Source organism: Salminus brasiliensis, chromosome 16 (genome assembly GCF_030463535.1).
Source record: "Salminus brasiliensis chromosome 16, fSalBra1.hap2, whole genome shotgun sequence".
In the NCBI taxonomy this organism is placed as follows: Eukaryota; Metazoa; Chordata; class Actinopteri; order Characiformes; family Bryconidae; genus Salminus; species Salminus brasiliensis.
This window is the reverse complement of record NC_132893.1, coordinates 7218968-7274856: the sequence shown is the minus strand read 5'-3', so window position 1 is coordinate 7274856 and position 55889 is coordinate 7218968. Positions and strand designations below refer to the sequence as shown.

The window sequence follows — 55889 nt, the reverse complement described above, 5'->3', positions numbered from 1 at the left end:
GCCGTACTGGTTGTCTAGTCTCATCAAGTTGGTTATGATGGTAAACCAGATCAGCTCTTGACCAGCGTGGCGTATATTTTCATATTAGTGTGATGGACTAGCTGGTTTATCAGCACGACCAACCTGACCGAGCTGGTGTCGCCAAGCTGGTCATACTGGCCGTACTGGTTGTCTAGTCTCATCAAGTTGGTTATGATGGTAAACCAGATCAGCTCTTGACCAGCGTGGCGTATATTTTCATATTAGTGTGATGGACTAGCTGGTTTATCAGCACGACCAACCTGACCGAGCTGGTGTCGTCAAGCTGGTCATACTAGTGGACCAGCATGATCAGGCTGGCCGTACTGGTTGTCTAGTCATGTAGATCATGGTGGTTATGCCGATAGATCAGTTACACCATCAAACTCGAATAAAATCTCATCCTATGCCGGTCAAGAGCTAAACTGGTCAACCAACTTGACCAAGTTTAAGCTGGACAGGCTCTTTTTTAGCAGGATATTCATTCACAGAGCTTTACTGAATGGAGCTGATTCGATAAATGCTATTTTCAGTATTAAATTGTGGTGTGCGACTAAATATTATAGTTTCTATGATAATTAGAAAATTATAAGCCAGGTATTACAGTAGGACACTTTAAAAAGAGGGTTCTTCAGTAAATGCGATGGTTCTTTATACGATTAAGCATAAGTCATGTTTCACAGAGTGTAGTTTTAACGGCAGTTGTTTTGAACTAGCGCAGCACTGATATGGGAACTGTGGGCCTACACCAATATCCGATATTTTTTTATGTAGTGCCGATACACAATACATGAAATGAGGAATTACATTTCAACAATGTGACAATGTAGAAAAACAACGTTGTCAGAATGTAACTGTGTTTGTTGGGATTACGGCTCAGTCTCCAAAACAATAGGTTATCATAACATTGTCACAACGTTAAAATAAGATAACTGTGTTTGCTGGGATTACAGCTCAGTTAACAAAACAGTAGGTTGTTATAACATTGTTAAAATGTTAAAATAACAACTGTGTTTGCTGGGATTACAGCTCAGTCACCGAAACAATAGGTTGTCACAACATTGTCCCAACAATTGTGCTTACCCGGATTACAGCTCAGTTAACAAAACAATAGGTTGTCACAACATTGTCCCAACAACTGTGTTTGATGGGATTACAGCTCAGTCAACGAAACAATAGGTTGCTATAACATTGTCACAACGTTACCATATTTTTCGCTGGGCACCCAAACAACAGATTATCACAACGTTGTAACAATGTTGTCATGAAGTAATTGCTGTGCTGCGATTACGGTTCAGTCTCTGAAACAATACGTTGTCACAATGTTGTCACAGCGTAATCGTGTCACAATCGTTTTACAGAGTGTAGTTTTAACGGCAGTTGTTTTGAACTAGCGCAGCAGCTGATATGGGAACTGTAGGCCTACGCCAATATCTGAGAACGTTGAAACTGGCACTGCATACACCTGGAGTAGCATTGTGAAGAAATAAAAGCTTTATTTGTAGACAATTACAAATACAGCATATTGAATACAATGTAGATGTCAAACCTTAATAACCTGTAACCAATACCAGTATGTTTCCACTGATTGTTTGAAAGTCCTGCCGAATGTAATGGTTCAGGTGTAAACAAGAGCTGAAAGTGTTTTGGTGTAAAACATAATAAGTCAGAAGTGCAATAATCGTAATACAGGGGTGAGTGAATGGAAGCAGAACCTAATGAGTTTAATCTTTCTAAAAGCTACATCTCAGAAAATGACTCCATGATCTGAAATATATATATATATATATATATATATATATATATATATATATATATATATATATATATATCAACCTTGGTATGGTGGAGAGGTACATGCAGGGTCTTGTAAGCCGAAATATTGCCCAAAGAACATTTGAATAGAAACAATTACCATTATTTTACCATGTTTAACATGTAATATACAAACGTACTTCACGATTACATAGTGACAACATTGTTACGACGTTGTGATAATCTATTGTTTTGGTGGCTGAGCTGTAATCGCAGCAAACATGAAAACGTGACAACGTTATAATATTTGTTATGGTTATAGTAGACATTATACTATAGTGGTCCCCAGTTCCTCTCAAAACCCTGAAGGCATTTAGCAGATGCTTTTCTCCAGAGTGACTTACTAACGTACTTCACTGCTTACTCAGAAAATACCCTTAGCTAGTTTGTATAGATACATCTCTACAAGGAACCATTTCACACCAACCCACTCTGAATGACTCTGTTTACATCTAAACCGTTAAATTGGTCAGAAATTAGGGTGAAAATTGGAGGAATTCATCTTCAAGGCAATGCAATGTAGACTGGCTACAGTTCACACTTCTAGCACTGATAAAGGCCCAGTTTCCTCAAAGCATCTTAGTGGTAAGATCATCCCTACTGATAGAGAGATCGCGCTCTACCGCCGCCTTTGTGTTGAGATGCATTCAGGGGAACCCGTTCACAGTCAGTTTATTCTATTTTCAGAAGCATTTTCATTCACACACTCGAACCTCAGCATGCAGATGAGTTTTCAAAGGAAGAAAACACAGACAGCCAGTTTAGCAGTCCTCATCCTTGTCCTTTTGGGCCTTGCGTCAGAAGTCCTGGGCCTGTAGTTTTCCCCCCAGTACAGACTAAAGCATGCACACGCTGTCAGACTAGCTTAGTTCGGTTACGTAAGGCCCTGGTGTTACAGGTGCCCCTCTCTCGCTCCCTCTCTCTCTCTTTCACTGTGTACAACACAAATACAATACAATGCTATTATGCAAATACACCCTCTACACATGCGTGTCTAGAGTGATTAAAAGAACACAAAGGGGTCCCGCGGATGAACATGCTCACAGGCACAGCAATGACAGCAAAGAAGTGCGATGGAAAACAAAACTCTGCCCCTCTCCTCCTTCCGGTTGCCATGGAGACAGTGTCTTCACATGCCTTTGAACTGCTGCATAATGGACAGGAGGTGCTCGCTGCGTTTTTGGATGTTGCACTGCTCTTCTTTCAGCTTCTCCTGCTCGTGAAGCACCTCCTCCTGTATACAAAGCATCCACAACAAACACAGGTTCATGGCGGCACACCTCAACGGAAACCCTGCACAACCAATGCTGGAGAACTGGTTTCTAGAGTACTGGACCATAAACCCTCACGGGGGTCTAAAATGACCTAGTCAGAGAGCCCACCTCCCCAATGAAGGGGGATGTTTTTTCAGCTTGACTGAAAAATTGAATGACTTTCTCTAGAATGAGCCAACATTACAGAAGATGCAACATCTCCATGAAAGCTGTTCACTGCCAGCGTACACAGATTGTCATGGGGTCATTTTCGACTCTTAGGACAAGGGGAGCATACCAAATGTTAAGACTGCACAAGGGTTGAGGCCCACTGCAAATGCAGAGGAGTGTAATTGCTGAGGCCCAAGCGTCATTGTCTGACAAGTCAGACGTTAAGGCGTATAAATAGAAGGCCTCCAGCGAAACATGGCCACAGCACGTCGTCAGTAACTGTTTGCGGTTACACACCCTGAGTTTACACAGCTCCTTCCTCTCCTTGTCGTTCTCCTCTGCGCGAGCTCGCAGCCAGGCCTCGTTCTGAGCTCTGTGCCTCTCCAGCATTTCCTGAAGTTCCTGTTCAACCAGAGCCACAAAAGCCAACTTCCTTCACCCATTGTTTTTTTTTTCATCAGGCATAGAATTTTTTTAAAGAACATTCTGAAATGGCCCAGGTAGAAGAAATCACATTTAGATAGTATGACAAACTGTTTCAGTGATTATAGAGACACACTTTAGGCTGTTTCATCAATAAAATGAAAGGAGAACTTTAGGCACTTTAGGGACCTTGCGCCTATATTTAGGCCGAAGTGGCAGAAGTACAAGTGTTAAGTAAAAGTACTTGTATCCTGGCTAAAAAAATAAAACTTGAAACTTTGTACTCAGGTAAAAGTATAAAAGTACACACTCCTAAACTCCTAAAAACGTTGTTTCTTAACCCAGGTCCTGAAGCCACTCAATTCTGAAAGGGCTTGTTAATGAGCCGATTAGTTGAACCAGGTGTGTTGGGAGCAGGAAAAGCACTATAATGTGCAGGGCAGGGTTGGGAAACACTGATGTAAACAGCAATGGCATTCAGTTATTATTGGTTTATGCTAGAACTGCAGCATCATGGGCAAAATCATGACTTTTAGTGTTAGCTTTTTGTACAGCAAAAATTAAAACTCCACTAACTCCAACTGTATATACTGTATATATATATATATATATATATATATATATATATATATATATATATATATATATATTTAACCCATCTGTGGTAGTGAACACACACACACACACACTAGTGAACTAGGGGCAGTGAGTACACACACCCAGAGCTGTGGGCAGCCAACTCCAGCGCCCAGGGAGCAGAGAGGGTAAAGGGCCTTGCTCAAGGGCCCAACAGAGCCTGGGAATCGAACCCACAACACTGTTATTGATAGCCCGGCGCTCTAACCGCTGAGCCACCACTGCCCATTTATATATATATATATATATATATATATATATATATATATATATATATATATATATATATATATATATATATATATATATATATAAAAATGGGCAGTGGTGGCTCAGCGGTCCCTGGGCGCTGGAGTTGGCTGCCCACCGCTCTGGGTGTGTGTACTCACTGCCCCTAGTTCACTAGTGTGTGTGTGTGTGTGTTCACTACCACAGATGGGTTAAATGCGGAGGACGCATTTCGCTGTACAGTGTATATACTGTACAGTGACAAATACGTGCACCTTTACCTTTTTATATATATATATATGTATATATATATATATATATATACAGTCATGCCCGAAAGTATTCATACCCCTGGCAAAGTTTGACTTAAATTTACTTTAATTTAACCAGAAGTTATATTTTTGCCTTGAAACGACACAGGCATCTCCCAGGAGATAGCACGATGATGTACAAGAGGCATCATTGTGGGAAAAAGTATTTCTCAGCTTTTATACACATTTGAACAAAAAGTGGCATGTCCAAAATTATTCATACCCTTTGAAAACTGTCACAGTATATGGGAAAATCCAAAGTTCTATACCATTCCAAATAGTCCAAGCTGTTTTAAAGCATCCTAATTACCCTGATTCATTGGGAACAGCTGTTTTAATCAACTCAACAGGAGAAAAACAGCAGCTCTCTGCAGTTGGTTTGTGGACAGTCATGGCTAAGACAAAGGAGCTCACTAAGGACCTGCGGCTGTGCATTGTGGCCGCTCACAAGTCAGGAAAGGGCTATAAAGCCATATCAAAATGTTTTCAAGTTCCAGTGGCTACAGTGCAAAGTATTATTAAAAAATACAAGAAGTTCCGCACTGTGGAAAATCTCAGAAGATGTGGTCGGAAGCCAAAAGTGACACCTGTGCTGGCCAGGAGAATAGTGAGAGAGGTGAAGAAAAATCCAAGGATCACCACCAAGGCCATCCTGGTGAATCTGGACTCTGCTGGTGGCGACATCTCAAGGCAGACAGTTCAACGGACACTGCACACTGCTGGGTTCCACGGACGCAGGCCAAGGAGGACACCACTTCTCCAGAAAAGGCACACAAAAGCCCGCTTGACCTTTGCAAATGCTCATCTGGACAAAGAAGAAGACTTCTGGTGTTCTGTTTTATGGTCAGATGAAACAAAAATTGAATTGTTTGGCCACAATGATGTGTGCACCATTTGGCGTGAAAAAGGAGAAGCCTTCAACCCTAAGAACACCATCCCCACTGTCAAACATGGTGGTGGGAACCTAATGTTTTGGGGGTGTTTTTCAGCCAATGGACCAGGGAACTTGATCGCAGTAAATGGCACCATGAAAAAAGAGCAATACATCAAGATTCTCAACAACAACATCAGGCAGTCTGCAGAGAAACTTGGCCTTGGGAACCGGTGGACATTTCAGCACGACAACGACCCAAAACACACAGCCAAAGTGGTGAAGAAATGGTTAGCAGACAAAAACATTAATGTTTTGCAGTGGCCCAGCCAGAGTCCTGACTTGAATCCAATTGAGAATCTGTGGAGGGAGCTAAAGATCAGGGTGATGGCAAGGAGACCCTCGAACCTCAAAGAGTTGGAGCTCATCACTAAAGATGAATGGGCAAAAATACCAGTGGAGACATGCAAAAAGCTGGTCAGCAATTACAGGAAGCGTTTGATTGCTGTAATAGCCAATAAAGGCTTTTCTATTAATTATTGAGAAGGGTATGAATAATTTTGGACATGCCACTTTTTGTTCAAATGTGTATAAAAGCTGAGAAATATTTTTTCCCACAATGATGCCTCTTGTACATCATCGTGTTATCTACTGGGAGATGCCTGTGTCATTTCCAGGCAAAAATATAATTTCTGGTTAAATAAAAGTAAATTTAAGTCAAACTTTGACAGGGCTATGAATACTTTCGGGCATGACTGTATATATATATATATATATATATATATATATATATATATATATATATATATATACATACATACATAACCACTGACAGGTGAAGTTAACAGCACTGATGATCTTATTACGAATGGCACTTGTTACGGGGTGGGGTACACATATTAGGCATCAAGTGAACAGTCAGTTCTTGAAGGTGACGTGTTGGAACATGGGAAACCTTAAGAACCTGAGCGAACCTGAGTTTGACAAGGGCCCAATTGTTATGTCTAGATGATTGGGTCAGAGCATTTTTAAAACATCAGACAAGTCTTGTGGGGTGTTCCTGGTATGCTGTGGTCAGTACTTACCAGAAGTGCTGGTGGTGAAGGTCAGCTGGTGGACCAGCAACAGGGTAATGGGCACTCAAGGCTCATTAAGGCCCTGTTACGCATCTTACAGAACTTAAAGTATCTGCTGCTACTGTCTCCAGTCTTGGAGAGTCTATGATTTTATGGATCAGAGTTTTTGAAACATAAGGGGGACCTACACAATATTAGGAATATACATAATGTCATAATGTCGTAACACAGGTAATGCCCCTTGCTGCCATATCTACGTTGTATACATGTCGCTGAGGGCTAGCGTTAGCCTGCTATCCAGTAGAGAGGACGAGTTATCAGATGAGGTCGGCAACACCACCGCCGCCGAGGTTGGCATTGTCAATACCCGATCCACTTGGCTAGTGGAATTCACAATTTAAGCCATCCCTCACGTTGGACTCGCGTTACACATGCATTTCTGGACATGCTGAGAGATACAGAACCGTCACTGAAAGTGAAAGAAGCATGTGGACTGAGGTGATAGATTATTGAATGCAGGATTTTAACTACATAAGAAAACGTAGTTAAAGAAATACTTCAGTCAATTTTTGAAGTATCTGGACAATATTTAAGTACAGTAACCAAGTACTTTTACTTTGTTGCTTCCCACTTCTGCACTTAGGCCATGTTACTCAAACATGTTACTGAGTTCACCACAGTAAATCTAAGCTGCTCTGCTTCCATTTGTCCACAAATACAATGAAAACTCACCTGTGTCTGCCTCTGGTGATGCTCATTGTAGGCCTGTCGCTCACACTGCAGTGCTTTTACTGCTTGTGAAAGCTCAGACTTTTCTCTATTTCCAGAGAAAAAAGAAACACTGCTTGTCAAATCTTGCACAACCTTCTGCAAGAGGGAAGCACACATGAATAGACTGGACTGGCAGACCTTTTCAGAACTTCAGCAATGTCTCAAATGAAATGAAAGCTGGCTCTTTACCAAGTGCCGACTAACCTGTTATCCTGTTAACCTGCATTTAACTTTCACCTGGTTCATTTGCATCTGTTCTGTACCTGTCTAGTTTGCGGAACTCCTCGTCCAAAATTGCAAAAGCTCTGTGGATCATGGTCATTGCCTCATCACGAACTGCGGCGAAATCTCGATGGCCTGTGGGCTGAACAATGTAAACCAGCAGTTTTGAAATACATTGACTAGATCTGCCTGATAAGCCTGATATTATATCATGAGATTGTATAGCTCTTTTTTAAAAAAGAAATAGAAAAAAACAAGTTCCTGATATAGTGAGAAGTATAGACATGTTGCTAGGGGTGGGCAATATGGCAAAAACGATGATATCACAGTACGCTCTTAAAAATTAAGGTGCAACAACTGGTTCTTTAACCTCTTAACCCTCCAACATATGCTTATTATACACTAAGGTGTATTACTCAGTAACTACATGGACTTCTGTACAAACTGGTGGGGCTATTCTTTGGTAATAGAAGGTGGTAATAACACATTCGGACCGCTGGCGGCCCATAGGCTGTTTAAGGGGGTAAATGGTGACCTAGAACAGTGTTTTTCAAGGCTGGTCCTGGAGGCACCTGGCCCTGCACATTAGTTGCTTTGTCTTCTACTAAGGAAAGTCCCCTTCAACTAATCAGTTCGCTAATAAGGCCTTTCTGGAGGGGATTCTCAAGTTCGGACTGGCGTACTTGCTAGTACTGACTTGGCAAGTTCCAAATCCCAAGGACAGCAATTGGAACAGCAGCGTGGCGCATAATGCATTCTGGGACATTCGGCTGCCCTCAATCCACACAAGTCACATCCTGATGCATCATTAATAACACGGCGGAACCAGAACACATGAGCTATGGTGTTAAAGCCGGGAGTCCACTAAAATGTGCAGGATTTGTTGCCTCCAGGAGCAGGGTTGTGAAACACTGCCATTGAAGAACCGTTTGTGGTTCCATAAAGAACTGTTTTTGTAGAGGGATACAGTATGTGTGTACAGTATGTGTGAAAGTCAATGTGAAGGTTAGTTGGTGATCATGGTGATCATCCCACATCGGGACCTCACTAACACTCTTATCGCTAAATGCAACCAAATCCTCAAAGCAATGCTCCAAAATCAAGTAGAAAGCCTTTCCAGGACAGCAGAGACAGTTACTCCAACAAAAGCAGGATAAACTCTACTTTTGAATACCATTGATTTCAGAAGAAACAATGCCTGTGCAGGTGTCCCAATACTTTTCTCAATATAGTGTACCAAAAATGATAAATATGGGCCATGTAGTATGTTTTATTACAGGAAGCATGGAGTTATGGAACCTCATTAGAAAACGGTTAAGTCACCTGTGTCGACTCCGATCTCTCCATCTTCGCGATTAGTGGAGTCTCACTCAGCTCGTACTTTACATTGGGAACCTTTGTTGGTACAAATCTGGACAGATGCACACACATGTATTCAATTTAGGTGGCAGAAAATAGCTCTCGCATGAAACTGAGAATGAAACTAGGACTTCATGTTCACAGTTGCATGAAAGAAGAAGGGTGGGGTTCAGTTCCAGGTAATGACATCATTCTGACTCCATCTGCTATCACTATTATTAATAAGAAGGAGCTGAACACTTCCTGTGATTGACCTGAAGAAGATAGGGTTTGGATTTTCTAATCTGAAATTGAAGGGTGCTTACCCGTTACTGACTCCCTGAAGCCCAAATTCAGAGAGAATCTCTTTCATAACTGTATGAAGAACATAATGAATATGGGTTAAAAAAACAAAAACAACCATAGATTATGGTGCATGATATCGAGCAGTGTTGAAGGCCTCTTACCTGGCTGTCTCTCTGATGGGTTTATTAATTTCATTATCTTCAAGTCATTCAATTCCTGTTCATCATTTTTGCCTCCAAATACATACATCTGTAGAAAAGAAATATTTCAAAATGTAAGATATATTCTCTTATAGCTGACGAGTAAATAAATAATGATTATATCATCGTTGTTGTGCAGAAACCTTGTATCTGGCAGTTGTAAAGGCACTGACTTGGCTTGTAACTTACTTACTTGCTCACATTTAGCAAATCACTAAATATTCTCCACAAGGGAGCACCAGGAGTACTGAAATAGCTTTTAGTGCTTCACATCAATGACACTATGAGTTTCCTCTTTATTACAAAGACCCTACAGTCCAGGGGTGGACAATGGGGGGCTGGAGTCCAGAACAGTTGGCTGATTTCCCCGCTCTAACCAACCTACTAAACCTAGCAGTTGACAGGTGAGTCGAGTCAAAGACTGTTCACTCCGCGGATATCTTTGCAATGCCTGAGGGATGTTTTCAGTCATTTCCAGTCATACAAGATCAGGTTTCAATCTCTTTGAGTGGGAAAAGGCCAAAATGCTGAAAACTGAAGGTCAAATTATGGCTTAAAGTACATTTTGCAGCTCGCTCTGTCTACTGCGCTTGCGCAAATCTCCACATCGAGGGGGGTTCCTCCACTTGCAATGTAACCAGCAAGCTGATTTTGGCTCATTTAGTTGAAAGGCGAGACCTATCCATAAACAGATGCCATGTTGAGCATTATGTGGACTCTCATTCATAGTTCAACCAGTGGCCGGTCTCCTCATTTATATATATATATACAGTGCCCTCCATAATTATTGGCACCCCTGGTTAAGATGTGTTCTTTAGCTTCTAATAAATTGAGTTTTTTTCTAAATAATATAGGACCACGATGGAAAAAAGGGTAAAATCCAACCTTTACCTCAAGTGAATTTATTCAGTAGGAAAAAAATCCCACATTAAGAAATAATTGTTTAACATCAAATCATGTGTGCCACAATTATTGGCACCCCTGATGTTAATACTTTGTACAACCCCCTTTTGCCAACAAAACAGCACCTAATCTTCTCTTATAATGTTTCACAAGATGGGAGAATACAGATAGAGGGATCTTTGACCATTCCTCTTTGCACAATCTCTCTAAATCATCCAGCGACCTGGGTCCTCTCCTCTGCACTCTCCTCTTCAGCTCACCCCACAGGTTTTCAATGGGGTTGAGGTCTGGGGACTGAGATGGCCATGGGAGGAGCTTGATTCTGTGTGTGGTGAACCATTTCTGTGTAGATTTGGCCATATGTTTTGGGTCATTATCTTGCTGAAAGACCCAGTGACGACCCATCTTCAGCTTTTGGGCAGAAGCCACCAGATTTTGTTTTAAAATGTTTTCAAAGCATTCATGATGCCATGCACCCTAACAAGGTTCCCAGTGCCTTTGGAAGAGAAACAGGCCCACAGCATCACTGATCCTCCCTCATATTTCACAGTGGGCATGAGGTGCTTTTCTGCATACTCAGCTCTTGTGTTACACCAGACCCCAAAAAGCTCTATCTTAGTTTAATCTGACCGAAGCACACAGTGGAAGGCCCCAGTGGAAGTTCCAGTACTGCTTAGCAAACTCCAAACGTTTGCGTTTATGATTGTGAGTGAGAAAAGGTTTTTTCCGTGCATGCCTCCCAAACAGCTTGTTGGCATGCAGATAGCGCCTGATGGTTGTTTTGGAGACTATGTGACCCCAAGAAGCTACCATTTGTTGCAATTGTATTTTAGCTCTCTATATTTTCCTCGATTTTTATTATTTCAACAGCATTTGGCCTAAGCAGCCATCAATAGAACCAATTGGACCAATAGAAATGCTCTAAAATGACTTGGAATAAAATCTTTTTGCATTGCCTTCCATTGAAAGCTACAAAAGTTGCGATGTGTAACAGCGATGACATGTTGTGCCATTGTTCTTCTTGAGTCAAATGACATCAGAATTGACAAAGGCCTCTTTTCTAAGAACTGAGCCTTTCTAAACATTCACCATATGTGAGTTTGCATGAAAGGCATTTGTAGGTGTCTTTTAGCCTCATGGTTTTCAGCTGATTGTTCTGTGCTATAACCAGGAGCATATAATTATGTCCACTGGCTGCTTGAGACTGCGAGTGTATGTTTCAGACCCCAAACAACCCCATTTTATTAGGTTTCTCACTGCCAAGAAGAGAACATTGGTGAAATTGCGTGGTGGTTCTGCCAGACTGTCGAGAACCCCTGAAGATACTGGATAGACTCTACTCTGAGACACACGCTCAGACACTTACGTGACTATGAAGAATAAAGGCTACATGGCCGTGGCGTCTTGCTGGAGGAATCCCCACATACAGAGGCACCTTCCATTTCATCTTTGCTGGAGATAAGTGAAATGAGCAGAGAGGAGGAATGACTGTTAGCTGAGGGCTAAGTCACATTTTAGGCAAGCAGTGACATCCACATAGACATCCAATATCTTACCAATGCTTAGCTTGTGGATTTCATTGGTTGCGGCGACAGTTCCATCAGGGCCAGTGACCGCTCCCCCAAACAAGTAGATATCCTATGTTAAACAAGGGGTACTTTTACCATGAATCATTATGCAACGTCCAAAAATTTAGGGTACAAGAGGACAAAGACCACAGCCAAGAGCATGCAGAGTCCACCTGGGGTTCTGTTCCAGATGAATGGGACATATGGAGCGTCCTTAGAAGGTCATCAGAAGGTTAGTCATCGACAACATGTACGTTTGTCACATGAAACCAAATATACAGTGCCTTGCAAAAGTATTCAGCTTGAAATTTCAGCTGGACTTTTTCTATCTACAGGTCATTTTTGACCATTAGGGGACAGGGAGTACAGAATGTTAAATGGCTAAGAGTTTGAGCCTCACAATTTAGGGTATGTTGGGTTTGAACGACGAAGCTGGCTTCCACAGTGCCTTTAGCGGTAAATCATTAAAGCAATTCATCTGGATAAAAGATGTCCTTCATTTAATTACCATTGTTTAGACTGTGGATCTAAAGATAAGCTGTGGAAATGAAGACCAGTGAGAATTCTAAAGGTAGAGGAAAAAGTTACAGATGTGGACACAATAGGAAAAGCCTACAAAATAATATATCCACATGTTTGGACATATAGGTAATGACTTGTATGAATGACAAGCGCTTGTAACGTGGCAAACCCTGAAATTCACGTATTACTGACTTTCTGAGGAATGTGCCAACGCACCGATGTTGCTGACCTTGTCATGGTGAGCTGTAAAGGTCTGTCCAGCGCAGGACAGAGGTGACTCCCCTTTAACATCACTTTTCTGCCACACCAGGGTCTCTAGGGAGGGGAAGAGTCACAGTGGTGTGCTTAAGCTCTAGTGCTTTTCTGCAGTTGTGTAAAAATGAACTGATCCCCAAATAATGCTGGTTTTATTCAAATTGCACAATTTATTGTTTGTTAATTGTTAATATTGGCTTTTGCAACAGGCTGTGATATGCAAATGAAATATCAGATTAGTTTTCCAGATGATTCACATGGTCCCATAATTTAGCTATTTTGAATTATGTGGTAACCACTTGGTGTAGTATATATCTTGTGGTGTCCCACAGGGCTTTATTTTAGGGCCTATGAAACTTTGTGTTAATTATAAAAGTAATGCTTTAGTAAAAGTGATGACGTGTGGACTTACGTACAGGGTCCAAGGGGGTTATGGCATAATCGTAATCACAATATGTATCAATATAACCACAATGTGCCCATGTCAGGCAGCTGCACTGACCAAACCACCAACATTTAAGCATATGGACATGACAATTTGGCTTCAAGCTTTTGCATCCACTCATGATTTGACTTCTTCTACAAAAAAAAGGGAAACTACTGCAGTTTACCTGTATTTAGGATGTGAATGTCTTTGTAGTAGGATCCGTCCTCTCCACACCCACCAAACAAGAAGATCTGCTCATTGACTGCAGCACACATGTGGTTATATCTATAAACAGAATATTCATAGCACAGTTGCACAGGACAAAAAGTCAGCCAGAGTCAGGAAAATGACTCAATGGAAAATGCACTACTGGGTAGAGAATTTCGTTTGCTCTCAACATTCCTCTAAGATTGTGGTACATGTTGACATAAATGCATCACACAATTCCTGCAGATTTTCCAGGAGTCCTTACATGCTGTGACTCTCCGGTTCTGCCACATCCCAAAGATGTTCTATTAGATTCAGATCCGGTGACTGGGAAGAACACCGAAGAACCCTGAACTCATTGTCATGTTCATGAAAGCAGTTTGAGATGACTTGGCTTGTGACATGATGCATCATCATGCTGGAAGTAGCCGTTAGAAAGGGATGTACCTGGTCAGCAACACTGCTCAAATAAACTGTGGCATTGAAACAATGACTGATTGGCATTAACAGCCCTGAATGTGTCAAGAAAACATTCCCCACACCATTACACCACCACCTCCACCAGTCTGAACTGTTGACGCAAGGTAGGTCAGATCAATGGATTCATGCTGTTGGTGCTAAATTCTGACCATCTACCATCGGTAAGCCTCAGCAGAAATCAAGCTTCATCAGACCAGGCTACATTCCTCCAGTCCTCCACTGTCCAATGTTGGTGAGCCTGTGTCTCAGCACTGCAGTCTCAGCTTTCTGTTCTTGGCTGACAGAAGTGGAACCTGATGTGTGAAATCTTCTGTTGCTGTAGCCTAATTGCCTCAAGGTTGGACGTGGAGTTACTGTAGCCTTTCTGTCAGCTCCAACCAGTGTGGTCATTTTTTGTTAACCTCTTCAATTATCAAGGTATTTCCATCAGCATTCTCATAAAGACTGTTGTGCTGAAAATCCCAGGAGATCAGCAGGTCTAGAAATACTTAAACCAGCCGCCAACAATCATGCCATTTTCAAAATCACTAAGGTCCTGATTTCCCTATTTCCTATTCTGATGGTTAATATGAGCATTACCTGAAGCTGCTGCCACATAATTGCATGATTTTATGCACTGCAAGTTGCACACATATTTGTTTAGTGAAAAGGGGTAGGCGGCTACTGGGGAGCAGGGTGGGTGAAAGGCCTTCCTTAATGGCCCAACAGTATAAACACAACATAAAAGGTTACCTTGCAGATGGTGAGGTCCCAGTTGTTTTGATTGGTGTCCAAATCATTGATACTACAAGAGGTCACACAGAACACTTTGGGCTTAGTAAGAACATCAACAACTGCAATTCAGTATCAATAATATAGAGTAGAGGAGGGGAGCATGGTCGCCTTCTTGTGTTCCCATAGCAATGGATTCTGCATATTTTGACAGCAAAGTACTTTCTAAGATTCACCTTTTTGTTTTTATCATAAGTACTTTTGAGTACTGTTCATAAGTAACAGAATTCAGATATTATTGTAACCCCCCTCTTGGTGCCTAACATAGTATCATAGTATTGAGAGCTAGCCGGGCTAGTTGAAGGTGGGTGTATGCAGGGTGTTACCGAACTTCCCAAGAGATACAACGACAGAAGTGCCCTCATAAACACCCTCGTTTTTCTTTATTCATTAAAAATACCACACCAATCATTGTAGCTACCCATGAGTCTTTGGTGTAAAATTGCTTTGGTAATAAATGGGGTCAAATGAAGACATAAGAGGCCCAATCACCACAGCCCTAGTGCAAGTGTCTACACCACTAGCAGTTAAACACCATAATGTAGCAGAATTAAGAGTTATGTTATGGACCTGTGTTGAACATCATGAGGTCGTCTGTAGGTACTCCATCCAGAATTCCTCCGTACACGTAGATGTTATCGCCTAACGCCACAGAGCTGTGCCTGAGAGACCTCAGAGAAACACCTCCAGTGACCAGCTTCTCCCATTTCAATGTTACTAAGGACGAGAAGGCACAGACTGTTAAAAAGTAGCACTCCTACTTTCACTTATTTTCATTTTTTGGTTATACAGTCTGTAATGTTTAGGACATTTTTCATTTTCAGCACTTTTTATTAGAGATGTCCCGGTCTGATCCCATGGATCGGGATTGGGGTTGATCCAGGAATATTTTAATGGATCGGGGATTGGCTATTTTATTAAAAATCCCGTTCCGATTCTTTATTTTAACCACAGTCTTCCGAGCGCCATCTGGTGTCCTCAAAATATATATTTATATTTATATATATATATATATATATATATATTATAATACCATTAACAGACATAATTTCCAGCAGGTAGCAGTGCGGACGTTCTCCGAAGGTCTGCCGTGTGAAGCTATTTTACAGTGGAACATGAAAACTGACTATAATATCTGAACCTTTACAAACTGAAACGCTCTGTTTGACCAGCGGGAGAACCGCACACCTTTTTCTTTCTTAAAACCAGCACTGAAGAACCCATTCAGAACCGGGTGGAAGCTAACGCTAATGCTAATACACACACATGCGCTATAAAAACCCTAATCACACACAGCATCACATTCACCCACTATAAAGCAGTTATTTCACACCAGTAACAACAACAGATATCAGTCTAGAGTGTGCACCACTACACACACACACACACACACCTGAAGCTGGGAGCTGACATCGGGGGGGGGGGTGCTGATTTATAAGATATTAAACACACTATAAACCAGCAAGTCAAATCCAGTAGACGAGCCAAAGGACTCCTCAGAGGCCTACAGCCTACATGCTACATGCCTAGCTGCTAGTTTCATTACTATAAGTGGGTTATAAGATCGAGTAGCCATTCCCATCCCCGTCATTTACGCCGAGATCACTTGGCCGGATCGGTCATAAACTGTACAGGCGTCCTGTAGTACAGTTACATTACTCCACCACCCCCACCATGTAAAGCTAATCCTATCTGAATAGGGCTTTCTAACCTAATGGTTGCTTTGCCATTCATTGGCACAGCTCTGGTCTTCATACTGACAAATGACAAAAGCCTAGAATTGAGACTAGACTCTCTTATACCTGCAGTGGTGAAGGCATCAAACAGGACTGCACTGTATTTTCGTTCACTTCCCTCTGTTATTAGTGTCAATAGACAAAGTTCCTTACCAATGTCATAACGGTGTACCCCTGGGAGACATTCTGTTGCTTCAGGATGGCAAGAACCTCCGAACAAGTAGAGTTTCCCTTTGACAACACTGCGAAGAAAAGACGCCATGCTTGATTTTTAAACTTTAACCCTCCTGGGGCCCCTGTGGCAAACATGCCTTGAAACACTTCTTCTTTTTGATAATTTTGCATTCATAGCTCATAAGGGCCAAGCAGAGACGTTGTGTTGAAAGGATGGATTCTAAACTTTCAGGCAACACCACATTTGTCTGAATTTGAAGAAATGTTCATTTGTATTTTTCTCACACTCTATGTCCAGAGGTTTGCCTTAACCCCCTTTTAATACTGAACATAAATGGAATTTACTATGTACTTAAATAACTAAGTAAGTACACAAAATGGACAAAAGTACTTGGACACCTGCTCATTCATTGCTTCTTCTGACATCAAAAAAAAAGAGTTTTAAAAAGAGTTTATCCTGCATTTGTTGGAGTCACTGTCTCCACTGTCCCGGGAAGAAGGCATTCTACTACATTTTGGAGCACTGCTGTGAGGATTTGATTGACTGCATTCAGCGACAAGAGCATTAGTGAGGCCAGGATGCTGGATGATCACCACCCCGCCTTCACCCCCAGTATTGGATACAGCACCAACCATCATTCCAGAGAACACAGTTTCACTGCTCCACAGCTCAATGCTGGGGGGCTTTATTACCCCCCCCCCTCCCGCCCCATGCCTGGCATTAGGCAGTATGGTGCCAATAGGTCCATGTTTATCTGCTCCAGAGAGTCCTATTCTATTGGCAGTACTTCTCTACAGAGACTAGACCAGCTGTGTGTGTGTGTGTGTGTGTGTGTGTGTGTGTGTATTTGCATATCTGGGTGCAATGGGTGCAACTTAAAATAGCTGAATGCACTCATTTGAAGGGGTGTCTACAAACATTTGGACATAAAGGGAATTTGGTTAAATTAATATATAATGTAATATAATGTAAATATTAAGGGCTGTTGCAGTTACTTGAATGAAAGGACTGAATTGTGATTCTTAAGTTTAGAACAGGAACTGCTAGCATAATGACGCTAACGAACTAACTGACTTAGATAGTCACCAATGTCATTTTATTAAATCCCACCAAAAAACATCTCTTATAAATCCTGATAGATTTTGTAATCTAGTAAATTAAGATTTACTCATGCTTTTACCCAGATGAGCTTGGTGACAGTCTAAAGCCAACGTTCCTTAGCAACATTAGCCTAGCATCTTTCGTTGTAAACTACCCAGCATGTCTTTGCTGATCGACTGCATCTGGATTAAGTGAAAAATCATGCTAATTTGATTATTCTCTGAACTGTTTCTTTAACTGATGAGGATCTGTGCATTTTTGCTGCAGTGTTCATCCTTTTTTATCTTTTACAGTATTTTAGAATATTTAAGAAACTCCTAATAGTATGTTCGGTTAATCTTCGGTTAAACCTTTTTTTGAGTAGGCCTAAAACCATTGAAAATGTATTACTAAATAACTCAAATAATTGCTTGATTACTTGATAAATAATAAGTGATGTGACGAGCCTATAAATAATGTCTGTACTGTAGGTCGGTCGTATTCTCATGGTCATGGTTTTTGTTTACCAAAGGGTGTGGCCTTCTCTGGCTGCAGGTACAACTCCATTCTGGGGCATGTTCTCCCAAGTCACACGAGTAGGAGTAACTTTCGGACAGTCGAGGATGAAAGAAAGAAAGGGGAATGGTCAGTGTTAGGGGACAATTCTCAAAAAGGCATGTGTAGCCACTCACTCATATACATAATTAGACATGTACTTAGTTCCCAATGGTAGGTCTTCGTAGGCCTTGCTCTGCCATCATATATCTGAGACAGCGGACTGCTTGGGCTTTTACTACACTCTCAAAGTGTTCCTAAAATGATGCCATAGGAACCATGTTTGTAAAAGAGAGTGTGAAGAACCTTTAACCTCTTAACACTCCAATGCTTATTACACACCTAAGCATATTACTCATAAACTAAAGGGTGGGCCTAATCCTTAGTAATAGAAGTGTGTAATAAACTTTTGGCCCACCGGCGGACCATAGGGTCCATAAGGGGTTAAATGACTTGAGAACCCTCACATTAGCTGCGTTCCAAAGCCTAGACTGCAACCGAGGTAGGGTGGATCCTCAGGGGGACTGTCCTATGTAAACTCTTCTTAATAGCCTGTAGGTCTAATCAATTATAATCATAAAAACGAACATTTTTATTTAAATGAACTCTATTCTGGAGGCTTCGCTTGTCAACATTTTTGTGGATACATTAGTTGCGCCCCCCAAATCACTCCTACAGTAGGCTGCATACGATAGGGGCCTTCACATAGCGGACAGGGAATGCAACCCACCTCGTCCCCTTCACAAATCTGAGGCCTTATGCATCAACCGTTCATTAGAGGCAATTTCTGACTATTCTTAGGACAGTTTGGTGAGGTGATGAGGCCCATAGTTCTTAATGGAACCATAGATGGTTCTATGTTCTATGGCATCAGCTATAATTAACCTATAAGTGCAGCTATATCCACCAAACATGCTTAATACCAAGTGCTTACCTGTAATCATGAAAAAATCATTCAGATATAAAGGCTCAGCTTCCTAAACACAATAACATGTCACATTTGTGAACTTTAATGATGTGAAATATAATAAATAATCTCTACGTCTTAATTTTTCAGCGATATTCTGATCTGTGGATGTTCTGCACCTCAGAATTCATGGTAGAGACTCCTCCATACAAAAATGCTATATTTCCAGCCACTGCGATTGCATGGCCGTGCCTGTAAATACACACATAAAATATGCCTGAGTGAGGCACTTTAAGGGCATGTAGTCATACTGATGCATGAGAGTAACTTCCTCTCTACACACTTCAAAGACAGTTTCTCACCTCGGTCTGGGCGGCAGTCCTCCTATCTCCTTCTCAACCCAGTGTCCACTTGCCAGGGCCATACGTGTTGCTAAAATAAGGCCTTTGATAAATAACGTGCGTCCTTTGAAATAGTAGCAGGACTCAAGAATGTGCCGCGAATGTTCCCAGACGTCCTGGTGGCCCATAGGACTGTATTCATTCACAGACCTCTGGTGCACCTGTAAGATGAGGCCACTCGTTGCCTGGCAATGGTAAACAGACTTTTCCGCTTACCTCGGACACACAGGTGTGTTCACGGAAATGCGTTCTCTGAGGCAGGTGTTTGAAGCTTAATGACCGGAGCCCCATGACTAGCCAATCCAGGGTGACATGGAGTGTGAGGGCCATTCCAAAAGCTTTGGGTTGAGGTTCTTCAGGTAGTAAATGGTTGATTCTGAGGTGTGTTTGGATCTTTACCCTGCTGTATAAGCCATACTCCTTCTAGTATGGTTTGGCATCTAGGACTTGCTGGAATTCCCTGAAATCCAATTCCACTAATGCAGTCTTACCAATGCCACTGGCAGCCGCACAAACCCCAAAACATGATAGATCCACCCCCAAGCTTCACAGTTGGCATGGTGTTCTTTCCGTAAAATGCAGTTCCCCTCCCCCCGAACAAACCTTTGGTAAATATGGAGCTCTGTTTTGACTTCATCAGTCCACAGAACTTGTTTCTAAAACTCTAGTGTGACTTGACCAGATGTTCTGTAGCACACTTCAAATGTTAAGCTAAGGTATCCTTCTAATGACACTTTCATAAAAGTTGCTTGCACAATTCTCTGGCATAGCTAACTGTTCATGCAGGTTCTTGGCAGTTCTATGCGGGTTTTGATTTGCCTGAATTACCAGCATACAAGCAGTTCTCTTCCATACAAGCAGAGTCTTCCAGATCTCACCCTGACCTCCACAGTTCCCCTGAACTGCCATTTATTATTAACAGTCATCACTGAAGAAACCGACACTGTTCTTATAGTCCTCTCCTACCTTGTGGCTATTGATTACCTGTGTTTGCAGATCTTTAGACAGTTGCTTAAAGGAAGAGATAAGATAAGATAAGATAGTCCTTTATTAGTCCCGCAGTGGGGAAATTCACAGTGTAGCAGCAGAAAGGGATAGCAGGACACTCAGTTACAAAAATTTGGATAAATAATTTACACTATATACACACAATATAGATAAGAATTAAAAAAGCAATAAACAATATTATCTACAGCAAAAGACTCTTAATTGCACATGGGGGTGGGATATTGCACATAGTATACCCTGAACATGAACATGTGTGTGTAGTTAAGTGTGTGTGTGTGTGTGTGTATGTGGTCCGCTGGGAGCAGTGTTGGTTGTGTAGTCTGACGGCAGCAGGAAGGAAGGACCTGCGATACCGCTCCTTCACACACTTGGGGTGAAGCAGTCTGTCGCTAAACGAGCTGCCCAGTGCTGCCAGAGTCTCATGCATGGGGTGGGAGCTGTTCTCCAGCATGGATGCCAGCTTGGTTGTCATCCTCCTGTCTCCCACCACCTGCACTGGGTCTAAGAAGCACCACCTGCACTGGGTCTAAGAACCCATGTTGAATAAGTGTTACTATTAAATGTATGTAGCTTGAAATTGAAGATGAGCTGATTCAGCTGACTGTTCCCATATTATATATTCTCGCTGTCCAATGAAAAACATATCTCTCCGAAATGGCGACTTTACAGGAGAAGGCCAAAACGGTCTTAACTTTGAATGGAAGTCAATGTAAATTAAGAGTTTATTCCAAGTCATTTTGAGCATTTCTATTGGTCCATTCATCCAGAATTATTTAGACAGTGTCCAGAACAGCTACAGGGTTCAAACCATGGACAAAACCAAAAACAGACAAAAATGGAGATACATGTTTTTCATTGAACAGCAGCGATATATTTGAATTGCTTAGGCCTGGATTGCTAATTAAGGTCTGAGACCATGTCAAATTAAAACTGGAGCCTTCGCGACACTTAGAGTACCTAAACATTTGGGAAACAGAGGCAACACTGAATATTTAGACTTGTTTTAATGTTGAGAAAGGCTGAGTAATTGTGAGTAAATTAGGATTTACTGAAAATGGTATTTTTTATGTTTGATTATCTACACAGGCTTTGTTTCTTTCTTCTTCTTAGTAACTATAACAGCCTGTTCAAATCCAATGGATAAAGAGAGGCTGGAAAAATATGTCAGGACTAAAGCTCTAATAGGAAAAAATCAATTCAAGAAAAATGTGAACATGCAACCACCTCTTATTTCATTTAATGTTGTTTGCTTGAGGTTTTTACTATCACCCCAACTCACCCCAGTTCATTCCACTATATAATTATACACAAAAATCTAGATAAAATAAAAATGTATTATTATATAGATATATAAAAATTAATTAATATATTACGATATATATATAAATTAATTAATATATTATGATATATATATAAATTAATTCATATATATATTAATTAATATTTCTGCATGTATTTATTTCATTTCTATGATTTTTTTATTGCATTTTACTTCACTGAACAAATAAAAGTCCTCAATAAAAGAACTGAAACCCACCTCCTTCCACAACAGTTCCTTCTCCCACAATAGCCCCCCAACCCCACCTGTGCGCCAGTAAACCCTGCCTCCTGCGCTTGGATTGGCTAACGCTATGACGTTTACGGCTCTGGGATTGGCTGTAATCGACAAGCTGCCTGTGAGCATGAGCCAACAGCCAATCCTAGAGCTGAAGGCGTGGCTTGCTGGAAAACGCGTGCGGGGAAGTAAGAGGCCTCGTGCTTTATCTCAAAGAGACATGAGCTGAAATCAGCGCTGAATGACGTTGATTTTTAATGAATTGTCTAATGACTAATTTACCAGTGGTTGTGGCTATAACGGCAAATAGACATTTGCATGAGTCTTTAAATAACTCCAAGATAGTATTGATAAATAAATAGATCGATCGATAGATATATAGATATATAGATAGATAGATATATGATGGCTAGGTAGGTAAATAACTTCATTAATCCTAGACGAATAGTCACGAATTACAGCAGCACAGTGGAAATGGCAATAACACTGGAGCAGATAATAACAAACATTTACACATACAGAGAAATACATATATTTTTTCAATAAATATTGTATCATATTTTATTTTCTGTTTTTATGTTAAGAAATAGAAATAAAAAAAATAAATAAAATAAAATAAATGCCTCCTACGCACTCTTCCGTTTGCTGCAGTCTGAGGGGGGCGCTGTTTCCACTGACGAACACCTCATCACAGAACTGCATCGTTACCTCCGCTGCTAGTTAGCTACCTCAAAGCATCCCAGTTCAGAGCCTCGGACCTGAGCAAATTACAGAAGCAGAAACGGCCAGCCTTTTCCAGGCTAAAACCAGGGAGACATCCTGGAAGGAGCAGGAGCACCGAAGATATGCACAGAGCACGGTTTTTATCTGACACCTGTGATCTGTGAGGAGATGGCCCAGGCGGGGAAAGAGCCCAAGCAGACGAATCGCGTCGTACTAGTCAAGAGGATCATTATGAACGATGACAGCCCGGTAGGAAGAAATACCAGCCGTGTTTAACCTCGCTGCATGTTAGTGGGGTTGTTATTGATCTTCAGGGATGATATAAAACCAAGGTTTTGGCGCGTTGGCTTCGTCGTTGGCTTAGCTACGTGTTTTGCGTAGCGGTGTGAAGATGAGCTCGTTCACTCAGCTAAAGCCCGCAGCCTGGCCGGTGACAGCGCTCACTATTAAACACAGTCCGCGTTAATCGAAGGTCTGGTTAGTTAGTCAGTCAGTCAGCCAGCCAGCTAGCTAGTTAGTTCGCTCATTTGTTGTCTAGAAAACACCAGAATATAAACTGAGCTATTGATGAGTGTCAAAATGAGCGAGTTAGCTGACGTTACACCCCTGGCTAATTGGCTAGCTAGCGCTAGCTAGTCCAGCGCTGTTCCAGTCACCATTTTGAAACTTCGCTCCGCGTTTGTCAGCAAATGTCAGCCAAACGTGCTCACACGTCGAGTGTCAGGTTTTGTCATTAATACATAATGATCTTCAGGAGATATCTAAAGAATATATTTAACGACATTTATCGAGTTATATCCTCTGTTTTGATGTGCGCGCCTTTCTTTTAGCGTTAGCTAGCTAGCTAGGTAGCTAGCATGCTAGCAGCGCTTCATGTTACGTAATACGGACGGAGCTGTGAGCTCTAAACAGAGTGTGTGTGTGTGTGTGTGTGTGTGTGTGTGTGTGTTACGTTTAGTCTGCTCTCATGGCTTAAACCAGCACTGAGTTCCTACATAAATGCATGAAGGTGGTGTGTAACTCCCTCAGTGGTCCCTTGTAGTCTGGATGTTAAGTCTATGGCTGGTCATCATAGTAATAATAATAATAATGGGCCTCATTCACCAATATCTTATTATATCTTACATTTCTTACAGAAGAAAGGCCTGACACAGTCTACATCCCAAACAAATCCCAAATCAAACAGCCTTGGTGCCTGTCAGGATCTTTGTAAAAATGTAGGAAATGCCTTCTTGGGAACGGTTGGTGAAGAAGGCCCATTCATTTCTTCATCAGACAGCTGATGAATGATGTTTCTGGCCTTTAAACGTCAGGACAGCATGTTGTTTTGCAGACAGATGGATTATAATATTCATGTAATGTTCCTGAACTGTTCCTTACCACAGGAGCACTAGAGGGGGATACATGGAGGAGAAGAATCAGGTGTGGAGGATTTTTGACCTTTATCACCTCTTAAAGACTTGTCTTTAACCCACACAACCTGGGGAGCAATTGGGGATCAGGTGCCTTGCTTTAAGGGCATTTCAGTTGTCAGTCGTCAGTTCAGGCACTCGTCCGGTCACAAAGCCCCTTTTCTAACCTCCAGGAGGAACGCTTTCCGTCAACAAACTTGCCTTGTGGAGGTGCATGTCTTCCAAGAGAGCCTAAAACGGGCTCTTTTTGTAGGCTGTCTGCAACCATTATGTAACTGCAAATGCCAAACCGTTCCTTGTCTGTACACAGTACTTTGTGTTTCTTCTTCTCCTTGCCAGATTCAATTCCTAATTTATAGCAGAAGGTGGCATTTATCATTGATGCAAAGATCATATTGGCTTTATTAATTGCGTTTTTAGGTAAAATCAGGGGAGATGACCGATGGGTTGGGAGAGAGTCCCAACCACGCAAAGTGCATGTTGGGTTTATGCAACTTGTTTGCTGAGACTGAATAAATTTTAGCAAGTGCTACAAGTTCACACTTTGGTCAACGCAAGCCTAGCTTGGATTGAGAGAGTGTAGAGCTGGGGATCTTGCCCAAGGACTTCTTATAGCTTGTTCAGCCATTCTGATTTCAGGAAAACTCATATAGATAACATCTGAGTATAAGAAAGGTTGACTTTTTCTGCAATCACTTGGTCATAATGTTTTGGATGTTTCTGTTGAGTGATTTGGTGGCCTAAGCTGTCTGTTCTGTCTACCCTGTAATTATGTTTTTAAATAACTATCTTCCAGGACAGGTTCTGAGATGCTCCATTCCTACATTCAGTGGCTCAATCCTTTGTCTGTTTTTTGTGGCAACAGCTGTTTCCCAAGCAGGAATGCATCACAACTGACAAGTGAACAGGGCAGTCAGAATAATGACCACTGGTTGTGACTTCTGATGTTGATAATTGTTGTTGTCTGTGTCTCAGATGCAGCAGGGAATTGGGAAACCCAGTGTCTATCATGCCGTGGTCGTCATCTTCCTGGAGTTCTTTGCTTGGGGTCTGCTTACAACTCCAATGCTTACAGTAAGTCTCGCCTTTCTCTTTACTTCTCACTCACTCAACTCACACAATCATTTAATTGTAAGGCGTCTTCATAAAGATTGCTTTTTGACACTTCTTTCCATTTCTTTTAGGTTTTACATGAAACTTTCCCACAACACACGTTCCTGATGAATGGCCTTATTCAGGGAGTGAAGGTGAGAGATAAGTGTAGGAATTATTTTTGGTGGCTTGTGTCCTAACCTAGATTCGCTCTCTTGGCTGAATGACTGTGATTTGTGTCACCAGGGCCTGCTGTCTTTCATGAGCGCTCCATTAATTGGTGCTTTATCAGATGTCTGGGGCAGAAGATCATTCCTGTTGGTCACAGTGTTCTTCACCTGTGCCCCTATCCCTCTGATGAGGCTCAGCCCTTGGTATGTCTTTTTCATTTCTCTCCCACAAATTTCTCTCTCACACCTGTCCTTCCTCTCTTCTCTTTTTACTTCAGGTCAACGAGTGATACATTTAAATTAGAAATGCTGGGTCGATAATGTTTACTGATATTTATGCCTCTGTATATTAACTGAGACAGTGTTGTGGCCTTGTGATGCCAACAACCACCAGTAGCACTTTATCTTGGTGGACCCTCATAGATGCTTTATTAGATGATCAGCCTTTCTTTACCTAATATTCACTTTAATATCTATTAACTTCAACTGAACTCTTAAATAAAGGCAACATACTCTGCTAAATTAACCCTAAAAAAACTTAAACCTAACTGTAATCCTGTTGAATTCCAACAAGTTAACCATTTCAGCATCTATAGATAATCTATAGGACAGGGATGTCCAGTCTGCAGTGTGAATCTGATACCAGCACACCTCAACTGTGGGAAAATTTGGAGACCAACTGATTAAACAAGTGTTTAAGAGTCAGGTGTTTCCATCTTGGACAAGATAAACACCTGCGGCCACACACCAGCCCTTTTCAGATATGTTTGAGCATCTGTGCTATAGAGGACCATCAAAATAAAGTGTGGCTCTGCTAATTAATTTTTTTAGCATCCCCCCAGTGTTACCAACTCGGCCAGTTTGCATTGCTTTGCATGTAGTTACCGATTAGTATCCCTTAGAGTGTAATAAAAGCCAGGGAGCATAAGAGGTTAAAACAAGCTCAATGGGTGTGACGCGTGGTTCATTTAGCGATAGGAGAAGTAGCATGCATTATTAAAATGAAGTTTAGAATCCTGACGCTGGCCTACAGAGCCATGGAATGGACCAGCCCTTCCGTACTTGATGGCAATGGTCAAAGGCTGATCAGTACCAAGAGCCGCACCAGCTTCAAGTACGGCTTGGCTTGACCCACAGAAGACAAACGTCCAGACTTCTTTCTGTTGTGGCACCAAAGTGGTGGAGCGAACTTTCGCAGGCTGTCCGAACAGCGTTGCTTGCTACTTGGGCGAAGTGTGGTGTAGAGTACTGTGGTCTCCATACTGACTTTTGTGTTTAGTAGTGTCTAAGCTTAGAGGTTTCTTTTGGATCCTAGTCAATACAAACTAGCTAAGGATTTCTAGCTAAGAAAGTAAACAGTGGAGCGCTTTTGTAAGTTGCTCTGGATAAAAGCGTCTGCCTTAAAAAAAGGTCTTAAATGTAAATGAATACTATGATTGCGTTGTCTCATATTGGCCCATGTCTTATATTATTTGATTTAAGATCAGCTATAAATACAAAGTAGAAAAAAGGATGAGCATCTACTAGCATGTGTGCTAGCCTCGCCGTCTTACAGGGATTGGTTTTGTAAAGTTAAGTAGGAACCTTGGATCACTTTTTAATTTTGAAATGATAAATAATAAGTGTATGTAGTGTTATTGCTGTTCTGATATGGTTGTTATTATGTTAGCATCAGTTATTAGTATTAATAATTACTATTATTATTTTAAAGGTTGTGATGTCATCTTTACTGCACAGCCATTGAGAATGCTGTGAGTCATGACATGGCTAAGCTAGACATGGTTGTTCTTGTAACACTTATTCAGAGCAATGTTCTATGGTAGGACTCTTAAGACAACCATGGCACTCTACTGTCCATCTGAGTGAGTAATTAGCGCGCACAACAGTCTTTTAAAAGAACAAAAATGGCCACTATGGGATCCGCTCATGCTTCAGTTATCGGTTGTAATTACTGACCGTAATTTTGGTGTTGAGCTGCTAATAATAAAGATATTTTCCCATTTAAATGTAAATGTTGGCCATATATTTGTTGTTATTGTTTTTTGTTCACATTACTTCTGTCAGTTACTGTAAATGACTACTAATTTTATTTGATCTTTTATTCACAGGTGGTACTTTGCCATGATTTCTGTGTCTGGTGCCTTCTCTGTCACCTTCTCAGTCATCTTTGCATATGTAGCTGACGTTACGGAGGAGCGAGAGAGGAGCACTGCATATGGACTAGTAAGGAGCTTTCCTGATCCTGTAGGCTGTTTCTATAGAAGGATGAAGTGATGTGTGTGTGTGTGTGTGTGTGTATGTATGTAATATATATATATATATTTCATGCATGTTAAGCGCTTCTTTTAAAGGACTATATCCGGTCTTGCTGACCTATCTAGCTGAACCTGAAATTTGGGTGGTTTGATTTGCTTTGCTTTTTTTGTCATTTACTTTGAGTTAATTATTTGAGGAGCCTTTACTTTGTCTGTTGCATTCCTAATTCTCATATAATCCTTACTCAGGTCTCAGCCACATTTGCAGCAAGCTTGGTAACAAGTCCTGCTATTGGGGCCTACCTCTCCACAAACTATGGGGATAATTTGGTGGTGCTGGTGGCTACTCTCGTCGCCCTGGCTGATATTTGCTTCATACTGTTGGCTGTCCCGGAGTCCCTGCCAGAGAAGATGAGGCTGAACACCTGGGGAGCCCCCATCTCCTGGGAGCAGGCAGATCCGTTTGCTGTAAGAGTATATATATATATAAATATAAAAAAACACACAGATCTGAACAAACCCCTTCACTATACTGGACACGTGTCCAGTGCTGTGTACTGATTTGTAATTTTGTTGCAGTCTTTGAGGAAAGTGGGGAAGGACACTACTGTTCTGCTCATCTGTATAACAGTGTTCCTGTCCTACCTGCCGGAGGCAGGCCAGTACTCCAGCTTCTTCCTCTATTTAAGACAGGTGAGTCTATTGCCTCTAAGTGTGGTTTGGAAAGATCAGGCTGTCTTCATTAAAACTGTTATCAGTTGCCAGTGTGTGTAATGAGACTGGACCTGTCAATAAGCCTAATGTTGAGATGTGCTCAGACTTAAAATTTCTGGAAACTGTTTTTCACAAAGGTGGAGTAATAGCAGCAAAACACAAATGACTGTGAGGTTTACTGCTTAATGTGGCAATTTGTCAGATTACCACTCAATATCTGACAAACAAAGCTCTAAACCCTTCACTTAACCTAAATCTAAAATACCTGAAAACCTGGAGTGCATATCATCGCTGTCCAATGGTTGCTATCTTTACAGGAGAAGGCAAAAATAAACTCTGAATGGAAGTCAAGGTCTAAAAAAAGTTTATTCTATTATTCTTTAGTTATTTAGAGCATTTATAATGTTCTCTTGGTTCAACCATGGAGAAAACAAAACGGACAAAAATGGAGATGCATCGTTTTCATTGGACAGCAGCCATATACACTTTCATAACTACCACAATGCACAGCATTATTCCTCATTCAGTCTCTGTATTGTAGTAACCTCTCGTCTCCTTTAGCTGTGCTGCCCACAACTGTGGTGTGGTGACTAATGGGCAGTACTGGTCGTACTAGACAAATTAGCATAACTGTGGGAAGTTTAATTTTTGTGTTTGGGTGTTTAGAGTTTGTAGAGTTTTTGTCTCTCGTCCTCTGAGCTCTAATGAGTACTTTTTTAATGCAAGTACAGATGCTCCCAGAAATGCACTCTAAGCTAAAATGGTTCTATGTAGTACAATTAACCTCCAGTTCTTATTGTGTTAAATTGACATTTTCATTCACAGAACCATCTACAAGACATCTACAAAAAACACTTAATCATTCAAAGAGTCTGTTTGAGTCTGAGTTGTCATGGGTCTGTTCTGTAAAGCACCATTGCATTTTTATAGGGGAACCATGGGCTCTTTATATATGAGGTGGGGTGGTGGTCGTCCAACATCCTGACCTCACTAACGCTCTTGTGGCTAAGAGATGAAAATGGTTTTGTAAAAATGAATGTTGACTGGTTTTGGATGCAGAAAATCACCAAGCATCATAAATGACCTTGACAGGGGTTAAAAAAGTAAAATGTAAGCTATGGGCCCATATAAATAATGTGTTGAGACACACAGCCATGTGTGGTGATGATACTAATGTTATTAAATGGTAGACCTGTTTCTCATTGTGTGAGCAGCGTGTCTGCAGAATATTAGATTCCTTTGGCTTCAGTTTAGCTCAGCATCAGGCTATTATTTGTCAAACCCAGTTCATTTGGTTGTGTCCTGACAGCGCCTGTGAGCAGTGATACAGCCCTTCTCCTCCATCTCTCTTTCTCTTTCTCTTTCTCTATCTCACAGGTCATTAACTTCTCACCCACTACAATCGCTGTGTTCATCGGGGTGGTGGGGATCCTCTCTATCGTGGCCCAGGTATTTAATTGAAAAATTTCTCTGCTGGACTGCATTACGTTTGTGTGTGTGTGCATGTGACTGATTTTGTGTTGCCTCTTTGTCTAAGCTGGTAAGTTTTTAATAAACTGGGGCTGTAATTAAATTGCTTCCTTTTTAAAGTGTTCACTGATGGCCTAATATTGCACAAGGTAAACTTAATGTTGCACTCAGTGCGGGAGGGTGGGGTTGGGGTGGTGTGGTGGAGGGTTCTTTTAGGATGTATGTGCGGATATCGGTTTGAATAGTGCTGTTCAATAAACCTATTTGGGAAAAGGCTATTTGAATAACACTGCAGTGATACAAGAGGCTATGAACCATGACTGTAAATGAAGCGAAGAGTTTGATGATGGATGTGTGCACTTACAGTTCTGCAGCAGTTTTCAGTTATCAGGCAGCACAGCGACATACATTAGCATTATAGGGTGCCATCTGTGTTACTCTGGGATATTCGGTGGCTTTGCATAGCATGAGCTGGCAAGTACAGAACCAGTGCCTTTGTGCTTCATCCATTTATATCTTCCTAGAGAATTTTCTTAAATTTGTTCTTGAGAAAGGTCCTGACGCAAAGTCTACGTCTCTGCTCCAATGAGGGATCCCATTGTCCTCAGAAATGGAGCAAATCCCAAATAAGAAAACATTGTTGAATATTCAATAAAAGAGTAAGATGTGGGTTTTAAGAAGGCCTTTCTTAAAAACGGTTGGTGAACGAGGCCCGTTGTTCTGCTGTTTCTGCTTGCATTCAGTTTTATGGTCATAATTGCTATATACATCTGACCTAATAATGTCTTGTTTCTTACCCGAGTATCTAACACTACAGTATTTATACTGTACTTTCAGAATGGTAAGCACTTGTTAGTTTGCACTGCACACTAAAGCAGTCTTGACCTCCCGGCAGACGCTGTTTCTCACTCTGCTAATGAGGACCATCGGGAACAAGAACACTGTTCTTTTGGGGCTAGGATTCCAGATCCTCCAGCTTGCGTGGTATGGCCTTGGGTCCGAACCATGGTGAGTAATGCGTTCTCTTCAGGCCAGATCAGATTAGAGTTCCTTCCAATATGGCTCGGCATGCTTTTTCAAATGGAGGGGGGGAAAAAAAAATGTGGCGGAGGAGTGAGGCCGGGCTTGTGCGAATGTGCGTTGAGAGGCCTACCTTGATCTGAAGCGAAGGCGTCCTGAAGTGACCACTGTGGTCTGATGTCTTTGTCCGTGCCGTTTAGGATGATGTGGGCAGCTGGAGCCGTGGCTGCCATGTCCAGCATTACTTTCCCTGCAGTGAGCGCCCTCGTGTCTCGCAGCGCTGACCCAGATCAACAAGGTGAGATCGCACTCCTGTGGCCATATGAGTTTAGACTGATGTAATAGAAAATTGGGTAGTGTAGCGTTACATGCTACAGTAGTGTTCTAACTAACTCTGGAATCCTGCGTTCTCTTAGGGCTAGTGCAGGGAATGATCACAGGCATCCGAGGCCTCTGTAACGGGCTGGGTCCAGCGCTGTACGGCTTCATTTTCTTCCTCTTCAACGTCGAGCTGAGTGGGATTGCACCAATCCAGGCTGACTATGCCATCCCTCTTCAGACGCCGAATGAGGTAAGTATTTGTTGGAGAATACAAGCTATTGGAGATTAGTTATTTGGAATAGCCAAATACACTTGAATAATTCTAAAAGGATTTGAATCTTTGTTAGATTATGTACAAATGTTTTAGTGCCCTGTGAAAATTAGAGCTTAGATCTCCTTATCTGGCCTGCAAGGGTTTATTAAAGCAGAAACTATAATGTAAGAGTGTATACACATACATTTCATACAAAAAATTCATTAAAACATCTCCAAAACTCATTATTTATTATTTATAGTTATCATCCACCACCTGTTTTGGTAAATCAGTGCTTAATGGCTGTAAATCAGGTGAGCTGGTGTTAGAATTGAACACAGCCACGCACTGGCTGGAAGCGTCCAGGAGAAACCTGGAACCAAGCTTTGTTTGTCAGACTAGCTCACAAGATCTCTGCTAGTTTCTTCAAAAGGAGAAATTCTTGTTCCTTTTTTTTACTTTATTTATGTTTACTGCATTTGTTCTAGTGTTTACAGTAAAAACTCTCTTATTGCTGAGATAAATGATTTAAAGTAATGTGTGATTATATGCCTTTAACATCTACAAGATCTTCATTAACCATTGGTTACCTCATAGCACTGATTCTGTTAACGTGGCCATGTTTGGCCCATTCAGACATTACTGTCAGTCTCCAATTACTATCTTGAGGCCATGGACTGATACTCAAGCGATTTGTGAACGCCTCCCCTATCTTATTTTCCAGCACATGATAGTCCCAGGCCCACCTTTCCTGCTGGGAGCGTGCACAGTGCTGGTGGCGTTCCTCGTGGCGCTCTTCATCCCCGAGCACCAGCCAGCGTCCGCAACGACGTTCCAGGAGCGCAAGGGCAGCGGCAGCCTGGCCGGAGCCCACGTCAACACTCCGCTGCCGGGCAGCGACGAGGACTTTGAGCCTCTGTTGGAGGACAGCACTGTGTGACTGCTCGCCCTCTTAAGCCCTAACGAGTCAAAAAGACAAAACCGGGCACCCCCGTAATCCTTCCCCTTGCCTTCCTTTCCGCCAGCCTTCAGAACCATGAAGCAGTTCCTATGCCCCTCCCTCCCTCAAACCTCTCTGGAGAATTATTTTTTTGTTATTTATTTATTACTCTTTGATTTTCTTTTTATATCAAGAACAGGTTTATTGCCTAAATCTTGAGCGTTTGGAACCAAAGTTTTTTTTTTTTTTCTTCAACTCTGTTTCGCCACAGCATACCTAAATAAATTCACAAAGGGCTTGATGACAAGCGGAAATGGACGCGCTGTAGCTGAAGTGGATTAGACTTGTGGAAAACCTCAGATTTGAGTGGCATTGGAGGGCCTCGGGTTTGTGAGGTTGGATCTCTGAATGTGTACAGATGAGATTTTGAGTCAGGTTTAATGGGCAAAGTGCAGTAAAGTGAATGAGTTGCTTGAGTTGAGACTTCATTGATCCTATGGTTACTGCTCAGACCTTTGGTGGGCTTTTTTTTTGTGTGTTTTTTCAGACCACTATTTTTTTTTTTTCTTCTTTTAGTTAACAGAACTCTGGTGTTTAAATGTACATTTATCATATTCTGGACTAAGAGCCATGAGATTAGTGCGAGATTACTTTAAAGAGACGTTCATCTTACTTACGAGAGAGTTTCTGTTAACAAGCCTTAAAGTTGTTACATATCTAGTGAAGAATGGCTGGAGGAGTTTATTATTTATTAACAGTTCAGTTGGAGTGACGTTTCGTAGCATTTCAACGTAGAGGGGTTTGTGCAGTGTTTGGACGTTGTTATTGCCATGCCCTCAACATAAATTTTCTTCAACCTTATTATTATTATTATTATTATTATTATTATGCTTCTTTGTTTTTAACTTTAGCAACAGGTCAGACAATTGGTGCTAATAGAATTGCTGAGCCTGACATAGATACTGTGAGCGACGTTTAAGGTTATCATACAGTAAAAGCTTGTCGCAAGCGTTTCTTGTTGAGCTGCAGACAAAGCCTTTAGGCAGATTAAAGTTTCTATGCAGAAATTCTGGCTTTTTAAAAATTATTTATTCTTTTGGCGCTTGCAGGTTGCTGTTTTTTTTTAACTGATTTTTAACAAAAGCTGTAAAAGTGGTTTCGTTGTTCAATACTTTTAAAAGAACATTGCTTGGAGTAAAATTTTTTTTTTTTTTAAGTTGTTTTTATACTTTGGAAGAACAGTGATGGCAGTGTTTGTGTCTATTGGAAATCTTTGCACACTTGCCTTTAGCTAAATTCCATTATCCAAGTGTATCGCAAGCTACCTCATTTTTATTTTTTATTTTTTTTGAGGTTCTGAGTCTCTGAATTTGAGTTTTTTTGGTATAGCCATACCCAATTCTTTTGTTCAGAGGATCAATCCCTAAAACAGTGAAGATTGTTTTTCTTTTATTAAAGGACTGATATGAACATATTTTCTCTAAGGCCACTTATAGATGCATTCCATTTGTACACAGGACTGAAGTGAAGTGGGTTACTTGCCAAGTACAGCTATTGCACACTTTTTTCCCCCTTTTTTTCTCCTCATGATTTCCAAATGGATGCATACAAAGGATGCTTTGTTTTGAATCAGTGCATCATTCTTTTTCAACCCAAATTCGGGAAAATGGGAAAATTAGTCATTATTTTTTATTTACTCGTATATGAATCTGATGCCATTTTTGTTTTTTCTCTAATTTTACATCTTCTACCAAATTTTGAATGCCAATTACTCAAGTCCCATTCTTGTGAACTTCTCCCATCACCAGCAATGCCCTCAACACTAGTAGGGTAACATGTAAAGCCATCAGCTCATCCCTGACCAATTGTGCAATCTTGCAGACTTTGGCTTCCTGCTTCCTCCAGCGATCTACTGATAGTGGCACCGTTGATTTGGTTTTATGCCCAAATCAAAAATAAGAACAAGGGCCCGACTTGTTCGACTTGGATCTGGATCTGGAAGTTTACTGTCTTGTTAGGCTCATTCTGTTTTGCCAGCCTTGATGATAAGTCTTGGTGCTTCATGGCTTTCATCTAAAAGTATGTCATATTTAACTTTATTCTGTGAGTTTCAAAAAAACTCAGCATCAGATTCATAAACAAGTAATGTGTGACGTCAAGTGACGTCATGTCATTTTCCCGTTGTGGATTCTCAACTAAATATGGAACGATGGATAACACTAATTATGCTTTCAGCATTCCCAAACAGAGCAGTCTGCATGTGCTCAGATTTCTTGCAGTTGTTATTAAAGTACCATGGGGGTATTTGTTGTTTTGAGCACCCACGGGGGTCATGATGATCTGGAACTGTGAATGAAGACCCCCTTTTTCTTCCGTCTGACTTGTTGCATTTCGATTTCTAGCATTCCAGCCCAGCATGTCACAGCAGTCATCTTCACTCACCCGTGCGTCACGGTCGTCCTTCACTATGGGGCGCTGTTGCTTTGCAGTTTTTTCACAAAAACCTCTGTCGTTCTCTCTCCACCACGTTTCACCTTGTGTTGAGGTTTGAAACCATTTGCGATGAGTGGACCACTGCGTCCCACCGCAGACTTTTGTGTGTTTTGGGAAGAGTTTGCAAACCCGCTGTGGACGACTGGATGTCTGTAGAACTGGCAGTCGATTCCTTGGGCGTGTGTGCGTATGTGTGTGTGTGTGTATATATAGGACCTGTAGTGCACAGCCTGTAACAGTTACTATGACCATGTAATATAAAAATGATGGTAATATTAAGTATTTTAAGATTGTAAAGTATTGTACATGTATTGAAATAGTATTAACGGAGTATATTAAATGTTGCTAGAACCTGCTATATTTTTGGAACAGATACGCTGGCCACTCATATCTGGAAAGCTCCCAGTCTCTGACGCAGGGTTTCTTTTTGTAGGATCGGCAGAGACGACTCATTTCACCAGCTCTTATCTAAATACGGCTTTTACAGAGACTGAAAAAAAGCCCCCTGTTTTGCAAATGGGGGCTGTGGGAAGGTGGGGGGCGTTTCCAGCTGTCGGTTGAATATTTGTGTTACGATTTCTGCAATTCTCATCTTTTCAAGAGGAAACACAAATGTGCCTAAAATGTAAACCATGTTCATTTTTTTTAAAGTACCTGAAAAACGGGAGTGTAAATACTGCGTACATGGAACAGCTTTTTTGTTGCCAGCAAAATAATAATAATGATGATGATGATGATGATGATGATCTGTACAGCAACTTCTGTATTTATTGTAACGTCTTGATGGAGTCTGGTTAGTAGGCGTAATTGTTGAATAAAGAGGAGGTTGAAGAGAATGACGTGATGCTGTGGTTTGTTTCCTCCTGTTCGCCACCAGGGGGAGCTGTGGTGCTGCAGAGTTTCTAATCTGGCCATTCAGAACCTTCCATGTAGTCTCCTTGTGCATGTAGATGACGTATGCATTGCTTTTCTTGTTTTGTCTTTTCCCCTTGTGTCTATGTTCCTTGAAAGACTGCTCATGCATCACTTTCACACCTCTGTGTGAGTGTATATACCACCCCATTACATACTTACCCATGTTTCCATGCTCTCCGCAGGGCCGAGCAGAAACAGTTCAGAGCTGATATAAAAGGTTAAACAACTTCTCCCCCCCCCTGTGCACAAAGCGTAGAATAAGCCAGTTTCCGCGCCTGAATTCAATGGTGTAAGCTGTAAAGCAGTCCAGCTTCGGCATGTGACCAGAATTATGACCAGCACTAACCCTCTCTGCCCTCTGGATGGCAGTGTAGCTGTAGCACAGTGGTGTGCGAAATATAGCAGCACACTGAACTGCACATAGATCTGATGAGGACGCCTCTGGCCATTTAGTGCCTGAAAAATAATACCCCAAGCTGCTGGTGGGGGTAGGAAAACACTGACCTCCCAGACGCTCTCTCTGTGTAAACTACCAATACATTCCCACTGTTTGCCTGGCAGACAACAGAGGGGGAAAGAGTGTGTGTGTGTGTGTGTGTGTGTGTGTTGCTTCACCTGTGACTTGGGCGATTTATGTTGACCAGGCAAGACGACCACATTCATCATTAGTGTTGGTTCCGACACAGATGGAATTTGGCCTCCGCCGTTAACCCATACGTGCAATGAACACACATGCCCGGAGCGGTGGGCAGCCACGGAGGGTGAAGGGCCTTGCTCTAGGGCCCCAACAGTGGCAGCTTGCCGAGCCTAGCCATCAACCAGGCTATCAACAACCTTGTCATCAACGGCCCAATACTCTAACCGCTGAGTCACCATGCTGGTGCACAGTTGCCCACATGCTACCAAAGAAAAAGAGCGAGCTATGTGTAACGTTTTAAAGGAGCGTTAGTTGAATGCTAACTGGCTAACACAGGCAAGACTGATGAACTAATGGAAGCCCAGTACAACCAGCTGAATCAGTCCGTGAATACACTCAACTATTCTCACCACAGAAACTTGTTACCAGTCAAATTCTAAGTGATCATAGGTTATAAAGTCACCATCCAGAAGCTACATGTTGTAGTGGACAGCACCCCGTATCAGGGTACGATGCTAACACCATCGCTCCCCTCAGACACCGGAGCTTGATGACCGCTCTGCTGTTTCATCGCCACTGCTACACTAAGCGTGATTAGACGCTAATTCTCTCGGAGAGAGATTTTTCGTGTTGAGCTTCGTGTTCATGGCTGAGAATAAAAGCCCTCTTATCCGCTAGAGGATGTGTTCTTGAATCTTGACTAATGTTCTTTTAAAGGAGTGATCCAGACTAAAGCTTGTGTCCCTCAGATTCGTCAGTTTGACATAATTCATGATTTTCTGTCTTTTTTTGTTGTTTCGTCCATCTGTCTTCTGAATACCCGGCACGTATTATGCAAATTCCCATGCAACTATTGGGAACCAATTAAGGCTAACTTGGTAAGCTATCTGGCTTCCTTTTTGCATTAGCGAGCATTTCAAACCTCCCACTCTGAAGCACCCAGCCCAGAGCGCTTCTGGATCTTCCAAATGTTCCTCCCACCTTCATTACATATCATCAGGAGGGGGTTTCCGAGTCTTTAAAGCCAGAAAGTCTGACACTGGCATCTTCTGCTGTACTACTGTAGAAGGTGAGTGGGCACCAGATAGCAGTAGTGGTGGTAATGCTTTTTTTTTTATCAATGGTTTTAATAATATTCTGAATAGTAATAGGTGTTCATTAACATTGTCACTGTTAGTATTGTAAGCTGACACAAATGGCTAAAAGTTTGTGGACACCTGTTCATCCAATGTTTCTTTCAGAATCCAGAAAGAAAAAGAAGTCCCCCCCCCACCACCACCAAACCCCTATTATCTGCAGGAACTGTCTATCTCTACTCTCCAGGGATGGCTTTCCACTGTGTTCTGGAACACAGCTGTGAGGATTTGATTGCGTTCAGCCGTGAGAGCATTGGTGAGGTGAGGTGAGGTGATGCGATGTGACTCAGAGCTAATCACTCAACATCAAACACCACTCCACCACCAACAACCTCCAAAGCTCCACAGGCCAAAGCTTTGGAGGGAGGGGGCGCATGCTAATACCCCTGTGGCCCATGCGTGGCATCGGGCATGGTGACCTGAGGCACATGGTGACATTCTATTGGCCAGTGCGTTTTTTTTTTTTCTTTCTATGAGGTTATACAAGCTGTGCATGCACAACTGAATGCCTGCGGTGGCACAGAGTGCTCAAAAAAGTTGGATTTCAACATGGTTTATTTTATTTAACCAATGTTTATTCAGATTTATTACATTTTTAAGCACAAATATGGATGGATTATAGATTAAATTATACAAGTTGCACATACTTGTTATGAATATGAATATTTCACTCTCCCTGCAAATTTGCATCCAGTTCTACCAGCGGTTTAAAAATGCACAGCCTCATTTGAAACCTGCGCAAATTAATGCATAATCACATCAGTTCTAAACCCGTACACCCAAGCGATGCTGATAAGGTGCCGGGATGCAATTAGCAGCTCACGCCACTGTGACGCTGATACTGTCGCTTATTCCTATGCTCAACATATCACTTACATTCATCAGTCTTATTTTCCGGCTTCCGAACTCTGGGGAAGTTAAATCCGTGCTCAGCAACTCCAGCCCGGCTATGACACTCAGGGCTTGGTGTTTGCATTCATCCTATTGTGATGCAGAAGATATTGCCCACTGTATTACCAATTTATCTGTGGGTATTCTTATCCTCAATGGATCTGACTTGTTTTCTGACACCGCGCAACTTTACGCAAGGCAAGAAGCCCCGCTCTCCATCAAAGATGTGTACATTTCCGCCTCGCCTCATACATATTAATGGCAGCGGTTTTGCATGGCCATCTCGGGGGAGTGGAGAATGGATTAAAGCGTGGGGCGTGAATGGATTTTTCTGCATCTAAGTGTCTGCTGCACGTCTGCATTCCGTCGCAGGGGTCAGATCAATTTGTTACTGTGATGCCTGCCAAGAAGGGGGGTCTTCGCAGTGGTTGCGTTCCATGCCTAGGCTCGCACCCTTCTTTTTGATGATGCAATTAGCGCAGGTAGGCCGCAGCACGCGCGGGCAGCCACAGAATGGGAGCCCTCAGGACATGGCTCGAGTTGTGATAGCAGTTGGGCCAGTAAAGTAAAGAGGAACTCGTCTGACCGGGCATGATGCTGTACCTTTCAGCTGAGAGCTGAGCCCTGTGATGGATTTAGCAGGAACCATGCTGTGCATGCTAGTCAGCCAACTTGGCTGATGTCGGAGTGGAGCGCTGCTCCTGACGGCGCTTTGCTCCTGTTGTCTCAGATCTGAGAGCAGGAAACGTATTTGGTGTTCAAAGCCCATCTACTTATCTTGTCTGGGAGCGCAGAGGAGTCATGCTAGGCCTGTTGGTTTTAAAGTAACACTTCACCCAGAATAGCTAATGCTGGTACAGAAAAATGAAAGCTAGTACTGCCTGGCTGTGATTCATAATCGTTTGTGACTGCACTGTACAGTCGGGCCCATAAGTATTTGGACAGTGACACAATTTGTTATTTTGCCTCGGTACACCATGTCAGTGGGTGTGAAGTGATTTCTATGTTTCCTACAGGCTCAAATCTAATCGGAGAAATGAACATAATTAAATACTAACTTGATTTAAAAAAAAGATGAATCACTTGGATCCAAATCTTGAGTCAAAGTTGCTGAAAGAGTACTCAGATATCTATCTTACACATACCAAAGTTCCACAGGGTTGAAGGTTCATTAAGGACATACAAGCAATATAAATCCCATACATTTCACAAAGTACAAAACTAAGCTGGTGACCAAAGCATAGTCCTTAAAAAAAAAAAAAAATCATTGCTTTTCTACATTTTCGACAAAAGTATTGGGACACTTGCTCATTTATTGTTTCTTCCAAAAATCAAGGCTATTAAAAAGAGATCATCCTGCTTTTGTTGGAGTAACTGTCTCTACTGTCCAGGGAAGAAGGCTTTCTACTATTTCTACTTTGATTGCCTCCCCATCTCATCCCTAACTCCTCAACTCACTCCGAATGCGTGGAATGGAGCGCCAGCATCGTTCCAGAGAACACGGTTCCACTACTCCAAAGCTCAATGCTGGGGGGCTTTACACACCTCTAGTCCACGTCTGGCATTAGGCATGGTGCCAATAGGTTTGTGGTTCACCTACTGGCACAAGGAGGGCAGCTCAATACATTTATTAAGAAGTTAGACACACAAGTTGTGTGTGTAGTTTTGTTCAAAATGAGCTTGTTTGGTCTCATGATGGCGCCTCATGTTACCACTCTTCACAATGACCACAGTTTTATTACTGGCTTCATGCTTCTCACTGTCGTATAGGGTATGAACATCGAGCAACGTGGACAGTCCAGCACTACGGCTCGATCCGCAATAAAACGTATTTAGCTCTGGACCAGGACCGGAGTCTGCATAATGAGTAGTCCTGTCCCATTCAGTCAATGACTGCCTGAAGTCTGGGACCCAGAGACATCACCAGATGCTGAGTTTCCTCCCTTGAGATGCTTTTCCAGGCCTTCACTGCAGCTGCCTTCAGTTGCTGCATGTTTGTGGGTCTCCCTTCTTTAGTTTTGGCTTCAGTAAAAAAAAAAAAAGAAAAGCTGCTTAATTGGGTTGAGGTCAAGTGACTGACTCGGCCATTAAGAAATTTTCATTGCTTTGAAGAAGCTCTTGGGTTGCTTTTGCTGTATGTTTGGGTCATTACCCATCTGTACTGTGAAGTGCAGTCCTATCAGTTTTGCAAAATTTGATTGAATCTTGAGCATCAATCTTTGGCTATAGTTTTATACACTTCAGAATTCATCAGTTGTGAAATCAGTTTTCACATCATCCTCAATAAACACCAGTGACCCTGTTCCATTGTCCACCATAGATTACAATGATGCCGTAACAGTGCATCCACCATGTTTGACAGATGATGTGGAAATTGCCTAATATTCTCAATGCTACTCTCTTCCCATCATTCTCATGCACTTTAATCTTGCTGTTATCTGTCCAATTTTTGACGGTGTCTCAGGATATGTTGGCTGGCAAAGGATCCATCCGTCTGATCCTTTGTTACCATGGAAAAGAAGGACTCGTTCTCGGTCGGGAATTGAACCAGGGCCGTGGCATTAAGCACGCCGGACCCTAGTCGCTAGACCACCAGGGACACAAGCATGTAACCGTTTTAATTTATAGATTTATATTTGATGTATGTAATTATTGCTTTAAATTGCTTTGTTGTATTATTGTCCATTTTTAATAATGAATATTTCAAGATATTTTTGAATGAGCACACTGATGTTGCCGAGGTCTCAAAAACACACTTTGCTTTAGAAAGTTTAAGGGCAGGAATGAAGGCTCTGCTCTGCTCTGCTTGAGGCTCAAAGATCTACCAAGAGTTTAATTCTGACCTCAAAGCTGAGTTGACGGTGAAAGCTACACAATGGATGCATCCCCGTAACACCGAAAACCGCGGGGGTGACAACCCTGACAGGGTGCACTTTCTTCTGCGGTGTCGTGTTATTTCTGCAGCAGTCAGGCTGTATGAAGCCTTGCTGGAAGTGTTCTCTGCTGGGCCGCCTGTGTGACAGAAGAGAGCGGCAATACACAGAGCTCCTCACCGCTAGCTTTCCAGATTTGGCAGAAATGGCAGTTTAGGGGCTTCAAAGTGTGTGTGTGTGTGTGTGTGTGTTAGGGGGGGGGGTGGCATTGGCTCTGCAAGTGGTCTGCACATGCATCTCACTGCATTCACTACACTGTTTTAGTAGAAAACCAGTTGTGTGGCATGAAATGCACGAAGTGGTTTTAAATAATGTGTAGCTTTAAAATAATATAGGTGGTTCCAATAATTGTGAATTGCTGAATAGCATTACCAAGGAAGCCATGGTAACATTTGTATTCTTGAAGTGGTGATATAATCTGTTTACTGTACAGATATTAACCTGTTTAATAGCTTACATATGATTACATAAGATTTACTGTTACTTCCAAAATTTAATGTAACACCTGAAGGGGAGTTCCCTCTAAAGACTTATTTTTTCCAAATGTCTGTTTAAATAAACAGCTTAGATGTAAACAAAGTCATCCCGAGTGGTTTGGCCTTCACAGTAGGGACTCAGTTGGGTCCAGTGGACTAAGGTGGTGCCACTATGATCAGTGGATCTCTGGTTAAAAAAAAACATGCTTGCCATCAGCAGCTGGAGTCCCAGAGAGCACAACTGGCCTTGCTTTCTCAGGGGTGGGTCGATGGCAGTTCGTCCCCACACTACACTGAGTGTGATGTTGGTCTGTTAGCTGTTGTATCAAAGCTGGGGAGCTACACCTTCCTCCGAAGTGCCAGTCTTCGCCCTCCTAGCGTTGGGGACGTTGCTAGTGACGAGGGAGTTCATGAACAAGGATTGGGTAATTGGTCCTCCAAACTGGGTAGAAAATGGGGTCTAATTAGAAATGAATTATTACAGTGTTCCCAGTGGTGGTGAATGTAACTAGGCATCTGAAGACTACACTGCCTCTTAAAGCTATTGCATGTTTTAGCCTGACCCGTTCACAGTAGAGAGGCATACATAGTGAGTTCTAAGGCAAAACCCAGAATAAGTCCCAGATGACTTATTTTTTGTTTTTTAATTTACTGCAATTTCATCAATGAAATTATAATGACCCTGAGTTCTGTGTGCTTGCCAGCTTTATTACCTTGTGCACAGGCCTTGGTGTAGGACTCTAATGGTCTAAAGCTCTTCCTTTAGCGTTGATAATGAACTCATTTTACTGTTTATCTTGTGCGTAACTGACCTGTCTATGTAACTGGGCTACTGGTAGTCTGTGCTTGAGATGTAAAGGTGGATGGTGGGCTTAATTATATTTTGTTCCCTCTAACAAAACTCTCCACAGAAATGACCAATGGCAGCATTTAGAAGACCAGGAGTGGCTTGCACTCGGCACTGGAGCTTGAAACGGTGAATCTATGTTAAACCTCTTGAATTAAAGCTGGAGTTTAGACTTTAATCACATCCTAGATGGCTTCACTTCAAACTTATTGCATTAGTGTACAGATCCAAAATGACACAAACTGTGTCCCCGTCCAAATACTTCTGGACTCAAATGCATGTCCAAATGTTGGTAGCGCCAATGTTTAGGCCTTTAGTTTAGGCCTTTATACTAATGTTCCTTTAGCGTTGATAAGGAACTAATTTTACAGTGTTTATCTTGTGTGTAACTGACCAGTCGGTGTAACTTGGGATCTAACAGGATGGTGGGCTTTATTATCTTTTACTCCCTCTAACAAAACTCACCACAGAAATGACCAATGACAACATTTTAGAGCATCTGGTGTTGCTAGCCCTCTGCACTGTAGCTTTAACAACACTGCTGCTCGCTAGGTTAGCTAAGCAGTTCTTATTCTCCTAATCTTTAACTTGTATTTCTTAACGCAGTAGTAAGAAACTATTATATAAGCTCTAAACCTCAGCTTCAGTAAACAGACTTTTGTTGTGGTGAAAAACGCTCAGATGCCGGTGTACAATCCTATTTACCACCCTGTTATCTTGCCTTAGAATAAGGAGCTCAAGCTTAAGGAATGTTTTTTGATGGTTTAGGGTGCTGGGATGGTGCGTGGCCACAGAGCCTAGCCTAACCTAGCATAGCTTGTAACAGAAAAGAGCATTGCCATTATTTTTAGTCGTTATTTATGAGTCTTATTAGGTTTTATTGTCAACCATGGAAAGAATGTGTGATTTCTCAGCAAAGTCATCCAGAGGTTGGTCAGGATTTGTTCAATTCCACTAGCAGCTTGTTGCATTTTGTTTAATTAAGGATTGACTAAATCAACTAGATATTGAATGGTTACTGTAAATGATCGGCTATTGCACTTGTTAGCCCTTGTTATACATCTCTAAGCCTTGGGTGCTCACCCTGTTCCAGAGATGTATAGTGAGGAAGTAGAACTACTTCACTACTGTACTTAAGTGCTAAAATGCTGAATCTGTTTCTACTGCAGTATTATTGTTTTCTCCTACTTCCACTTTTACTTCACTACATATTTTGGATAAGTTTAATATTTTTACTTCGTTACATCCTATTTACCACCCTGTTATGTTGCCTTAGAATGAAGAGCTCAAGCTTAAGAAATGTTTTTTTAATGGTTTAGGGTACTTGGATGGTGCGTGGCCACAGAGCCTAACCTAACCTAGCATAGCTTGTATCAGGAAAGAGCATTGTCATTATTTTTAGTCGTTATTTATTAGTCTTACTGGATGGTTTTATTGTCCTCTCTGATTTCCACAGCAACTCTTCATCTTATTTTGTCTTTCATTCCTCATGGCAAGTGGGGTTTGCCAGGCTCCAGCCAAAAATCTCCAGCCAAATGTGTTTCCTTACAAACTTTATAATTGTATCATTTCTAACTAGTCTGCTTTGACAGTAAAATCATGAACCTGGCAACCCTGGCGGCTGGGATGGTCCTTTTACACAAGACATTAGGTTCCAATGATTGTTTCTGGCCATGGATAGCCACCAGATAGAAAAGTTACACGGCATAACATGGGTCATTGGGATAGTATATAAAAAGGCTGTATTTGAGCTGTCGATATGACTTTACATCTCAGTGGTTGAATTAAATGAAATCTTTAAAGACGCAGCGAATTTCCACTTTAATACAAAGTGGTGGTGATGCTGTAAATAGTAGTGTACAAATCTAGCGTCTGAGTTTGAATTATTGACGCTCCTTATGTGCTTGATTAGATTCCGGCAAGCTTCGATTCTGTAGTTCCTCAGCTGCAATGTGGCTTTACAGCTTTTGTTTTATTTGATTCCAAAGGTCACAGATTTGGTTCCAGTGTTTGGATTCCACTAAAAAGCCTCATTCTTTGGCTGATGAAGATGTAGTTCTTCCTCCTGCTTCTTTATTTTATTTTTGCTTTTTTGGGTTCCAGAGTGCTACAATATCCCAAAGGCCTTGGGAAAAAAAATCCAATAAAAGGTTTACAAAATAACATTTTTTTTGCCTTGAGTTTTGTTTTTTTTTTTCCCTGGGCTGGTGGTAAAAGTAATAATGGTCCAGTTATAAATTAAATCCAAGAAAAACCTTCAAAAAAAAACCTGAGGAAAAAATAAAAACACTAGGACAAATCAACAGAGAAATTGGTGAGGAAAATAATAAGGAAGCATCTAAAGCACCTTTAATCGTCTGTGATCTTCAGAATTTCGGCCCTAAAAGACTTTGTGTGTCCGCTGCAATCAGTCATATCCTAAATGATCTGGAATCTGGCCCTGCATTGACAGTTGGCAAGCCGTACGTATAGATCAGAGATCACTCTCTGCCTAGCGATTGTCGCTTTCTCCAATAGGCCGAGCTATAAACTCAGGAGTGAAGAAGACTCTGAGACTCCTCAGCCTTTTAGTTCTTCATGCAGTAACTTGCTGATTGGAGAGTTCTATGGACAGCTACATGACAGCGGCTGATTACATACTGTACACTGTTGCCAGTGCTTATTTGCAGATGTGTTCATCCAGATCCTGTAGGAAGAACTAGGGAAGCGCCTTATGGAAATCCTCCTTAAGGAAGAATGTGTGGTTTCTCAGCAAAGTCATCCAGAGGTTGGTCAGGATTTGTTCAATTCCACTAGCAGCTCATTGCATTTTGTTTAATTAAGGATTGACTAAATAAACTAGATATTGGAAGGTAACTGCAAATGCTGGGCTATTGCACTTGTTAGTCTTCGTTACCCATACTCTGAGCCTTGGGCGCTACTTCACTACTGTACTTAAGTGCTAAAATGCTGTATCTGTTTCTACTGCAGGAAGCTCTTGCTTCCACTTTTACTTCACTACCTATTTTGGATGAGTTTAACATTTTTACTCTGTTGTTTATGTACTGTATCGTTACTCATTACAATTTTAAAAATGGTACAAATCATTTCAAACGGAGAGTGGTAGATGCACTGTCACCGGGTTTGATGAAGCCGCCTCAACACTGAGCAGAACAAGCAATCAGGCTGTGAGCGTGCCTGCTGCCGTGCTTCCTTTCACTCTGCTGCTGCAGTGAGGACACTAACGCTAGAGCTCTGTTAGTTTAGTCCCAGATGGAAAAAGAACCACCAGAAGAAACACCATCTTCACCACCTTCATATACTTGTATGTGGTCGAATGGCCTGAGATCTTTTAACTGTAGTTTAGTTCACAGAGAATGAAGCTCAGTGTGTTAAGCTGCTCTCCTCACTTAATTTTACATACGGAACACTTGTATGTGGCAGGTTACTGTAAGTGCTGTTTAGCCTGTCTTAGTTAGTTGAAGACTTGGGTTATGAACTGTCTTCTACAGTCCTGTCCTTGTACTACAACCAAAAGAATTGTGACAGTCCTTAAGTCTGAGCATTTTAAATAATATAAACAATCATATTCAGACTTTTGACTGCTTTCTGTATATATGACTACATAACACAGTACTTGTACTTACAGTACTTAAGTAGTAAAACAAATATGAATACTTTAGTACTTCCACTTAAGTCTGGAGCTTAAAGAACACTTCAGTTTCTACTCAAGTCATGTTTTTGATGGAGCACTTGTACTTTTACTCAAGTCTGGGTCTCTAGTATTTTATACATGTCTGCCCTGTTCACTGTGGTTGTGGTTCACAGTGCTTCACAGGTTGTTCTTTCTTGGAGCACTTTTTTTATAGATGCTGACTACTTCATAGTAGGAACACCCCCCAGAACACCACCTGCCTGATGTTTTGGAGAGGCTCAGACGCTCCAGTCGACTAGCCATCACACTTTGGTTCTTGTTGAAGTGGTTCCGATTTGTATGCTTGTCACTTTTTCCTGCTTTCAACACATCAACTACTTGAACTGACTGTCCCAACCCTTGACAGATGAAATTGGAACCAGATAATCATTGTTATTCACTTCATTTCACATAATCTAGAAGTGCCAAAATGTTCTTGGGTTAGGGTTATAGGGAAGTTAGCTAAAATAATGGGTGCCTTCACCTTGTTTGGTCCAGACCTTTAGACTTTTTTTAGTTATGTCTGAACCTCAATAGACCTCGGACGGTCTTGGTCTGGTCCAAACTGAACTATGGTTGGGTTGGTTTGCAGTGTGTGAACAACAGTTTGGACTTTCTGACCAATTACAGGAAGTTGAGGCAGGCTATCGTTACCCATTAAACAACAGAAGAAGAAGATAAAGAACCATGGGGATGGTAGAAGTGTTGTAAGACGAGCTCGTTCATTTGGCATAATGGATCTAGTCTCGAGTTCTGTGCCTGAAAATGGTGCTGCTGGTAATAATGCTGTATATCTGTACATTTATTCATTCCAGGAAAAGCAACCCACCAAACTGACAACACCCCAGTGTCAGATGCATGCCTCTGTAGAGACCGATCAATGTCAAGCATAGGGAGATGCAGCCCAGGTAGGGGATGACGGTGGGATGTAGGTACATCATGCAAAGTTCTTACAAGAATCTAACATTATAGCTCTTACAGAACTTATACATGTAATACACTGACCAACCGTGTTGAAAGACATTTTCTTGTACTGACGGACTGAGGACCATTGAACCTGGCATTTAGCTGCAAAGCTAAAAGGTATATATGCTGCCAAGTAGAGATGTAATCTTAGGTAAGCTGAAGTCGTTTGGTCTCCTGGCTTGGAATAGTATTGTAAGGGGAAGTGGTGTGAACTGGCAAAACTAGGCTTGTTTGTTTTTTCTGGTTTCCTTGTTGCTGTTTTAACATTTATTACCTGAATTGAAGGCCTAACTCTAACAGTCGCCGTTGGTTATTTGTCGAGTAGCCTATCAATACCATGTTATAACATACAGCTCACCATAAATGACACAACATTCATTTTATTTGGAAAGAAAAAGAGAATTCCCATCAATAAGAAATAAACATGGGGAGTTAATTTTTTATAAGCATAGTATTGTCCCTGTCCAAGGCACTTACCGTGAGCTATAAGGTTGTGAGACCATGTTCTGCCCTTCCCTGTTATAGCCATAAATTGGCCTGACAGATCAGCATGCTTCATAGCCCTGATTCACATACAGAAATACACTACCCCTAGTCCTGAAGCGAGTCCCACCATCTGGAAACGCCACTGTTACCATGGAAATTGTAACTGTGTGGTTTAGCGCCACAGAGTTGAAGTTTCCATCAGACAACAGCAACAAGCTGCATTACAAATTCACTGTCAGATGGGATGTGTTTGTAAGGAATGAGGAGCAAAGGTTCAAAGCGTTGGAAGGGGTGGAAATCAAAAGCAGGGCCTGTAGTGGAGAGCGCAGGCTGAGGGGCAGCTTGTCGGTTCTGTCAGGGCCAGTTTTTATGTTTGGTTAAACGTGTTACTCAGGACTTACTCAGAGGCTTTCCCGTGTAGCCTGCGTACTGTATAGCAGAACCAAGTATTTTCACAAAATTGGTTCTTCATATTGTCAAAAATAAATGATGAATTAAGCTACAGACGTTGGTGAGCCATAACATTATGACCACCTGCCTGATATGCCACTACTGAGGCATGGATGCAACAAGACCTCTGAAGATGCCCTGTGGTGTCTGGCACCAAGACTTTAGCAGCAGATCCTTCAAGTTCTGTAAGCTGTGATGTGGAGCTGCTGCAGATCAAACCTGTTGTTCTAAAACTTTCCAGTGAAGCTTGATGGGATTTAGATTGGTAGAATTTTGGAAAAATCTTCACCAAGTTTCTTAACACTTGTGAGGCCAAGTGTATCATGTCTCACACGTAATCGAGTGTTTGATCAGCAGTTGATCAAGTAGTTAATTACCTTATAATATTACCTTATACTACCTAAATTTACCTGAGATAAATTAACTTATGTCAATAAATAATCAATAAATAAGAAAATTAAACCAGACCCAGTTTTTTGCTCACTGCTGTATTATTCGTCCACTGCATGCATCAGAAAAATACATACAGGTTTTTAAGGTCCTGTTTACACCCGGCAGTAACATAAGTTGTGTATCTGGACAGTACCTGGATCTACTTTGACCGGATTCTGTTTACACTTGTCATTTAAACGCGTCTCCAGTGTGAATAGATGACATCAGATTTGGCTATCCTGTATAAAAATCACACCAGCATCATTTTCTTAAACAATGGGTTCTCATAAACTGTCCTGCTCTGGGTGACTGTGAACAATTTAGAGGAATGGTGGTGGTTCTACAAGCCATTGAACAATATATGGTTCTCACAATCCCCTAACAGATCAGACTAATTAAACAGCAAGGGAACTGTGTAGCTGCTTTCCAGAGCTTAGGCTACAGCAAAGGTAGGGCGGGTCCCAGATAGGGAGCTCCTTTTTAGTAGCCTACTGGTCACTTCGACCATTTTAAATGAACTCCGGAGGCTCCGTTTTCCAACATTTTTGTGGTCTCTTTAAAAATCTGATCACAAAGCATCTTGGGTGTATGTACAGCTGGCCTTTCATGCAGAAAAGTAAAATCCGATTGTAATCTGATCACCAAAAACACTGTTAATGCCCGATGTAAACAGGCCCCAAGTTTAAAATGACTTGAGTAAAGATTTCACGGCTTAGGTTTCAAAGGGTTAACCATTCCAGAACAATGTGTGCCGTGTGGGAGGGCAAATTATCTGGCTGAAAGAGCCCACTGCCATCAGGGAATACCACCAGGGAAAAGTGTCTACCTAGTCTGCAGCGATTTTTCTTTGGGTTTTTTTGGTAGGTGGAGCTAATTGGCAACTTTCCCCTCAAAAAAACTCTTTTTAGAGTTTAAGGTAAGGTCTCTGTCTCCAACTTCAGAACGCGGCGCATAATTAATGCTGAGCAAGACGACTAAATTGTGCCTAAAACAGTCCATAAAGTGCATAATTATCTTCTCAGCTCCTCGCTAAAGCAGCTCGTTCCTGCTGTACGAAGTGGTCTCAGCCGTGACCTTTGTTTTCCTTGTGAAAAGAGGCCATGTGTCCAGGGCTGGGCGAGTGACCTTTTCACCGCTGAATGCTGCCCCAGTCAGCAGCGTGTCCCAGATTCTTTGCCGTCTTTCAAGCGTCTCGACGAACTGGGGTGGGGGGATAAAAGCCCATCTCCAAACTTCACAGCCGTCATCTTTTGTGTTTGTGAATCACCGAGCTTTCTTCCCTCTGGCTCATCTCTCAGCCGCTTAGCATGTCTGGAGCCCTTTACGAACGGCATCCTTTTCTCTGTCGTTTACAGTACATCTGGCTGGCAGAGCTCTTTGTGCGGGGTTCTTGTGCTAGGCAGGGCTTTGGGTAACATTTTCGTTGAGTCATATTGCTGAAGGTGGCAAGCAGTGAGGGCCTGAGTGTAAACTTGCTGTGTTAATTGCTCTCCCAGGTGATGTAGAATACAGTTCCTTCTCCCGCACTAATGAGAGTCTGGGGAATTGAGTCACATTCTCCACCACAACAAGAATGGAGGAGCCGCAGTTCAAGCAGATCTTGTGAGAAAGTGTGAAGAAGTCGAGGAATAGTATGTGCTTATATGTACGTATGTCTTCAGCAAAGCAAATTTAATCGAGCTGGCTTTCTGGAATCTAGCATGAGTGCATTTCCTTAAATGCTAATTTGCTAGTTTGACTGTTATCAATTCTAGTCCTGTCTGACAGTGTATTAATTTAAAGGGAGCTTATTGTTGGATACTAATTGCCAGGGCAGTGAATTGGCATAGGGAATTTTAGCACAGTCTGATGCAAGTTATTGACACACTTGCCTAACAGAGGCAATCTTTTGGGCTACGGCTAATGAGAATTTACCCTAGGAATTGTTCTGTGAGTGCAGACATCTCACCCTGCAGGGAGGTAGCACCAAGCGTCAGCACCCCCTACCCCATATATATAAGCTATATCCATATTATTATTTCCTTTTTTGCCTTTTTCTCACAATTTAATACTGCCAATTAGCCCTCCCATTCGTAACTCCCCCTAACACTAGCAATGCTCCCAACCAGGGGTGCTGTATGGTGGGGATAAGTTAGGATGATTGCAAGATGCTGAAAGGGGCCTTGAAAAATAAATTGATTCAGTATTTTGGCAGAATATAAATATTATATGATATATTATTATTATATTTGGTTTTCATGGGGCCCAAAATCCCTGGCAGCACTCCTGTTCCCAACACTAGAGGGCTAAGGACCTAACACTTCATCCACCCCCTGAATAGAATCCCTCATAAGAGCGCACACATGCAAATCAAGGGCTTCAATACTTGCATCATATACCTGGACTGGCTCACGGAGATTGTGCTCTGTGACATTTCATTGCATGTTAGCAATATGGCCAAGTCGAGAGAGTTGTCCAGAAAGTTCAGAGAAGAGATGAGCAGAGCTAACAAGTTCTGAGTTAAAGGAACACTGGCTACACTACCTGGACATGGCAGAAAGAGGGAGCAATCCTTGGCTGCCAATCGCTGGGCAGCCTACACGCTCTGAGGAAAGCACTGGGTCCCCAGCTCCACCACACCAGCCAACGGACACCTGTATCGGCCAAATGACGTTTAGCTGGCCAAACACTGAGATTCCCAAAAGGCCTTGCTTGGTGCTAGCAGTTCACTGAAGATTAGCATGACTGCAGTTTCAAAATGATAATTTGCTAGTTTGACTGTTACCAAGATTGGGTATAAGAGGGGAGATTAAGCCTATTGCTAATGAGGTTTAATAGCAACATTTACATAATAACTTTCAGTTCATCTGTTTGCAATAAACCAATCAAACAAGACCAATTTAAATATCCAAACACAACTAACAGAACAGGTGATTTCTCCAAATTCAACACAAATGGCAGCTTTTAATGATACCAGCAGTCTCAGAATCATTCAACCCCTTCATGACCAGCATATTTAGTACTTAGTAGAACCCTTCTGCTGTTCTGACCTGCTGCAAACATCATGCATAGCCAGACACCAGCTTCTGACAGCGTTCCTGAGGAATCTCAGCCCATTCCTCGTGGGCAGTGACTTCCACTTCACTATTACTCTTGGATTTGCTGTTGCAGCCGCCGCCTTCAAATCCAACCAAAGATTTTCTCTGGGGTTTAAGGCAGACAACTGAGAGAGCACTCCAGAATCTTCTCCAGGTCTTCTTCTGCTTGGGCTCATGTCCTCTCGGAAGGTCCAATGATGCCCAAGCTTCAGCTTCCTCACATACTTGAACAACTGAACCCATCTTGCCCTGCACACACTGCAAGTTTCCAGTGTAAGAAGACGCAAAGCAAAGACCCAGAGCATCACAGAGCCACCGTCACGGCAGGATGTTCTATTTAGCACATGCTTCATTCCCTCTTCCAGACATACTGCTGACCGGTAGACCCGAAAAGCTCCAGTTTTGTTACCTCGCTCCACAGAACAGAACCCCAAAACTTCTGTGACCTTTCTGACCTTTCTTGTGTTTTTGGGTCAGTAAAGGTGTACAGGCATGGAGAACTTCAGCGTTTAGTATGATCCTTACTCTAACTGAAACCTCTGTGCCTGCTGCCACCAAATCTTGCTGCAGGTCTTTTGCGGTCACTCGAGGGTTTTTGACCACCTGCCTCCTCAGGAATCTGGCGGCAGCCGGTAATAGCTTCTTCTTTCTGCCATGTCCAGGTAGTGTAGCCAGTGTTCCTTTAACTCTGAACTTGTGAGCTCTGTTTCCAGCTGGATCTCTAGGAACATTCAGAGCCTTTGCATCTTTTTTGTATCCTTTCCCGATTTTGTGCAGGGCAGTGATCTCTTCTCTGAACTTTTTGACTTTAGCAATTTTGACTCATGCAATCAAAAGTCACAGTCGACAAGCCCCCCAGCCAGTCCAGGTGTTTGATGCAACTAATGAAGCCCTTGATTTGCCACCTGCTTCATAAATGTGTGCTCTTATGCTCTCATGCTGCTAGCCATCCGCAGCCAATGCTCTTTCTAGGATGGGTAGATGGCAATCTTCTCACATCATTTCGCTGCGGTGCTGGAGTCTGCAGGCTGTTGCGTCGAAGCTGGCTATGCAGGGGCGTTGGTTGCCCAGTGATGTTGCATCGGTGGCAGTTCGAAAAATTAGAGGCTTGACTTTGCACACGTTAAGGGGGCATGTGTTGGTCCTCCCTCACTGGTGTCTGGGGCAATGGCATGTGATGGGGGTGGGTTTATCCCGGGTCTTGGTAATCTATGTGAAAACGGTAACCAAGGATAGGCTGCACTGTGAATAAGGGGCAGATAAATAGGCATCAGGGTGGTCTGTGTAGTGTTGATGGAAGCTCACTGAGGAGATGTGTTGTGAAGAGATTGGACTATAAGACTTTTTGATAAATCTTGGGTTTACTATTGTGTCAAAATCTATATGAGGGGAACAAATAAAGCCAACGTATGAAGTCGAATGAAGCCCCCCAGCAGTTAGGCCTAATGTTACTAAAGAGTCTGGTTTTGAGCTTCGTGGGCAGGTTGCTAATGTCGACCGAATGCTAAAATGTCCAGTTGAATCCTAATTAAAATGCATTCCATTTGCTGAAGTAGATAAAGTGCTGTTCTAGCCCCATTATTGCACTTCTCTCTGTTTTTCGTTTGCTCGCTCACTTCCTCACATAAGCTGCATTCTGCTGTATAGTCCAACACATACAATTGGTCATATCAGTCTTTATGACATGTAGATGTAATACTTTTATGGAAAATAGCATTTGTTCATTTGTATTTTTAAACACTAAGAAGTTTTAATGGTGGCCTTGAATTGAAAACGCAGTAGTTATATTGCTGTAGTTGAATATTGAGGGCTCAGTACATGGAACATCCAGCAGAACCAAAACAGATCTACAAAACAGGCCAATTTCCAAACCCCCAAACTGTTACATCACAGTCTTGACTTGTCATATTTACATTCCTAAAACATATCATAAACCCCACCCACAAGAGAAAGCCATTCCTCGCATTAAAACACAAAGACGACTTCAGGAAAAGATACCATTTTTGATACTGGAGATCAGATAATGACCTCCGGACTCTGCTAGAGGTTGCTACGGGAACCAGGTGTCTGTACAAGTGTCCGCAAAAGGAGAGCTCAAACTCTGCACATGGTTTAAGCAAAATCTGGGAGAGGCTAGTGTTACTATCTGTAACACTAGCTGTTGCTAGCTTTTACCATCTTATGGGTTTTTTCACGGGTTAGACTCAAGAAAGCCAAACCTGGGGAAGCAAGTGAGAGCTAGGCTTAAAGCTAACGGCCTAATTTCTTCAGCATGCTAACAGCACATCACACTGAGAGGACACAATAAGGGACCGCTGCAGTGTTTTTGTTACAGTGCTTGCTACACAACTATGCCATAAACCAGCCAATATACTCCCACACACTAGCAAACTAGGGGCAGTGAGCACACACACACACACAGAGTGGTGGGCAGCCAACTCCAGCGCCTGGGGAGTAGAGAGGGTAAAGGGTCTTGCTCAAGGGCCCAACAGTGGCAGCTTGCTGAGCATCGAACCCACAACCCTGCCATCAATAGCCTGGAGCTCTAACGGCTGAGCTGCCTCTGCCCTCAGATGAGCTCTGGGGAATCGAACCCCCACCAGAGTATAGCAATGTCTCAAAGAGTGATGTGCTACAGCAGTGCCACCGGCAAGGTTATCAAAGTATTGATGCATTTTTCGCCATATTTAAGTATAGAAGTTCTCCTGAAGGGGAAATGTGGTGATATAAACTAATTAGACACTCAACTAAAGGGCCCACGACCAGTTTGGTTCTTGCCAAGTCTAAAAACCTGCTAACCCTAGTTGCCACTGGTGAAAACACAATAGACGTGCAGGCGGTAAACAGTGGTCCATTGAGGACGGCTGCCAAAATGGCCAAACAAATTAAAGGATTAGAAAAAATAGCCAAAAACAGAAACGCTACAACCAACGCTCTGCATCATTTATGTCTTAATACCGCTATGAATCGACTCCTGTATTGATTCCATCACACCAGAACACTCGAGCAGGATGCAACGGACATTTACCTCGAATAACATCAGCGTGTGCTTTTATGACGGATTTGTCCAACACGAGTAACGTCCACTGCCACGCTCATTGTAATTCTGAACAAGGCTCTGACTGGACTGCAGCCGAGAAGGTGGAGTGGATTGGCTCTCGTAAGCCGACTTTATCCTTTCGCGCTCTGTCTTTGAGCTGACCCACCTCCTCATTGCTCAGTGACCAAAGCGCTCTCATATTTCATGGGAAGGCTGCGGGTTTCCTGCCTCACTGTAATACAGAAGTCAACACGGATTTCGTCCCCACAGCAGACACAAGGCTGGTGTTTTCTTGAGGTCCAAACGGGAAACGGTTGCGTCTAACAAGATCTTTTCGATTCCAATTCGGCTGGCAGTCATGTTCTTCCCTTTTCACCAGCAAGTTCCATTATTGTAGGCCTCTGACTTGTCACACATCAGCACCACCAATTTGTTAGGGCGCAGGCTCACTCTCTCAGCGGCAATGTGAAGCCCTCCCCTGCCAAAATATAGACTCCCGAAATATCCGTCATAAAGCACAGCTGGGAGTATCTACAGCAAGCGTTCTTTTTCAGCCTGGAAAACGTGGGCTGGAGTTCGCGACAGACCCCCTCCGCCTCAGCATAGTTGACCGTGGATAAAGGAAGAAATCATTTTTGCAAACATCTCGCAGATCTTTTGTAGCTCAGTCTTTCTGAACAAAGCGAGACAGTATGCACTTTGTATTTGGTCACCGGTCTTATCTGCGAGGGGCTGATGTGGCTGGAGGTCTTCAGTCAGAAACCAGGAAGGAGGATACCTCTTATACAGTGCAGTGAAAATGTATCTTCCCCCTGTCTGGGAATGCTTCCTCACGATTCGCAAGCTCTCTGGTCTGCTTCCGTGCTGGAAAAAAGTCT

General features: G+C 42.1%; 2 protein-coding genes across 2 annotated transcripts; one reads left to right on the top strand and one right to left on the bottom strand.

The window, feature by feature from the left end:
• Window positions 1–2467: 2467 nt before the first annotated feature.
• Window positions 2468–19649, bottom strand: LOC140537021 (uncharacterized). The gene is made up of 18 exons (XM_072659166.1): window positions 19588–19649; window positions 19405–19477; window positions 19253–19295; window positions 18291–18369; window positions 16662–16750; window positions 15343–15489; window positions 14734–14785; window positions 13499–13599; window positions 12862–12947; window positions 12099–12180; window positions 11909–11994; window positions 9601–9688; window positions 9460–9508; window positions 9119–9206; window positions 7837–7937; window positions 7535–7619; window positions 3555–3659; window positions 2468–3067 (listed from the first exon to the last, which is right to left on the bottom strand). Exons 1-18 carry the CDS (start codon window positions 19647–19649, stop codon window positions 2963–2965), a joined length of 1521 nt encoding a protein of 506 aa, XP_072515267.1. The 3' UTR covers window positions 2468–2962.
• Window positions 19650–22873: 3224 nt separating this feature from the next.
• mfsd14ba (major facilitator superfamily domain containing 14Ba) lies at window positions 22874–35888 on the top strand. Its single transcript, XM_072658670.1, has 12 exons — window positions 22874–23161; window positions 25300–25398; window positions 25509–25571; window positions 25663–25790; window positions 27695–27809; window positions 28091–28309; window positions 28421–28534; window positions 29933–30004; window positions 30921–31033; window positions 31246–31343; window positions 31462–31616; window positions 32344–35888. The coding sequence occupies exons 1-12, from the start codon at window positions 23081–23083 to the stop codon at window positions 32557–32559; spliced, it is 1473 nt and encodes a 490-aa protein (XP_072514771.1). The 5' UTR covers window positions 22874–23080; the 3' UTR covers window positions 32560–35888.
• The last annotated feature ends 20001 nt before the right edge of the window (window positions 35889–55889 follow it).

Coding starts and splice junctions, on each gene's coding strand:
- LOC140537021 (XM_072659166.1), bottom strand. CDS start 19,649: ATGGCCCTGGCAAGTGGACACTGGGTTGAGAAGGAGATAGGAGGACTG. Junction 15,490..16,661: donor GGTACACCGTTATGACATTG/GTAAGGAACTTT, acceptor TCTCGTCCTTAG/TAACATTGAAATGGGAGAAG. Junction 9,207..9,459: donor CTTCAGGGAGTCAGTAACGG/GTAAGCACCCTT, acceptor GCATCTGTCCAG/ATTTGTACCAACAAAGGTTC.
- mfsd14ba (XM_072658670.1), top strand. CDS start 23,081: ATGGCCCAGGCGGGGAAAGAGCCCAAGCAGACGAATCGCGTCGTACTA. Junction 25,791..27,694: donor CTGATGAGGCTCAGCCCTTG/GTATGTCTTTTT, acceptor TTTTATTCACAG/GTGGTACTTTGCCATGATTT. Junction 28,535..29,932: donor TCTTCCTCTATTTAAGACAG/GTGAGTCTATTG, acceptor TCTATCTCACAG/GTCATTAACTTCTCACCCAC.